Source organism: Schistocerca americana, chromosome 3, assembly GCF_021461395.2.
Source record: "Schistocerca americana isolate TAMUIC-IGC-003095 chromosome 3, iqSchAmer2.1, whole genome shotgun sequence".
Lineage (NCBI taxonomy): Eukaryota > Metazoa > Arthropoda > Insecta > Orthoptera > Acrididae > Schistocerca > Schistocerca americana.
Genome location: NC_060121.1, coordinates 434,112,657 through 434,184,745, shown reverse-complemented (window position 1 = coordinate 434,184,745; position 72,089 = coordinate 434,112,657). Strand labels below are relative to the sequence as shown.

General features: G+C 43.6%; 1 protein-coding gene across 1 annotated transcript; it reads right to left on the bottom strand.

Moving 5' to 3' along the window:
• Nucleotides 1-39,496: 39,496 nt before the first annotated feature.
• Nucleotides 39,497-59,795, bottom strand: LOC124605673. The gene is made up of 3 exons (XM_047137522.1): nt 59,578-59,795; nt 44,211-44,329; nt 39,497-40,487 (listed from the first exon to the last, which is right to left on the bottom strand). Exons 1-3 carry the CDS (start codon nt 59,671-59,673, stop codon nt 40,400-40,402), a joined length of 303 nt encoding a protein of 100 aa, XP_046993478.1. The 5' UTR covers nt 59,674-59,795; the 3' UTR covers nt 39,497-40,399.
• Between the last annotated feature and the right edge of the window lie 12,294 nt (nt 59,796-72,089).

Genomic DNA, 72,089 nt, shown 5'->3' with positions numbered 1-72,089 from the left:
GAGGGGTGTCTGCTCCATGGGGCCTGAGGGGGAGCGAGGGCCCCCCCCCCCTCAAAAATCCGTTGGGGGGGGGGGCGGAGCCCCCGCAATAATTTAAGAAAATTATTGGTTATATTATACTTTGTAAAATCACAAAATTATGTTGGTATTTTTTATGTTCCTTGTTTGACGATAGCTACCAATTAAAATACACTACTGGCCATTAAAATTGCTACACCAAGAAGAAATGCAGGTGATAAACGGGTATTCATTGGACAAATATATCATACTAGAACTGACATGTGATTACATTTTCATGCAGTTTGGATGCATAGATCCTGAGAAATCAGTACCCAGAACAACCACCTCTGGCCGTAATAACGGCCTTGATACGCCCGGGAATTGAGTCAAACAGAGCTTCGATGGCGTGTACAGGTACAGCTGCCCATGCAGCTTCAACACGATACCACAGTTCATAAATAGTAGTGACTGGCGTATTGTGACGAGTCAGTTGCTCGGCCACCATTGACCAGACGTTTTCAATTGGTGAGAGATCTGGAGAATGTGCTGGCCAGGGCAGCAGTCGAACATTTTCTGTATCCAGAAAGCCCCGTACAGGACCTGCAAAATGCGGTCGTGCATTATCTTGCTGAAATGTAGGGTTTAGCGGGGATCGAATTAAGGGTAGAGCAACGGGTCGTAACACATCTGAAATGTAACGTCCACTGTTCAAAGTACCGTCAATGCGAACAAGAGGTGACCCAGACGTGTAACCAATGGCACCCCATACCATCACGCCGGTTGATACGCCAGTATGACGATGACGTATACACGCTTCCAATGTGCGTTCACCGCGATGTCGCCAAACACGGATGCGACCGTCATGATGCTGTAAACAGAACCTGGATCATCCGAAAAAATAACGCTTTGCCATTCGTGCACCCAGGTTCGTCGTTGAGTACACTATCGCAGGTGCTCCTGTCTGTGATGCAGCGTCAATGATAACCGCAGCCATGGTCTCCAAGCTGATAGTCCATGCTGCTACAAACGTCGTCGAACTGTCCGTGCAGATGGTTGTTGTCTTGCGAACGTCCCCAGCTGTTGACTCAGGCATCGAACGTGGCTGCACGATCAGTGACAGCCATGCGGATAAGATGCCTGTCATCTCGACTGCTAGTGATACGAGGCCTTTGGAATCCAGCACGGCGTTCCGTATTATCCTCCTGAACCCACCGATTCCATATTCTGCTAACAGTCATTGGATCTCGACCAACGCGAGCAGCAATGTCACGATACGATAAACCGCAATCGCGACAGGCTACAATCCGACCTTTATCAAAGTCGGAAACGTGATTGGTCCGCGTTTCTTTTCCTTACACGAGGCATCACAACAACGTTTCACCGGGCAACGCCGGTCAACTGCTGTTTGTGTATGAGAAATCGGTTGGAAACTTTCCTCATGTCAGCACGTTGTAGGTGTCGCGACCGGTGCCGACCTTGTGTGAATGCTCTGAAAAGCTAATCATTTTGCATATCACAGCATCTTCTTCCTGTCGGTTAAATTTTGTGTCTGTAGCACGTCATCTTCATGGTGTAGCAATTTCAATGGCCAGTAGTGTACATTCAGTAATGAGTTAAAACAAATAATTATTATGGTAGTAAACAGGTTAACTGAAAACGAGTGGTGTGAATCATGATAGTGTTACGGTGCTGCGGGCACACTTAGAATTTGTTCTGGTGCGCGAACCTTCGGGTAAAGTCTGCCGCTAAAGTCTGCCGCCGGCGGGCCAGCGCTGTGGCTGCGGCGACATCAAAAGGACTGGAGCAGAAGCTCCTGGAACCCTCCGCCTTGCGTCACCTTCACGCTTTGAGACATTTCAATGCCGGCCGTTGTCGCCGAGTGGTTCTAGGCGCTTCAGTCCGGAACCGCGCTGCTGCTACGGTCGCAGGTTCGAATCCTGCACCGGGCATGGATGTGTGTGATGTTCTTAGGTTAGTTAGGTTTAAGTAGTTCTAAGTCTAGGGGACTGATGACCTCAGATGTTAAGTTCCACAGTGCTCAGAGCCATTTGAACCATTTGAACCAACGCCGCGGCTATATAAACTTCACCCTGCCGTCGCAGTCATTCAGTGTGGATAGTTTCGTTCAGCACATGCTGCAGACGTGTTTATTGTTCTGACTTTAGTGGACTATTTTATATGACTATATTTTATTCATTTACTTTAGTCTCCTAGTGTATTGTAAATTAGGTTTGCAATGGATAAATGTGTTACCAAAAAGGCGCGCTTGGAAGTTGATGATACTGCAAGTCAACCCCCAACAGATCTTGTATCGCCAATTGCTTCGTCGTCTTCAGGTGAGAACCATTCACAGCCAAAACCTGGACAATTTGGTAAGGGTAGATCACTTCAGAAGTATTGGTTGATACATATACATGGCTAGAATATGAAGCATCTGCCCAAAAAGCTTTTTGCAAAACTTGCAAAGAGGCAGATGCTAAAAATCTATTACAATTTTCTTCAAAAAAAGAAGAAGATGCATTTAGTTCCGTAGAGTTTTCTAGCTGGAAAAAGGCTTTGGAAAAATTCCATCTTTATGAAAACACGTTTACGCATAAAGAAGGTGTCCTGAAACTAAATTCTATCACTAACCGAAGTGTGGCCTCCAAGTTGAATGAACAGTTAGTGATATGAAGAACGGCCGTTTAGCTCTTGAGACAATTTTTAGTACCGTGCAATTTCTATGCCGACAAGGACTGGCAATTAGAGGGCACGAAGATGTAAACTCAATTTTTTTTTTCAATTGTTAGAATTCCAAAAGAGTGACATACCCGAGTTTAAAGATTGGTTGGGGCATTCGGGATATAATTCAAGAAGACTGAACATTTTTGTATTATGGTTGACGAAACAAGTGATTCTTCGATTCACGAACAAATGTCATTTTGCATTCATACTGTCGATGATTCCTTAATCACCAACGAAGACTTTATTGGCTTATACGAGACCCCCAACACTGAATCACAAACTCTGTTTAGTATCTTAAAAGATGTTTTTGCTCGTCTTGATTTGTCAATAGATAACTGAAGAGGACAGTTATATGATGGTGCCTCGAATATGAGAGGTAAGCTCAAAGGACTAAAAAAGTTATTTCTGGATATACAACCGAAAGCACATTATGTATACTGCACTGCTCACAGTTTAGACTTGGCAGTTGTAGACAGTCTCCGCCATCTTACGTCTATGAGGGATATTATGGCTTTAACTAAGGTCCTAGTAAACACCGTAAGGGAATCCAACAAAAGGATGGGACTTTTCAAAAACATACGCTGTGAGAGCACCAACGACCAAGCTGGTCTACAACCCCTTTGCCCGACTCGGTGGACTATGTGAGCTTCTAGTATCTTGAGAATACTGAAAAACTTTGAAGAAATTCTAGAGTTTTTTGAAACATTTTCTGCTGAGGACAAAACAGAGCCAGGATACAAATGTCCAGGCTACCTTGAGTCAATGTTACAATTCAAGACTTATTTCTTTTTATGTCTTTATTGCCGTACAATTAACCCAGTAGAAGATGTCAATGAAAAAATTCAATGCCCTCATCTAAGTGTTGATAGTCTGGAAAAAAATATGAGGGCTTGATTTGTATATTGAATGGAAGGCGTAATAGTTTTGAACGCTTTTGGGAATTGTGTTTAATAGAAAAACCTTCACAAGTTGATGATTCTTCTCTTCCTCGGAATCGAAGTATTCCAAAGAAGTATGAAAACAACGAAGCCAGCTCACCGCACACTTTCAAAACCACAAAGGATTAGTACAAAGCTATTTACATTGAAGTTTGTGGAATGGTGCACTCTTGCATTACTGAGCGGTTTGCTTCACCTGGACTCACCCAGGTCATTGCAGTTGAACAGGAGTGCTTGCTTTTAGTAAACAGAGATGAAGCAAATTGGAAAAATCAACTGAGGTTTTCAAAAATGACCTAGACATTGAGAGATTGCGCTTACACTTGAATATGTTAGCCGATATCGCTAATTAAAAAAACAACTGGTCTTAAAAACATGCATGATGTAAAAAAGTACGTTACACAAGAGCCTGCAGTTGGAGAGGTGTTATGTGAAGTAGTGAAGTGCATTAAGCTTCTCCAAGTGGATCCAATCACGACGGCAACAGCAGAACGGTCATTTAGCGCCCTTAGACGTCTGAAGTCATATCTGCGATCAACAATGGGACAGAAGCGATTGAACAACTTGGCTGTTCTTGATGCCCAACGAGATGTTTTGGATGAATTGGATATCCGACCAGTCATCAACGACTTCATATTCAGTAATCCAGTCAGACGGTCAACATTTGCACCTTTCTACAGACCCTCTAGCCCTAATAATGGCATTTAGAGCAATATTAAAAATCTTTATAAAGTAGAGAATTAAATACATATGTAATGTTAAATTTTCAGTTTCGAAATACTAGTACTAGTTTAGTACTGTGTTACTATATTACTATAGTAATGTATTAGTTATTTTCAAATTCTTAAATATTTTTAGGGTGTAAGACCCAATTAAAACCCGCTATTTACATACTTTTTGGCTGAAAGTATTAGGCATATTGTATTAACTTTATTAACTGTATTAAAGCATTAACTTTGAGATGTTGTTTTTATTCAATGAACCCCGAGCCTTATTCAAAGTAAGCTTAAATTAGCTATTTCACTTATTAATCAAAGTGCTATTACTGTGCGACAGCAATATTTTACGTTTCATTCTTTTAATGATAGTTTAAGATTTAGATAAAAATAATTTCGGTCTTTTCAGAGCTATATATTCACTGCTCTGTAATAGTCTATAAGCATGAGTGTTACTGTAAATTGAATTAGCTTTTTACGAAAATACCGTGCGTGTTTATCTTTTGTTTCTTTTTTCAAAGCCAAAAAATGTGTCAGACTTGTCGAGTTTCCCAGAGTGTTGAGTTATCGAGGGTCCAGTTTTCGGGGTTCTAATGTTGATCATATGACTATAAAACGCTTAAAAAACTTTAAAACTCACCACACATGTAACAGAGGGTGGATTTGGAATACACTCTCTAAAATTGTGAAGATAGCACGAGTAAAATACAGGGAGCGAAAGATTATTTACAACTTGTACACAAAATAAATGGCAGTTATAAGAATAGCGGGGCATGAAAGGGAACCAGTGGTTAAGAAGGGAACAAGACAGGTTTGTAACCTATCTCCGATGTTACTCTGTAGGCACGTTGAGCGAGCAGTAAAGGAAACAGAAGAATAATTTGGAAAAGGAATTAAACTTCAGGGAGACGAAATGAAAATCTCAGCTTTGGTCGGTGACACTGTAAGTCTGCGCAGACAGCAAAGGACATGGTAGAGCTGTTGAATCCAATGAACAGTGTCTTGAAAGGAGGATAAAGATGTACATCAACAAAAGCAAAACACGGATAAAGGAATGCAGTAGAATTCAGTCAGGTGATGCTGAGGGAATTAAATTAAGATACGAGACACTAAAAGTAGCAAATGAAGTCTGCTATTTCGGCAGCAAAATAACTGATGATGGCCAAAGTAGAAATGATATAAACTATAGCCTGGCAATGACAAGAAAAGCGTTTCTGAATAAGAGAAATTTGTTGACATCGAATATAGATTTAAGTGTTACGAAGTCTTTTCTGGAGGTATTTGTCTGTTTTTAACAGAGGTGGAGCACCTCCGCGCCCACACCGGCATGATGGCCAACTCAAAATGTGTACTGCCATCTCTGCATAACAGTTAGTTTTCACTAAAGTGAGGTGTCGCAGGATGTGGGTACTGCGATGTTTGCGTACGTCTGGTTAAGGTTAACCATTAATACGCGCTCATCTGGAGATAGATTGGGTCGAAGTCGAACGAAGGGTAGCAGTTTGGAGGACAGAGGAAAAAAAGTGCCAAGGCAAGAGCCAAGGGAAGAAAACCTCTGCGATAGTTAGGTCGGGTGGTAAGAGCAGTAGCGGATGCCTTGCTGCCTGTGATAGGTCGTGCAAGGGTAGGCTTTGTTAGTAGTGGGTATCATGCATGTCGATACCTTTGACGTTTTGCGGCGCTGTTACTCGGCGGCTGCCGCTGGGTGCCGGTGTTGAACTCTCGATCAACGTCAGCAACCTGCAACAGTTAAGTTTATCATCGTTTTTGTGTCCGATAGGTCATATATCGGATGCACAGTGTAGGGTGATGTTGGCGAATTGTTTGTGCGTCAGTGGGCGAGCTCGTCAGTTTCCCTGCTGTGGCCTTTTGGTCGGCTCAAATAGCAGCTGGTAATTTCCAGTTAACGTTGCTGATATGCAGGGGCTTGCTTGTTGCTTGTTAGTGTATGCTAGCTTACCATAGGTGCCTATGCCATAGCTAGTAGTGTCTTTGGCCGCTTGTGCTTCCTTTTATGGTTGTGATCGTGGTTTCCCAGAGTGAGGATGAAAGAATTGTTCGAGTGTCTTGAGTTCCTGTATAGTCGTGTGGCGTGTTTTTTGAATACTTCCTTGAGGGTTTCAAGGCGGTATTTTTAGTGAAGATCCACGGTGCGTGTGTAGCGTGGAGCGTTGCTAATGATTCTAGCCCTTTGTTCTGTATGCTCTGCAGGTGGCGCAGTCGTATAGGAGCTGCATATCCCCAGACGGGAGTTGCGTACGTCATCAGAGGTCTAATCAGTGTCATCTATATGGACCTTGAACCCTCCTATTCAGTGTGCTTTCCCTGTTGAGCATTGGGTAGAGCTGTTTGAGTCTCGCGTGCGCTCTGTTGGCAACGTACTCGATGTGGTCCCCCATGTGAGTTTCCGGTCCAGCGAGACACCAAGATAATGAATGACTTTCTCTCGGAAACGTATTGGGCGTGTATTTAGTGTTATCTGTCTACTATGTTGATGTTTGAGCAGTAGTTTCGGTCTGCGTTTAAACAGAACTGCTTCGCACTTGTCGACGTTTACTTTAATACGCCATCGCTCCAACCAAGGCTCGGCTGTTCTGAGTGCTGTCTGTATTCGCGAATTAATGTTCGACGGTTTCCAATCTTGCGCAAGGATGGCTAACGTCGCAGTTTTGTGTTGCTGGGAAGTCGTTAATGTACAGGTTGAACAAGATGGGCCCTAGGAGCCGGCCGTGGTGGGCGAGCGGTTCTAGGCTCTACAGTCTGGAACCGCGCGACCGCTACGGTCGCAGGTTCGAATCCTGCCTCGGGCATGGATGTTTGTGATGTCCTTAGGTTAGTTAGGTTTCAGTAGTTCTAAGTTCTAGGGGACTGATGACTTTAGAAGTTAAGTCCCATAGTGCTCAGAGGCATTTGAACCATGGTCCCTAGGATGCTTCGTTGGGGGAACTACAGCTTGGATACCATTTTGTGTTGATTGTTTGCCCTACACGTCAGTGTTGAAACACCTGTTCGTGAGATATGAGTGTATGAGACGTACGAGTCCGTCCGGGAAACCCAATACTCAACAGGGAAAGCACATTGAACAGGAGGGTTTCGAGGTCCATATACATGACACTGATCAGACCTCTGGTGACGTAGGCAGCTTCCGTCTGGGGATATGCAGCTCCTACATGACTGCGCCGCCTGCAGAGCATACAGAACAAAGGGCTACGAATCATTAGCACTGCTCCACGCTACACATGCACTGTTGGTCTTCACCAAGAATACCGCCTTGAAACCCTCAAGGAAGTATTCAAAAAACACGCCACACGACTATACAGGAACTCGAGACACTCGAACAATCCTTTCATCCTCACTCTGCTTATGAGGCCGTTGTGCCGGAGACGGTCGAAAGCTTTTTCGATGTCCAGGAACACGTATTTGTCTGGAGTGGACGATAAACAGTTAAGACAAGAAGAGAACAGAAGCTTTTTAAATGTGGTGCTACAGAAGAATGCTAAAGATTAGATGGGCTAGATTATGTAACTAATGAGGAAGTATTGAACAGAAATGACGATAAAAGAAATTTGTGGCATAGCTTGACTAAAAGAATGGGTCGGTTGATAGAACACTTTCTGAGACATGAAGGGATCTGAAGCTTAGTATCTGAGGGAAGTGTGGGGGCTGAAAATTGTAGAGCGAGACCAAGATACGAAGGGCGTTCAATAAGTAATGCACCAACTGTTTTTGTGAAATCAGGCTGGTTTTATTTAGGATACCAGTACACCATGTTATTCCCCACTCTTTTGGCTACGAAGCGCTGTTTTATGGGAGGCCTGTACTCCCATATGGTAGCACTGTACTGGTCGATGTCGGAGCCATAGTCTTGCTGCATCAATAACTTCCCCATCACCCACCTACTGCCTCCCGCAGAGTGAATCATTCATTGGGCCAAACAGATAGAAGCCGGAAGGTGCGAGATGCGAGCTGTAGGTGGATGAGAAAGAAAAGTGCGATGAAATTTTGTGAACTCCTCTCGGGCACACAAGCTTGCGTGAAGGAGAGGTTCGTTTGCATTTTTATGGCGACGAACACACTGAAGTCGTTTCTCAGTTTCCTGAGGGTAGCACAATACACTTCACACTTGCTCGTTGCACCGTGTGGGAGGACATCAGACAGAATGACCCGTTCAGAGTCCCAGAAGACCGTCGCCATGGCCTACCGGCTGAGGGTACGACTTATCGAACTGTTTCTCCACTCCATGGATTGCCGTTTTGTTTCCGGTTCGAAGTGCTGAACCCATGTTTTATCGCCTGTATCGATGCTCGACAAAAAGGTGTCACGATGAGCCTCGTAACGCTCAAGCAATCCCGCACAATGGTCCTTCGTTGCTTTTTATGGTCTTATGTTAGGCGCTGAGGAATGCAGCGCGCACCTTTGAGTACCCCAGCAGGTGGACACTGTGTCAGCACTACCAGCAGAGGCGCCCAGTTGTGCAGCGAGGCCGATAATCTCGAATGAGAGTGTCCGCACGTTAGAACATTACGGGGTTCGGCTTTGTGCGGTCGGCAGGCACGCGGGAGAAGTTTCCGCGATTCGTTGCGATGACGACAGACGCCTCGCCCAGTAACTCGCCGTACTTTTGTTCACTGCCAGGTCTCTGTACACATTCTCCAAGTGCCTACGGATGTCTGCGGTACTCTGGTTTTCCGCCAGTAGAAACTCGGTAACAATTCTCTGCTTCGAACGGGCCTCCGTTACAGAAGCCATTTTGATGGTTATTTACAGCGCCGCTACGTGTCGGAACTTCAGTGAAACTGTAGAGGCTGAAGCGGGAATATTCCGTAACGTCCAACAACAAATATCTCATTTTTTCAACCGAAACTGGCCGAGAAAACAACGTGTTGCATTACTTATTGAAAGCCCCTCATATGAATGCAGCAAGCAGGCTCAAAAGAATGTAGGTGCAGTAATTATATGGAGATGAAGCAGTTTGCATAAGATAGACTGGCATAGTGAGGTGCATCAATGCAATCATCGAACTGAGGACCACAAAAACAACAACTGCTACTACAACTGAGGCCCTTAGTTTTAACGGTATATTTTTTCTCCGAGAGTTGACTAAAATATTTTGAAATATATATATGTAAAATACAAAATGTTTCAGTAAAATGTTCTTTAGAAGAGGTCATAATGTAATATATTGATTATTCCTTGCTACTGTAGTATTATGTTAAAGGTGTGAGAAAGGAGGACAGGCCCAAGGCGCGGAAGCACAGACGATGCTGAGGGCAGACGAAACTAGGAGAGATATTGTTACATGAAGTAAACCGTAAGGGGAGAGCCCTGCGAAAATGCAGACGCCCCCAGACGCGGTCCCAGGGCGTTAGTTACTCTTCAAGAAATTAACATGTAACTTCATGTGTCGTGAAGACGCTGTGGTAGGTTGCCACCGTAGAACGTCGTAACCAACAGGCACGTAGTAGCGTATAAAGGCAACTTGATACCAGCCCTGAGAATAGCAACGTCAGTAGGCTCACAAGGGTTAGAAAGAGAGCGAAAATGCCAAAGAACTGTTGACTTAGCAGTCCGTACTCCGGGGAGCCCGATGGGCGGGGTTAAATGACGTATAACGATAATGTTGCAAGCCTTATTTGGCCGAGCAGTTACGTTTAGCTTTCAGCTGAACAATGTTGATACCAAATACGGACTTAGTTAGTGCAACTGCATTACCATCCCCGACTTAGAAGCAGTAGAGGTGACCTAACTAAACCGTGATTGGCAGGCACCTGCAATAGACCTGCGGGATTGGCTGAGTGGCTTTAAGTGGGAAAAGCAGTGCCCCCAGGCCACTCTTTAAAACCCCTAGATTCCGCATTTTGGCAGAGTTCTCAGGCAAACGATCTGGGCGCCGAATCCGCGTCCGTCGACTCCAGCCTCGGTCCAGCTCCGCCAAGTCTGCTCTCTCAGTTGGAGTGCCTCAGTGAACAGTGTCACATTCAGTATGTTTTGTTTTGCAACTAAGTTGTTGCCTTAAGATGCTGCTAGTTTTTGTTATTGTGGTTAGAATACACTCGTGGGACTTCTGCACTGGTTCCTGTTGTAACAGTGTTATTCATGCTTTTTCTAACCCTAGAACTAGCCTCCAGTGTATTAGTTAGTCCTGTCTGGAATAAACGACTATTTCCAAACCCTGTTCGTCCAAGAGTCTCCACAACGAGTTCCCTACAGAGTCTCACCACCTGCATTTCTATTAAATGGCTGTACCAGTGTTGGCTCAGATAAAAGGAAACAATCAAATGCCTTCACTGTGAATTGTCCTTCTGCCTTCTGTTCTGTACCGCTCGGGAGCTCAGACTGACCAGTACCCCTTTTTTCCTCTCCCACCTACGTCAGGACACGACAATAATGCCCGCGACCTTCGCCTCGCATCCGAGGTTGTGCTTGACGCCTACGTATCTCCCATTCAGGTGCCACTATCAAACAGAACTTAACACCCGCTCTGGATTCGTCTGTAAACTATGAAACCGAAACATTTGCATTTAGTGCGAAGGAACTTGCTTCCCCTTCTAACAGCCGTGTACCGCAAGTATCTAGAGGAACGTAAGGTTCCAAATGATTGGAAAAGAGCACAGGTAGTCCCAGTTTTCAAGAAGGGTCGTCGAGCAGATGCGCAAAACTATAGACCTATATCTCTGACATCGATCTGTTGTAGAATTTTAGAACATGTTTTTTGCTCGCGTACCATGTCATTTCTGGAAACCCAGAATCTACTCTGACGGAATCAACATGGATTCCGGAAACAGCGATCGTCTGAGACCCAACTCGCTTTATTTGTTCATGAGACCCAGAAAATATTAGATACAGGCTCTCAGGTAGATGCCATTTTCCTTGACTTCCGGAAGGCGTTCGATACAGTTCCGCACAGCCTACGGAATATCAGACCAGCTGTGTGGCTGGATTGAAGAGTTTTTAGCAAACAGGACACAGCATGTTGTTCTCAATAGAGAGACGTCTACAGACGTTAAAGTAACCTCTGGCGTGCCACAGGGGAGTGTTATGGGACCATTGCTTTTCACAATATATATATATAAATGACCTAGTAGATAGTGTTGGAAGTTCCATGCGGCTTTTCGCGGATTATGCTGTATTATACAGAGAAGTTGCAGCATTAGAAAATTGCAGCGAAATGCAGGAAGATCTGCAGCAGATAGGCACTTGGTGCAGGGAGTGGCAACTGACCCTTAACATAGACAAATGTAATATATTGCGAATACATAGAAAGAAGGATCCTTTATTGTATAATTATATGATAGCGGAACAAACACTGGTAGCAGTTACTTCTGTAAAATATCTGGGAGTATGCGTACGGAACGATTTGAAGTGGAATGATCATATAAAATTAATTGTTGGTAATGCGGGTGCCAGGTTGAGATTCATTGGGAGAGTCCTTAGGAAATGTAGTCCATCAACAAAGGAGGTGGCTTACAAAACACTCGTTCGACCTATACTTGAGTATTGCTCATCAGTGTGGGATCCGTACCAGGTCGGGTTGACAGAGGAGATAGAGAAGATCCAAAGAAGAGCGGCGCGTTTCGTCACGGAATTATTTGGTAAGCGTGATAGCGTTACGGAGATGTTTAGCAAACTGAAGTGGCAGACTCTGCAAGAGAGGCACTCTGCATCGCGGTGTAGCTTGCTGTCCAGGTTTCGAGAGGGTGCGTTTCTGGATGAGGTACCTAATATATTGATTCCCCCTACTTATACCTCCCGAGGAGATCAGGAATGTAAAATTAGAGAGATTCGAGCGCGCACGGAGGCTTTCCGGCAGTCGTTCTTCCCTCGAACCATACGCGACTGTAACAGGAAAGGGAGGTAATGACAGTGGCACGTAAAGTGCCCTCCGCCACACACCGTTGGGTGGCTTGCGGAGTATAAATGTAGATGTAAATGTAGTGGTGTGCAAGCAAATGAGAGTGAACGTCATCAAAAGAGCACAGGCTACAGAAGAAAGTCTCTCTTGGTCAGTGAAAATGCGGGAAACTGCACTGGCTGGGAGTGGAGTGACAGAGAGGCGGCCGGGCAGACTGCAGCAGCACGCTCCGTGCCGTCAGCGTCGGCGTCGGCGTCGATGGGAGGCGTCGCATTTCGCGGCCTCCGCGCCGACCTTCCTGAGTCAGCCAGCCTTAGCTGACAGCCGACCCACGCTCGCCGCGAGCTGACAGTGCCCTGGTCTCAGCCCGCAGCTTCTCTGCGCGGACGGACGTACACACAGTCGCTACAAGCGGCGTAGTTTTTAGTCCTAAGGTGCTGGTGTCTCTTTCGTCTTTCAGCGCCCAACACATGCAAAACATCTTAACTGAGCCCACTCTATTGGGAGATGATAAATTAGTACCGTCATCCAGTGCCCCACGTCAAAGAAGCTGATTTCACTGTCACGCAGCTTGTACACTACATCTACATCTACATACATACTCCGCAATCCACCATACGGTGCGTGGTGGAGGGTACCTCGTACCACAACTAGCATCTTCTCTCCCTGTTCCACTCCCAAACAGAACGAGGGAAAAATGACTGCTTATATGCCTCTGTACGGGCCCTAATCTCGCTTATCTTTGTGGTCTTTCTGCGAAATATGAGTTGGCGGCAGTAAAATTGTACTGCAGTCGGCCTCAAACGCTTGTTCTCTAAATTTCTTCAGTAGCGATTCACGAAAAGAACGCCTCCTTTCCTCTAGAGACTCCCACCCGAGTTCCTGAAACATTTCCGTAACACTCGCGTGATGATCAAACCCACCAGCAACAAATCTAGCAGCCCACCTCTGAATTGCTTCTATGTCCTCCCTCAATCCGACCTGATAGGGATACCAAACGCTCGAGCAGTACTCAAGAATAGGTCGTATTAGTGTTTTATAAGCGATCTCCTTTACAGATGAACCACATCTTCCCAAAATTCTACCAATGAACCGAATATGACTATCCGCCTTGCTCCACACTGCCATTACATGCTTGTTCCACTTCATATCGCTCTGCAGTGTTACTCCCAAATACTTAATCGACGTGACTGTGTCAAGCGCTACATTACTAATGGAGTATTCAAACATTACGGGATTCTTTTTGCTATTCATCTGCATTAATTTACATTTATCTATGTTTAGAGTTAGCTGCCATTCTTTACACCAATCACAAATCTTGCCCAAGTCATCTTGTATCCTCCTACAGTCACTCAGCGACGACACCTTGCCGTACACCACAGCATCATCAGCAAACATCCGCACATTGCTATACACCCTATCCAAAAGGTCATTTATGTAGATCAAAAGTATCCGTACATCTATAAGTGCACATTAGTACGAGGTGTGTCCACTCTTCGCCTCTATGACGGCTTCAACTCTGTTGAAGACACTTCCAACGAGGTGTCTGAATATCTGTGGAGGAATGCCAGTCAATTTTTCCTGAACAGTCGAAAAGAGAGGAGGCAGTCATATTCGATATTGGGGTTCGGAGCTAAGTCGACGTTCGAACTCATACCACAGGAGTTCCATTGGGTTCAGGACGGGACTCTTGACAAACTTCTCCATTTCAGTAATATTACTGTCCACGAACCATTGCGTCACAGAAAACGCTTCACGGCAGTATGCATTGTCACGCTGATACAATCATCGTCTCCAAACCGTTCCTCTGCTGTGTTCACATTCTTCCGTATTCATTGTTTTCTTAAGTTTAATAATGGGACCACACACCAGCCGCGAAAAACATCCCCATACAGTAAAACCATCTCTTCCGTACTTCACTGTTGTTACTACACATAATGTCAGGTAACATAGTCTAGGGGTTCGCCAGACCCAAGCCCTTCCGTCGCACTGCCAAATCGCTCCATTCCAGCCATGCAATGTCCAGTGGTGTCGGTCTCCACACCACCTTAAACATCACTTAGTGCCGACTACAGAAATATGTCGCTTATGAAAGACTGCTCGATCATTCTACGCCATTCTTTTTAATTCCCTACTCATAATCCTTATGTTAACTGGACTCGTGTTAGCACTCTGGAAGTCACGAGTGAGTCCCTCCTCTGATTTCATACAACTTTTTTTTCAAGCTCCCTCTACAGTGTTTTACAGTCCCTGCAGATCAGTAGATGAGGTCTACCTACTCCTGGTTTAGCTGTTGTTGTTCCTTCACAGTCACGTCACCAACAGCCGACTTTGGCAGCTTTAGAAAAATTTAAACGTTTCTGGTGGATTTGTTGCTCCGCTGAAATCCACATAACAGTTCAGCTTCGAAGTCACTGAGCTTTGCTGACGGACCCATTCTGCTGTTACTGCTTCTCTACTGATAACGGAATAATCCCCGCCTCCTTTAATACTGGCGGGTCTGCATCTCGTAGTAAATAAAAACGCCGTGTGACTAGGGCCTCCCATCGGGTAGACCGTTCGCCGGGTGCAAGTCTTTCCGTTTGACGCCACTTCGGTGACTTGCGCGTCTATGGGGATGAAATGATGATGATTAGGACAACACAACACCCAGTCCCCGAGCGGAGAAAATCTCCGACCCAGCCGGGAATCAAACCCAGGCTCCTAGGATTGACATTTTGTCACGCTGGCCACTTTTTTTGTTTGTTTGTTAATGTTGGTTGCGTTTTTTCGGGGCGGACGTCCCAAGACACCCGCTGAAGTTCGTTTTTGATCCATTCACTCAGTTTTTTTATTACAGAGGGCTGCTAAACCCTCCTACCGAACACGCTGAGCTACCGTGCCGGCATCACTCAGCTACCGGAAGCGGACATCTCGTGGTCAGTTTCATATTATATGGGAGTTTCCGGATACTTTTGATCAGGTAGTATGCACTGTCCGTGATCTTAGTCAATGTTTCTTTGAGCATGAGATCTGCATGCGTTTCGTTGCTTAGTTTACCAAAAACAAGTCTCCATCAGTAGACTCTCCCGCGGATGTACCTATCTTGTGGTCGTCGGCTGTCCAGAACTGCAGGTCGACAGCTTCATTTTTTGAATGACTTATTTTTCAACTTCATAAATAACAAACAAAAACTTTGAGCAACTTCTTTATTGCTTTCCGGTACAAAAACAAAGATATCTCGCACCTGGCGTAGTCAATGTTGCAAACATGTTATTTAATGAAACCCAAAAATCAGAATCACTTGCCTCACTAACGGAGGACTTTCCTAAAAATGTCCTCACTACTGGCCACAGCTGAGGCTGCCGCTTTTATTTTTTATTCTTTTGGCTTGTGACGTCATTCTCATGGTGTTGAATAATGCCGAAGTCAAAATTAGGACGTGCCTTATGACACAAATTAAGGTTCATATAACTAACGCCCAAATATGCGGATAATTAAGTGCACTTAACTAACATTCGGAGTCTCTAACGGATATCCGGTTCTACTTGCACGCAAATCGTGTTTATAACGTACACTTGCTGAGTACGTGGCGTTGCCTGGGTATGTATTTATTTGAATTCTATTAGTCCATCTCCTCCTGCTTCCTTTCTCTGTCCATCTCCTCCTCTCAGCTCTCTCTGTACGTCTCGTCCTCTTTTCTTTCTCTGTCCATTTCTCCCTCCCCCTCTCTCTGTCCATCCCCTTCACATCTGCGTCCAATTACCCCTTCCTCTCCTCCGTCTGTCGATTTACTAACACCCCTTCTCTCACCACGTTATCACTCCCATCCCAGTAGGAGGTTGTTGGTTCTCTTCGTTCTTAACCCCACAATATATCTTTCCAGACAATACCTAAGTAATACACTATGTGATCAAAAGTATCCGGACGTCTGGTTGAAAATGACTCACAATTTCGTGGCGCCCTCCATCGGTAATGCTGGAATTCAATATGGTGTTGGCCTTGATGACAGCTCCCACTCTTGCAGGCATACATTCAATCAGGTGCTGGAAGGTTTCTTGGGGAATGGCAGTCCATTCTTCACGGAGTGCAGCACTGAGGAGAGGTATTGATGTCGGTCGGTGAGCCCTGGCACGAAATCGGCGTTCCAAAACATCCCCAAGGTGTTCTATAGGATTCAGGTCAAGACTCTGTGCAGGTCAGTCCATTACAGGGATGTTACTGTCGTGTAACCACTACGCCACAGGTCATGCTTTATGAACAGGTGCTCGAACGTGTTGGAAGATGCAGTCGCCATCCCCGAATTGCTCTTCAGCAGTCCGAAGCAACAAGGTGCTTAAAACATCTGTATAGGCCTGTGCTGTGATAGTGCCACGCAAAACAACAAGCGGTGCAAGCCCCTTCCATGAGAAACACGACCACACCATTACACCAACGCCTCCGAATTTTACTGTTGGCACTACACACGCCGGCAGATGACATTCGCAGGGTATTCGCCATACCCACACCCGGCCATCGGATCCTCACATTGTGTACCGTGATTTGTCACTCCACATAACGTTTTTCCTCTGCTCAATTGATTACGCTCCTTACGCCAAGCGAGGCGTCGTTTGGCATTTACCGGCGTGATGTGTGGCTTATGAGCAGCCGCTCGAGCACGAAATCCAAGTTTTCCCACCTTCCGCCTAACTGTCATAGTACTTGCAGTGGATCCTGATGCAGTTTGGAATTCCTGTGTGATGGTCTGGATACATGTCTGCCTATTACACATTACGAGGCTCTTCAACTGTCGGTGGTGTCTGTCAGTCAACAGACGAGGTCGGGCTGTACGCTTTTGTGCTGTACGTGTCCCTTCATATTTCCACTTTACTATCACATCGGAAACAGTGGACCTAGGGATGTTTAGGAGTGAGGAAATCTCAAGCACAGACGTATGACACAAGTGACACACAATCACCTAACCAAGTTGGAAGTCTGTGAGTTCCGCGGAGCGCCCCATTCTACTCTCTCACGATGTCTAATTACTACTGAGGTCGCTGATACGGAATACCTGATTGTAGGTGGCAGCACAATGCACCTAATATGAAAAACGTATGTTTTGGGGGATCTCTGGATACTTTTGATCACATTGTGTACGTCTACTAAGTTTAGTTGAAATCGATCCAGTGGTATAAAAGAAAATTTACCCGCGGCTTTGACAGCATAAGCATATGTCACGTGTAATTAAAATACACTGAGGTGACAAAAGTGGGATAGCGGTATCCAGATATGCATATGGCGGTAGTATCGCGTACATAAGGTATAAAAAGGCAGTGCATTGGCGGAGCTGGCATTTGTACTCAGGTGATTCATGTGAAAAGGTTTCCGACGTGATTATGGCGGCTCGACGGGAATTAACAGAATGAGATTTTCAAATGGTTCAAATGGCTCTGAGCACTATGGGACTCAACTGCTGAGGTCATCAGTCCCCTAGAACTTAGAACTACTTAAACCTAACTAACCTAAGGACATCACACACATCCATGCCCGAACCTGCGACCGTAGCAGTCGCACGGTTCCTGACTGCGCGCCTAAAACCGCGAGACCACCGCGGCCGGCAATGAGATTTTCACTCTGCAGCGGAATGTGTGCGGATATGAAACTACCTGGCAGATTAAAACTGTGTGCCCGACCGAGACTCGAACTCGGGACCTTTGCCTTTCGCGGGCGGGTGCCCTACCAACTGAGCTACCGAAGCACGACTCACGGCCGGTACTCACAGCTCTACTTCTGCCAGTACCTCGTCTCCTACCTTCCAAACTTTACAGAAGCTCTCTTGCGAACCTAGCAGAACTAGCACTCCTGAAAGAAAGGATATTGCGGAGACATGGCTTAGCCACAGCCTCGGGGATGTTTCCAGAATGAGATTTTCACTCTGCAGCGGAGTGTGCGCTGATATGAAACTTCCTGGCAGATTAAAACTGTGTGCCCGACCGAGACTCGAACTCGCGACCTTTGCCTTTCGCGGGCAGGTGCTCTACCAACTGAGCTACCGAAGCACGACTCACGCCCGGCACTCACAGCTTTACTTCTGCCAGTACCTCGTCTCCTACCTTCCAATCTTTACAGAAGCTCTCCTGCGAACCTAGCAGAACTAGCACTCCTGGAGAGCTTCTGTAAAGTTTGGAAGGTAGGAGACGAGGTACTGGCAGAAGTAAAGCTGTGAGTACCAGGCGTGAGTCGTGCTTCGGTAGCTCAGTTGGTAGAGCACCTGCCCGGGAATTAACAGACTTTGAACGCAGAATGGTGACTGAAGCTAGGCGCATGAGATACTCCATTTCGGAAATCATTAGGGAATTAAATATTCGATCTACAGTGTCAAGAGTGAGTCTAGAATACCAAATTACAGTCATTATCTCTCACCACGGGAAACATAGTGGCCGACGGTCTTCACTTTATGACCGAGAACAGAGGCGTTCGCATGGAGTTATCGGTGCTAACAGACAAGCAGCACTGCGTTAAATAGCCGCAGAAATCTATGTGGGACGTACGAATAACGTACTCGTTTGGACTGTGCGGTGAAATTTGGCGTTAATGAGCTATGCAGCAGACGACCGATTCGATCGTCTTAGCAAGCAGCACGACTTCGCCTGTAGCGCCTCTCCTGGAGACGTGACCGTATCGGTCGGACCTCGGCGACTGGAAAACCGTAGCCTGGTAAGATGTGCTCCGATTCCAGTTGATAAGAGCTGATGGTAGGGATCCAGTGTGGCGCAGATGTCAAAAAGCAATGGAGCCAAATTGTCAACAAAATACTGTGCAGCTGGTTCCGGCGGAGGTTCGAGTTCTCCCTGGGGCACGGGTGTGTGTGTTTGTCATTAGGATAACTTAGGTTAAGTAGTGTGTAAGCTTAGGGTCTGATGACCTTACCAGTTAAGTGTCATAAGATTTCACACACATTTGAAAAAAAAAAAAAAAAAGAAAGAAAACTGTGCAAGCTGGTGGTGGCTGCGTAATTGTGTGGGCTGTGTATGCATGGAATGGACTGGATCCTCTGGTCCACCTGAACGGATCATTAACTCTAAATGGTTATGTTCGGCTACCTGGAGACAATTTGCAGCCGTTCATGGACTTCATGTTCCGTGACAATGATGGACTTCATGACCGGGCCTCCCGACTGGTTTGAAGAACATTCTGGATAGTTCAAACGAATTATTTGGCCACCCAGATCGCCCGATATGAATCCCACCGAAAGTTTTTGGCACATAATAGAGAGGTCAGTTCGTGCTCAAAATACTCCACCGGAACACTTTCGCAGCATAGCTCAATATTTCTGCAGGAGCTTCCAACGACTTACTGAAGCCCTGTCACATCGAATTGCTGCAGTATGCCGGCCAAAAGGAGGTCCGACCCTCAGTATATAGCAAACTTATTGCCGGCCGGGGTGGCCGAGCAGTTCTAGGCGCTACAGTCTGGAACCGCGTGACTGCTACGGTCGCAGGTTCGAATCCTGCCTCGGGCATGGATGTGTGTGATGTCCTTAGGTTAGTTAAGTTTAAGTAGTTCTGAGTTCTAGGGGACTGGTGACCTCAGACGTTGAGTCCCATAGTGCTCAGAGCCATTTGAATCATTTTTGCAAACTTATTTGCACACAAATTTCGTCTGTGTCTCTAGCGAATTTCGTCCTGCAGCTTCATTTTCACTCAGCTCAATGTTTATGACGTAATTTCTTCTGAGCTACATAAGTATCGTACAATAACATATTTTTGAAGGTACATTCAGTGACACGTATGAATATTGTTTGAAAAATTTGTTGCAAATAGAGTTATTATTAAAGAAGTAATAAATTAAAAGATCATGTCTGATTCAGCAGTTTTACTGATGAACACCGGTAGTTTAGTAAGCAATAAACTTTTTTCCTTTCACCATGTTGTGTGTTTGTGTGTGTGTGGGGCGGGGGGGGGGGGGGGGGTTGTGGGTGTGTGGCACAGTGAGGAGATCTAGAAAAATTCTCGTAAAGGTCTAAAATTATGTATATACTTTGCTGAAAATCACTTAGAGTTTTCATTCTCTAACACTGAATGAATACATTGTTTCTGTTTGTGCATCGTGAGCTATGCTCCTTTTTCACCTCCATCTCTTTGAGAGGTTGGTGGTTCATATCCCCATAGTTGTTCTTTACAGACAGTAGGTGATATGCATGCCAAGTTTGGTTGAAATCGATCCAGTGGTTTAGGAAGACATGTGGAACGTATATACTTAAAGGTGCAAGTAGACATATATTTTTATAATATTGATAAGCAGGCGACAGCATATGCTGCCAATACATTCCCAAACGCCGCGCACGAAAACGGGATTTTTCCGGGTCCAATAACTCAGGTTCTATTGGTTGCAGAAAAGTACGGCCAAGTGTTTTGGAGAGCCCTTGGACTAGCGACCAACAGAAAGATCCTCTTACCGTAACTATCCTACCGTACAGGGCCAAGTTTTGAAAATTACATAGTTCTTCCCACTTAGGCAAATGATGGAAACCGGTTGGTCATTTTTGGATTAGGCATGGTCTGCAGTGCGCCTAAAGGAACTTATGGAGCCACCATTTGGTCCATGGGTGGTTGCTGAGAAAAACCGATAAAATCGTTCTTCGTCATTTTTTCGCGGTCAGCAGCAGATATCTAAATAACTGCACTCATCAAAATGCTCAAATTTTAACGGTACAGTCTCTAGGCATCTATCTAATTGTGTCATCTTCCCGTTTCTAAACATATTTAACCGTTGTCGAGAAACAGTCCAAAAACATGGTTTCTGATTTCCAAAATCGAGCCGCGGATTCCATGACAGCTAGGCACACAAAATGGCTAAACTTTTTAGCGCACTCGAATAAATCTGAAAATTTTCTGGATATCTTGGTATCTTTACCCTACCTGTTCACGTAAAATAAGAACGTACGATCCGGTGTTAGGCGAAACATACTGTAAAGTCTCTACGTAGTCAACAGAAGGGTTCCGGGAACCCCAATTTTCATTACTGAAGCACACGCAAAATTTTTGTGCAGGTAAAATCCTGTCTGAGGCTTCAAATTAGTTTTGCGTTATTTCAATTTCACACGTGTAAACCACTGAAATTTTACCGACTCATAAAGTCTTCTCCGTAAGTGTGACATGCCCTGCTCTAACAGGGAAAAGAAAGGAACCTGCGGAAAAATCCACCTATCGGAGCACATAAATACGAAAATTAATTAGTTTTGAATACATTATGGGAGTGGCAGTTATCAATGTCTTATAAATATTTACTATTAAAAACAGTCTTGATCACGGTTTATTTATTAAGGTGACCGGTTTCGACCACTACTGTGGTCATCTTCAGACCATTGAGTAGGAACCTCTTTCTGTTGGAGAATCAACAGAAAGGGGTTCCTACTCAATGGTCTGAAGATGACCACAGTAGTTGTCTAAACCGGTCACCTTGATAAATAAACCGTGATCAAGACTATTTTCAATAGTAAATACGAAAATGCTCACGATTGAAAGACTGTGACTGAAAAGTGGGGTACTAGGTGCCTCATTCTACGTTCCTCAGCACCCTTATAATGTTCCCAAAAATTTTAGCATGCGAACATACTCGCGCTCATTTACGCTGGGAGATAAGAGACAGTGACAGTGGCAAAGAGACTGAAAAGTAATAAATACGGGAAGATAATGGAAACAGCGTAGGAGACAACGGCAATGTGAGAGACAGAGAGGAACACACTGGGAGTGTACATAATTGACGGTGACAGATCAGTGCTACGAAAAGACTGAAGGGGGCAGTGCCAGTGGAAGAGGAATAAAGAGAAGGAAGTAGCTGGAAGCCAATGATAATGAGAAACAATGACAATGAGAACAAGGAAGAGAGAAATAGTGACAGCGAGAAGAGCAGCAGCAATGGGATGGAATGAATGACGTAGTAGCAGTAAGAGAAAGCAAGAGGGAGACAGTGAAAGGAGACAGTAGTAGTAGAACAGGAGACAGTGACAGACGGAGAGACACAAAGAGATAATGACAGTGAGCTCGGCTGAATGGATAGGTGAGAATGGGCAAGTGAGAGTGGATTGGTAAGAGCAACTTACAGCATTGGACTAGTGAATGTGCGCGAATGACAGTTAGTGGAGCTTGTTGGAGTGAGAGGTGAGTCGCGCGTTAAAAAGAGCGCGAATACGTTCAGATGCAAAAATTTTCGGGAACATTTTTAAAGGTGCTGTGAAAGGTAGCCTGAGGCAGCTGGTACTCCACTTTTTAGTCAGACTCTTTTAAAAATGAGCATACTCGCCTTTTTGTGCTCTGATAGAAACATTTTCCCGATGGTGTATGGATTCGTTGACCCAGGTTTAGTGTTGTATAGGACAGATAGAAACATATCAAAACAAAAATCAGTAGAAAAATTTCAAAACAAGAATCAAACAGAATGTTGTTGTGACGTATATAAAACGATTACATTAGCTCAGGGTATTACGAAACTGAAATAGGATATTGTCTAGGTAAAGTATTACGAGGATTATCACCGCATCTTCACGGATTTTGTAATTAATTAATAGCAACTGAAACCTGGTAATTTAAGCAAAACTAATTATCAGAATCGAGGTATTTCGACCTCGTGCTTCGAATGGAATATATTAATTACTTCGAAAGGTTATTCTGAAACGTCTCAAAAATTAAGGTGAACGGTGCTCCCAAATCAGGCTTACCAGCGACCTATTGTGTTACTGTGGATAAGAGCTGGTTTTGACTTACAAAATTTACGAAAGAAAAACCAAATACAAGCATTCAAATCACACGAAGAAAGTAATTATAAGTAAAATGATCGATATGGAAGAGAAACGATCATGCGGTTTAATGCAGTGTCGGAGCGTCTGTTATGTTACTTCAGAACCAACTTCTAGTACGTAAAATGTTAGGTTATAATTAACAGAGGAATATTTATCTGAAGTAACCGATCTGTGGTAGATTGAGTGATCCTAGTTATGAAGAGAGTGGCGAGTTTAATACAACTATATCACAAGTTATTGATTAACTGTTTACGGCAACAGTCTCAACGTCGCTTGTAGCTTTTGTGACATCCTCATGACAATTTAAATACCCTCTGTCTGGCAAGGTGTTGAATTTCGTATGTGGATTAGGACGTTCAGATTAACGAATCTGTAATTACTTAACAGATAAAATATAACACTTTACGAGACAGCCGCTAGCCAATCGTGAAGTGTTATGTCTTACCAATGGAGTAGTTCAATAACAATTTTGTTTATAGTCGATAACCGAACAGGTTGCAGAGGCCTGTTCAGGGGCCTGGGGATTCCTCCTCTTAAGTACGTATGCTCCATGATGGTATTTGTGGTTAGTATCAAGAGTTAATTTAGGACGAATTCAGCAATTCACAATCACAATACTAGAAATAGAAAGAATATCCATATAGACGACGCATCCTCTCTAGGATGTAGAATGCAGTTTTATAATCTGATGCAAAAGTCTGTAACAGAACGCCAATGGAGATCGACAGGAAGTTTCAAATCCCCAACTCCTCAAAGAATACCTCACGAGCTACTCCCTCTGCAGTTTATCAGACTACTGCGAGTCAAGACTGTAAATTTATATACAGACTAATACTTTTACTGGCTAGATTGTGACTTTCCCAGGACACTATCTGATCGGAAGTTTCTGCACACACCTTTGTAAAGCGGGATTGACCACTAGATGTCACAAGTGGCGTATTCAAAATAATGAAAGGAGGCAGGGATTATTCTATCAGTAGAGATGCAGAAACAGCTGCAAGGGGTGGTTACGAGAGCTCAGTTACTTCGAACGTGGACTGGTCATTGGCTTTCCCTTGAGCAACAGATCCACTAGGAACGTTTCAGTTCTTCTAAAGCAACCCAGGTCGACTGTTGGTGATATGATTGTGAAGTAGAAACGTGAAGGAACAACGATAGCTAAACCAAGACCAAGCAAACCTCATCTACTGACAGACAGGGACCGTCAAACACTTGGAGGGTGATTGTAAAACAGTCATAAGAAATCAGCGGAAGGCATCATTTGTGAGTTCCCAAGTGCTACAAGGAGTCCAGCTAACATAATCAGTATACGTAGGAAGTTAAAAAGAATGGGGCACAACGGTAGAGCAGCTCATCATAAGCCACGTATTTCTGTAATCAATACTAAGCGACGCTTGAGGTGGTGTATAGAGCGACGCCATTGGCAGTGGATGACTTAAAACAAGTGATAACGAATGATCACTCAAGCTAGTTTCGGTTTGGCTAACGGCTGGAGAATGTAACCTGCCGTCATGTGTAGTACCAATAGTGAAGTACAGACGAGGCGGTGTTATGGTACGAGGCTGTTTTCGGTGGTTAGGGTGTGGTTCTGTTATTGCACTTAAGAAAACACTAAATGCGGAAGGATATGGACGAATTCTACAGCATTATGTACGGCGAACAGTAGAGGATCTGTTCGAAGACGATGATTGTTTGTATCAGCATGACAACGCACCCTGTCTCAAAGCAGCATGCTTGAGGCAATGTTGAGGCAATAACATACCTGAATGGACTGTGCCGCCCACAGACGCTACCTGAACCTAATAAATACCTTTGGCATGAGCTAGAACGTCGACTTCTTCCAGGTCCCATGCCCAAAATCACTACCTTCTCTAGTTTCGGCTCTTGAGGAAGAAAGGACTACCATTCCTCTGCAGACATTAGACACCTCGCTGAAAGTGTCCCAGCAGAATTCAAGCCTTTATAAATGTCTACTAATGTGTATCCAGATACATTTGATCAGATAGTGTATATAGACACCATCACCTCACTGCTCCATGCAGCTATCTGTACATAGTTACGTAAATGCTTTGCTTTAGGTTCTATAGGAAGACAAAAATTAAGTAATATAGGTAGAAAAGCAGTGGTTTTTTCATTGTGCCTTTTTCTCTTTCAGCATACAAGTATACACTAATCTAGAAGAAGTTACAATGATCATCAGTTTGAATATATTACGAAGGAGAAAAGAGACCCACTTGCAATGTCGGGAATATACCGTATACCATGCACATGCGGAAAAGTTTATGTCGGAATGACTGGACGATCCATCAACACCAGGATCAAAGAGCATAAGCGACATTGCAGGTTGGGGCAGGTGGAGAAATCGGCCGTGGCAGAGCACGCACTGAATGAGACCGACCACGTAATAAAATTCGCTGACACGGAAGTTCTGGCTGTAGAGAAGCATTATCACACGCGCTTGTTCAGAGAAGCTGTAGAAATACAAAAACACGCGAACAGTTTGAACAAGAAAGAGGAAAGCCATAAGGTAAACGGATCCTGGCTTCCCGTACTGCAGCGAACGACCGTCGCAGGTAGCAAGAGGAGAACCGCGTCGGAAATGACCGCGGAGAAGCCCTCGGACGTTGGCGCGCCAGGTACATATAGTCTGCGCCCGCGAGCTCGGCTCCGGTTCACCACCGGCAATGGAGGGTGAAGCTTTGACAATGCCAGCCACTCGTGCTGGCGAAACGTCAGAAAAATCATTAGATGAACGTCGGCTGAAGAACCCGAGACAGAAGCCAATAGGCAGTTTGTCATATTAGCGTTAGTCAAAAATTGTTACAAGTAGCCAGTAGTAGCACTTGTGACTGTTAACCCTTTCAGTCTAAGTGGTTTCGTAGAAAAACCGTAATATTTTCTATGTGTGCCTACTGAACTGGTGGTTTCTCACTCGGCCCACCATCACCTCACTGCTCCAAGCAGCTATATTGTGGAAAAATGGGAACCAATTGCCCAAGGTGGATGCAGCGCTGTTAGAAACAAATATGAGTCAAGAAGAAGTTGATGGTGTTCCAATTCATTATTTTTTTTTTTTTTGCAATAATCGTAAATTTTTGTTCTTAAGGTAAGAACTTTGAATTTTCTATAATCAGCAATAGTGACACCTTGTAAATATTAGATAATATTAAGACTTGTAAAGTTTTACTAAGGAATCCTTACTTTTGTATATGTGGTTTCAATTTAAACAATCGTGCCCTGAATAATTTTCTGCGGCTGGTCCCGGCGGAGGTTCGAGTCCTCCCTTGGGCATAGGTGTGTGTGTTTGTCCTTAGGATAATGTAGGTTAAGTAGTGTGAAAGCTTAGTGACTGATGACCTTAGCGGTTAAGTCCCATAAGATTTCACACAAATTTTTTTTTAATCATTTTCGATTTTGAGGTTATGTGCGTTGCGAATCTTCGAAAGCAGAACACATTACTGAATAACTTCGAAGACTAGCGATCTTATTGTTAAATACTCTTGGATGTAATTTGTTTCCTTCAATTACTGTGATGTTTACTCCATGAAATCAATAAATACACACATCAAAAAAAGTTTTGCATCACCCCAGTTTCCAGAACTCCTGAAGATAGACATTGACTGTGGATACTGTATCACAGACACATACTCTTTGACTGTTCAGAGATGTCACTAAACCCGCCCAAAGATGTATACAACTATGCATGAGCAGCGTCTATTAGATGGAGGGGGTCCGGCAGCCGATCAGTTCCAGTCATTCCACCAGGAAGGAGGTACACGGCTCGTGTTGTCTGTAGTTCAACCATGCCTAGACGGTCAGCACCGCGGTTAGATCGCCACCGCATTCTTACTTTGTGCCAGGAAGGGCTCTCAACAAGGGAAGTGTTCAGGCGCCTCAGAATGAACCTAAGCGATGTTGTTCGGACATGAAGGAGATTCAGAGAGACAGCAACTGTCGATGACATGGCTCTCTCAGGCCACCCAAGGGCTATTACTGCATTGGATGACCGCTACCTACGGATTATGGCTCGGAGGAACACTGACAGCAACGCCACCATGTTGAATAATGCTTTTCCTGCAGCCACAAGACGTCGTGTTACGACTCAAACTGTGCGCAATAGGCTGTATGATGCGCAACTTCACTTCCAACGTCCATTGCGAGTTCCATCTCTGTAACCACGACACCATGAAGCGCGGTACAGATGGGCTCAACAACATGCCGAATGGACCGCTCAGGATTGGCACCACGTTCCCTGCACCAATGAGTGTCGCATATGCCTTCAACCAGACAATCGTCGGAGACGTGTTTGGAGGCAATCCGGTCAGGCTGAACGCCTTAGACACACTGTCCAGCGAGTGCGGCAAGGTGGAAGTTCCCTGCTGTTTTGTGGTGTCATGATGTGGGGCCGACGTACGCCGCTGGTGGTCATGGAAGACGCCATAACGGCTGTACGATACGTGAATGCCAACCTCCGACCGATAGTGCAACCATGTCGGCAGCATATTGGCGATGCATTCGTCTTCACGGACGACAATTCGCGCCCCCCTCGTCCACATCTTGTGAATGACTTCCTTCAGGATAACGACATCACTCGACTAGAGTGACCAGCATGTTCTCCAGACATGAATCCTATCGAACATGCCTGGGATAGATTGAAAAAGGGCTGTTTATGGAAGACGTGAGGAGTGGGACAATCTGGACCAACAGTGCCTTGATGAACTTGTGAATAGTATGCCACGACGAATACAGGCATGCATCAATGCAAGAGGACGTACTGTTACGGTATTAGAGGTACCGGTATGTACAGCAATCTGGACCACCACCTCTGAAGGCCTCGCTGTATGGTGGTACAACATGCAATGTGTGGTTTTCATGAGCAATGAAAAGGGCGGAAATGATGTTTGTATTGATCTCTGTTCCAGTTTTCTGTACAGGTTCGGGAACTCTCAGAACCGAGGTGATGTAAAACTTTTTTTGATTTGTGTATAAGCGACCGTGAAGAGAAAAGAAAAAAGATTGTAGCATAATTACGATCAACTATCCAAAAATTGTCAACGAGTATAATAAAAACTGCCACTGACCGCAAAATCAGAAATGCTGGCACATTATTCATGTTAGAATTCTGAACAATTACGTTTTATACAAGTTTTACAATAGGTTGCCTAATTTATCGTTGACATGTGGACATGTTTTTCATCTGTTTTGAGGAGCAAAGAGCTGGATGGCACAAGAAATCTCTCTTACTGATAAAGCAGCACACGCGCCTGTGAAGAGCACTTCTAAACGTTATGCCTATTGCAGCAATAAGTAAAATCTCAAACGAACGAGATGTATGTTTTCCATGTGCAGACTTGGATTATGTATGATGAAGGGAAGAGAGTTCTTTCAGCTGTATCATAAATAGTGCTTTCGGTAGTGAGAACTAAACGTGAAGAACTGAAAGGGGTTTTTATATGCTTTAAACGGAAGATAATCATAAAATTATACGTTATGAATTTTTCTTTTGTGATTCTACTCTCAGTTCTGTGTATATTGAAATTGTACTTCTGTTTAACATAAGGTGATATAATTAAAAGTTTTCATTGATGATAAACAAAAAAGTGGCAATTTTATGTAGGCCTACAGGCCTTCTGAGGCTGCTATCAGCCGGCCGCGGTGGTCTCGCGGTTCTAGGCGCGCAGTCCGGATCCGTGCGACTGCTACGGTCGCAGGTTCGAATCCTGCCTCGGGCATGGATGTGTGTGATGTCCTTAGGTTAGTTAGGTTTAAGTAGCTCTAAGTTCTATGGAACTGATGACCACAGCTGTTAAGTCCCATAGTGCTCAGAGCTATTTGAACCATTTTTTGCTGCTATCACTGCAGTGGTTTCACACCGAAACCAGCAGTTTATGCCCTAATGACACATTAAAATTAAAAACAAACGTGGGATTCCAGTTTACGCTGTGTAATTCTATAAGAGAAATATAATTTCAACTCAGTTTTAAGCTATGAAATAATTTGTGGCTCAAAGGTTTCATGTACAAAATGATTCCTTCCTTCCACATTCCTGAATACTGTTCTTCATCATCGTATTTACGAAACTATGTGTTTGAACGAACGTAGGAACCTGGACAGTCAATGAACTGTTTTATGAACAGACTAAAGGCATGAAAAATGTGGACGTGCCAACGAGTTTCTTTATACTGAATATCTGCTTACCGTTCGTGTGGAGTATGTATTATGGGCGAGTAATTATTGATCCAAATTGCAGAATATACTCTCTCTTCTGTATCTCACTAATCTTGCCTCCTATTACGATTTCAACATTTCCTGTCATATGAAATCAATATCTTCACTTGTGGAATACCATCGAGTTATGTTCAACGATGAGATGATTCTCGGTGGTTGCGTGTGATGGCCTGTAGAGCCTGACACCCCAGGAGAACGATACCCTATTGTGGCTTGCAGGTTCAGACGTTTCCCGCCGCCTGCGGCCGGGATGCTTTCATTCAAAGGATTCAGACAGCTCACAGAAATTTTCCCGGAAACTATAATTTCCGAAAGCCTTTTGACACTGTGCCACACAAGCGGCTTATAGTGAAATTGCGTGCTTGTGGAATGTCGGCTCAGTAATGCGACTGGATTCATGATTTACTGTCAGAGAGATCACAGTTCATAGTAATTAACGGAAAGTCGTCGAGTAAACCAGAAGTGATTTCTGGGGTTCCCCAAGATAGTGTTATAGGCCCTCTGCTGCTCCGTATCTGTGTAAACGATTTAGGAGACAATATGAACAGACGTCTTAGGTTGTTTGCAGATGATGATGTCGTTTATCGTCTTGTAAACTCTTCAGAAGATCAAAAATAATTGCAAAATGATTTAGAAAAGATATCTGTATGGTGCGAAAATTGGCGATTGGCTCTAAAAAATGAAAAGTGTGAGGTCATCCACATGAGTGCCAAAACGAATCCGATAAACTTCGGTTACACGATAAATTAGTCTAATCTAAAGGCAGTAAGTTGATCACAATAGAAAGGAATTGCAATTACGAACAATTTAAATTGGAAAAAAATGGTTCAAATGGCTCTGAGCACTATGGGACTTAACAGCTTAGGTCATCAGTCCCCTAGAACTTAGAACTACTTAAACCTAACTAACCTAAGGACATCACACACATCCATGCCCGAGGCAGGATTCGAACCTGCGACCGTAGCGGTCGCGCGGTTCCAGACTGAAGCGCCTAGAACCGCACGGCCACTCTGGCCGGCTTTAAATTGGAAAGAACACATAGAAAATGTTGTGTGGAAGGCAAACCAAAGATTGCGTTTTATAGTGAGACATTTAGAAAATGTAGTAGATCTACTGAAGATACTGCCTACACTACGCTAGTCCGTCCTCTTATGGAGTTCTGCTGTGCGGTCTGGGATCCTTACCACATAGTATTAACGGAGTTCATCGAGAAAGTTCAACGAAGATGAGCACGTTTTGTATTATCGCGAAATAGGGGAGAGAGTGTCACGGACGTGATACAGGATTTGGGATGGACACCATCAAAACAAAGGCGTTTTTCGTTGCGGCGGAATCTTCTCAAGAAATTTAATCACCAACTTTCTCTTCCGAATGCGAAAATATTCTGCTGATGCCGACCTTCATAGAGACAAACGATCATCATAATAAAATAAGGAAAATCAGAGCTCACACTGAAAGATATAAGTGGTAGTTTTTCCGCGCGCTGTTCGAGAGTGGAATAATAGAGAATTATTGTGAAACTGGTTCGATGAACCCTCTGCCAGGCACTTAAGTGTGATTTGTAAAGTATTCATGTAGATGTAGATGTAGATAATGTCCCAGTATTCCTTTTTCGTACAGTTCTGCGGCTCTGTAGCAGAACCTTTCTCGTAAAAACTAAATACAAAAACATGAGCAAGTGTAACGGTCTGGGTGTTGCAAGACTTCAACGAGAAACTTTGAGGAACTACAAGTCGCAAACAGAGAACCTTTCTTGTTAAGAGACACACTGTTTTTAACCTTCGCTTATGACTCACGCTCATGAGACGTCCATAATTTTCTGAAAATGAAATACAATTTTTTAAAATTACGTTTTGTCAAGCTTTGTCCGAATAAAGTCACGAAATGTTTTCAAACATCCTGCCCTGAACGTCCTTACAAGCTTGGTACTCACAGCCACAGGCAGCCAAGGGCAGCCAACTCTTTTAAGCATGGAGTCATGTCTTGAAACACATCATTGACCCGGTCATCAACTCTAATGGCATTTCGAGAAGTTTACTACACACGTTTGATATGTCTCGAAAGGACAAGACAAAGAACCCTCTTTCTGGATTACGTACTGTGTTGTGTGTGTTTCTTGTTAAAAAATCAAATGGTTCAAATGGCTCTGAGCACTGTGGGACTTAACATCTCAGGTCACCAGTCCCCTAGAACTTAGAACTACTTAAACCTAACTAACCCAAGGACATCACACACATCCATGCCCGAGGCAGGATTTGAACCTGTGACCGTAGCGGTCGTGCGGTTCCAGACTGAAGTGCCTAGAACCGCTCGGCCACAACGGCCGGCTTGTTAAGAAATCTATATGCGTTCCATAGTGTAGAAATAACTGTGGCGCGACCGGAGAGATCTGGAAACAGAATTTTTGCTGTCAACATACATTGCACCCAGATCATGTAACTTTGTGGTACTTACCTGTGCAAAGTAACTGTTCCTCTTCTCGCATGTTGCGTCTAGGATCCGTAGCAGCGACAGTCATTCACCTTTGCTATCAATTAGTTATAAATAAAAACAAATGTGTGATATCAAAGTTTCTGTCTTAGATCAAAATGTAGATAAAGAGCGATGTGGTTCAGTCACATGAAATTTCCGGTTGAACGTCGGTTATATGTGCACTACGCTTCGCTCATTCCATAGATATTCCTACACTATGGGTTGTGCACATGACGGGCGTTCCTTCTATTTCTCCCTTGCCTTACCGCAACACGTGGTGATGCTAGTGTCATTATATTCACTGACGAGATAGAACATTATGACCACTATCCACAGCGATACTGAATACCGTCTGGTTGCGTTGTGGGCACATGACGCCGTAAGGAAGGTATAAGTGGAGCAAATACAATACAGGCAGTAAGTAGATAGAAATTCACTGCTCTGCTGTCTCCCTTGTAGTTTTTACCCCCTACAGCTCCCACTAGTGCGATGGAAGTAATTCCGAAGGAGTGCTGTTCATCTCTTCTGTTTTATTTGATCACAAGTCTTCCAAAGCTGTATTTAACTGTGTCTCTAAAACTGGATTCCGCAGGTCTTCAGCATCGTCTAGTCGTCAGACAAGCCCTCTCTCGCAGAGGCCTTCAGTGTACTCTTTCCACCTATTCGCTCTCTCCCATGCGTTTAACATTTGCCACTACACTCTTAAATGCTGACAACCTTGCTTTTAAATTCACCGAAAATTGTTTTGACTTTCCTGTTTGCTGACTCAGTCCTTCCTTTTTCGATTTCTTCACATTCCTGTTGCAGCCGTTTCGCGTTGGTTTCCCTGCACCGCCCCCCCCCCCCCCCCCCCTGTTTCTTAAGTGACGTACCGTATTTCTTCTTTTAGCCAAGGTTTCTTCGCAGTTACCTTCCTCTCACCTACGTCTGTCGAACCAACTTCTGTGATTTCCCTTTTCAGAAACGTCCACTCCTCTTCAACTGAACTGTGGCATTCATTATGGCAGAGTACGTATGGCCTCAGAGAATTTCAAACGTACCTCATCATTTCTCGGGACTTCAGTATCGCAGTTCTTTGCACAGTGATTCTTCCGAATGGCTCTCTGAGAGTTCAACCTTCTCTTCATTGTTACTAAATTGTGAACCGAATCTAAAGGGTGGTTCTTATTACCGTTTAGAAGACCCCGAAGCGACGTAGACCTCTGCCAGGCGCAAGATTCGAAATCTGAGCCCCCGCGCAAAAGTCGGTCACTAACTTTACTCGGGGTGGAAAGGTCAGGTACCACAGACCGACTGGCTCCACCACTGCAGGTGCGGCGCGGTACGCTACCTGGTGGTCACACGTTCAACATTTGCCACCCACTTTGGGGTATTTCCCAACATTTGCGGCACACGTGTCTTATATTAAGTTGCTTGTCTGAACGTCATCTACGACCCTTAGATGTTTTTTAAACGTTAATAAGATGAGCTTCACAATTCAACATCTGATTTTGAAATATCTCTGACCACGTTGTAATCCAGTTGGTATCTTCTCGTATCTCTGGCATTTTTCCAAATACACCTCCGCGTGTGATTATTGAACAGTGTATTCCATATTACTAGTTGAAAATTATTGCAGAACTCAATTAGTCTTTCTCCGCTCTCATTCCTGCTACAAAGCCCATGTTCTACCGTCACTCTTTGTTTTGTTCTGCTGCTGTTGATATTATCCTCCATTCGTCTGACAGAGAGACCCTTGTCTTGTTTCCATTTCACTTTACTGACTTCCAGTATACAAGTATCTAGACTGAGCCTTTGCATTTTACGTTTTAGATTTTCTGGCTTCACTAGCAAGTTGAAACTTCCGACATTCTACGCTCTGACTCAGAATATGTTACCCTTTCGTGGGTTATTTAATCTTTTTCTCATTGACTTAAGCGACTTTGACGCATGGCAGATTTACTTACGGCCCGGTGCCTGGGAAGGAGCGTCTCGAGAACGGCGAATCTGGTCAGCTGTTCATACGCTACTGTCATCAATATCTACAGAAGATCGGACAGAACAGACACCACGGGTGATACAGCTGCCCATAAAGAAACTGTAGAACGAGAAATTAGGACTTCAACCGCCTACAGATATTGAAATAAATCAGTGGTGGAGGTTGAAAATTTGTGCCGGACTGGGATGCGAACCCTTCGCTTATCTAGAATGGTTACCTTAACCACTCGGCCATCCGGACACCCTTCCCATCTAACCCAAATTCTCGTCCTCTTACGCGCAATTAGCGCCCCCATCCATTAGCATCACTACTATTCACTAAAGTCCTGCAGGGGTTCGGAAGATATGGTGCACCTCCACTGAAACTACTTAGAGCCCTCGTATTTATATAGATATGTGGTGTCTGCTCTGATGGACATCTTCGACAGAATAGGAGATGCTGGACGCCACACTGCATCACAGGACGCGGAGGAGACTTCCCTTCCTGTGAAGCGTGATAGGCGGCAATGTTTGGCCAATCTGGCAAGAGAGTGTAATGGTGATGCAGCCACAAGTGTTCTGGAGCAGCGCAAGAAGTTGAACATGGTGCTCCATGGCAGACGACCCCATGATGTCCGAACGACACCATCATTTGCAATTGCAGTGGACACGGGATCCTGGGGATTAGACCGTGGATCATTGGAAGGTTTGACCTGGTCAGATGTTTCATTTTACGTCACCCCGATGGCAGTGTCCAGATGCGCCGGTATCCAGGCGGACGGCTGGTCGAAACATGTCCGCGCCATAGACATAGTGTGGTGGGGGCAGTGCTACGCTATGGATGACATTTACCTGGACTGTCTTGCGATCTGTGTTAGTAATCTAAATCAACATGCTAGCTGTTGACTAGTGAACGGTACTGCGGACGACCTGCATTCTTTCATGCTTGATGTCTTGCTTGATGGCGGTGGCATCTTGCAGGAGCTCGACAGTGAACTTACATTGATGTCTTGGCCACGAAATTCGTCTGATGAGGACCTGATGGAACGTCATCGGATGCCAGCTCGGCGCCCGCAAACCGCCAGGAGGACTGCATGAGCTGTGTGCTAGTACTCGTATATGGCTGGCCAGGGTGGCGTAAAGTTGATGAGGTCCAGACTTTCCTGGATGAAATTTCAGATCTCTCCTCAGTGTCTCGGAGAGTGTGGTCGTGTTGACGTCGTTCGCTCCGGCGAATAGGAACGTTAAGCACTTCGGTCCCTTTGGTACCATTTGAGAGGAAACCAGCATTCCGGTTCCTGTACATGAAAATGAGTCGAGACTGTTAACCATTGAACCACATAGCTCGGTCCACATATGCAGCAATATTAGAATGTCTCGTTTGGAGGACAAACAGGTTGGTTTTTTGGCAACCAAATTAGCAGTTTTCCGGAAACTGCCCAGGAACTCGTCTGCTATAGAGATTTAGAAATAATAAAGTTTTGAAATATTAAAGGAATCTGCAAAAAAGATTAAAAAAGCTACACCCCTTCAGACTCATCATCATGTGTTGGCTTATTGATCGGTATGTATTTCCTATTATTGAGAGGTCATTTTGGAATGTAGCATCGCGTATGCTGATGGACGAAAAATGCAAATGTATTGTGCAGAAAGAAAGCACACTGTCGTCAGGGCAAACAAGATCTTTTTTTTTCATAATTTTATAAACGACCCACAGTCTAGATTACGATGGGCTAATTCCACCGAACCCATCGTGGCAATAAAAATGATTCAGACCTTGCTTCGTTTACGGTAAGTGACGTTTTCTCGCGTTTATTCCTTTCATAATAACAACCTGAAATCTTTCATAGGATGCAGCTCTCCATACATATCAGCAGAAGTAACGTAAGAAATAGTGAGACAATGTTGTTGTTGTTGTGGTCTTCAGTCCAGAGACTGGTTAGATGCAGCTCTCCATGCTGCGCTATCCTGTGCAAGCTTCTTCGTCTCCCAGTACCTACTGCAACCTACATCCTTCTGAATCTGCTTACTGTATTCATCTCTTGGTCTCCCTCTACGATTTTTACCCTCCAGCTGCTCTTCAATATTAAACTGGTGATCCCTTGATGCCTCAGAACATGTCCTACCAACCGATCCCTTCTTCTAGTCAAGTTGTGCCACAAATTTCTCTTCTCCCCAATTCTATTCAGTACCTCCTCATTAGTTATGTGATCTACCCATCTAATCTTCAGCATTCTTCTGTAGCACTACATTTCGAAAGCTTAAATTCTCTTCTTGTCTAAACTATTTATCGTCTATGTTTCACTTCCATACATGGCTACACTCCATACAAATACTTTCAGAAACGACTTCCTTACACTTAAATCTATACACGCTGTTAACAAATTTCTCTTCTTCAGAAACGCTTCCCTTGCCATTGCCAGTCTACATCTTATATCCTCTCTACTTCGACCATCATCAGTTATTTTGCTCTCCAAATAGCAAAATTCATTTACTACTTTAAGTGTCTCATTTCCTAATCTAATTCCCTCTGCATCACCCGACTTAATTATACTACATATCATTATCCTCGTTTTGCTTTTGTTGACGTTCATCTTATATCTTCCTTTCAAGACACTGTCAATTCCGTTCAACTGCTCTTCCAGGTCCTTTGCTGTTTCTCACAGAATTACAACCTCAAAGTTTTATTTCTTCTCCATGGATTTTAATACCCACTTCCAATTTTTCTTTTGTTTCCTTTACTGCTTGCTCAATATATAGATTGAATAACATCGAGGATAGGCTACAACCCTGTCTCATTCCCTTTCCAACAACTGCTTCCCTTTCATGCCCCTCGACTCTTATAACTGCCATCTGGTTTCCGTACAAATTGTAAATAGCCTTTCGTTCCCTGTATTTTACCCCTGCCACCGTCAGAATTTGAAAGAGAGTATTCCAGTCAACATTGTCAAAAGCTTTCTCTAAGTCTACTAATGCCAGAAATTTAGGTTTGCCTTTCCTTAATCTCTCTTCTACATATCGAAATAAAATTGGGCAGGTACGAGTAGGACTCGTAACGTGAGGGCTCTGTACAGATTTAATTATGTATAAAAATAGTCATCAGTTTCGGGAATCGATAATCGCGCCAATTTTTGCCTGTTATCGGCACTGATAGTCGCAAGATATCGGTCCCCAACGATTCCAAGACTTTCGAGAATGTCTTAGTTTCACGTTTTAGGTGGGATACCAATTGACAAAAGAAATATTTTTCACGTGTGATTTAATGACAAATTAACAATTTTCGGATTTTTTCCTCCACTTGTGTTTCGAATCACTGATTCTTGCCAAATTTCATAAATGTACGTCAACGAGTTGTACCCTATATGTTTTAATGAATGAGTTTGAGAGTATCAAAAAGGTGACATAAATGGTCCTGTCTTTTGATAGCATTGACTTAGAGCCTTAATTTTTTTTACACCAGTAAACGACCGTAGACCTCAATATGTAGTATAAATTCGGATTTGATATGCGTCCATCCGTTTCCCAAAAAAAAAAAAAAAAGTGGTCTTAACAGACGTATTGGCAGGCAGACAGTCCGTTTATACATGACAAATTTCTTTTTCGTGTAATGTAATTACAGGTTAACTGTTTTCGGATTATTCCTTTGGTTGTATTGTGAAACCTTCCTTCATGTTAAATTTCAGCGGGAAGTAGGCTTTGATGAGTGTGTTTGGGAGTATCAAAATGTATGACGTAAATAGCCGTATATCTTGATTGCATTGACTTAGAAGCTTCAATGTTTTACACCGCCAGGGGACCGTAGATCTTAGTGACATTAGTTTCAGTTTGATACGTCTAACCGCTCCTGAGACAGACCGACGGACAACAAATTGATTTTATAAGGCTTCCGTCTTTACCAATTGAGGTACGGAAAGCTAATAACGGGTTCTAAAAAGAGATTCTAAAAAAGACATTAAATAATAATAATGCTCGTTTCCTGTCAGCGTTATATAATTCACAGATTACTGTAAAAATTTATTTGAAAGTAGAGCATTACTTCGATTAAAAATGTGCGAGTAATGTCACAGTGATGAGATACAGCACACATGGGGTGTGCTGACCGATTTTCTAGGGAGATTAGATCGAGTACTGGTCAGGGGTCTATTTTTTTCTGTTTTTAGGTAAGAAAAAGTCTAACGTGCATGAAATCCGATATTTCTTTCTACTCTACAAATCTGTCGCCTTTACAGTACTCTCCAAGTTTTACATGGACTCCGACCTTTCATTCTATTGTACAAATCTGTTGTCTTTGAAATACCTACCAAGTGTACCTCTTCTCTTCGACTCGTGTGCTACGATAGTTTTCATTCTACTTATAGGTGTATCGGAACTAACTGGACTTAGTGCCCTCATTTCTCTGTTTTTGCTTCATACAATACTTCTGTTATCAACATTAAATCAATTTTTAGATTCGAACTTCGGTAAACTCCACTGTTATTTAAAATCTGCAGAAATAAAGATTGAGACTGGAGAATTCTATAAATTTAGATGACACACCATTTCAATTAAACCTACCAAACAGATTATGTCAAGCACTGGTGAGTCACACAATGTACCGGGTTCTGACGAATACTTAACAATGATACCTATGTCAACAAAAAGTACGTTAAAATATTTTTGTAATTCAGCAGTAGACTTGCCATGGCAACTGTCCTGACATTTTCAAGCACTTATTCCATGGCAAGCCCAGATGAAAATAATAGAAAATATAAATAAAGACGAACTCATACTCATGAAGGAGACATTATATTACCATATTGTTTAACAAAATTGATTCTTATTTCCTCGCTACACACATTCTGCTACCATTGATAGAAAGAATGTTACCGTCGGTTATTATTTGACACTAGCGTTAGACATCTTGATAACCAAGCAAAATGCAAATCATAAGGTGTAAATACGTACATTCTGAAAACGTCATTTGATTATAGACTAAAGAGTCGTCTCTGTTGTTGCATTTTGTATTAACGGAAGTGGATGCTTATTTATTTGGTCGTGAGTAGCATTCGAAGTTCCAAAATCACTTTTCAAATGACTTGACCATGTTCTCTTCTCATACATTGAAAGCATTTTTCTCTGTTTTGATATTGCATAAATATATAATACAGCATGAATTTGGAACTGGAAGTAATTCCATATTATCACATTTAGGAAATGACTGAAACTACAATATATATTACTTTCTTTTTATTAAACAAAAATTATTTGATGTCATATGCAACATCTTACTTTTGCACACTACTTTACAACAAGGAGTAACAAAATTATTAAAAAAATACTGAGTATAAATACAAGCTACTATACAACAATAAATAAAACGATAATTTACATTTGAAATTAGCGTTTGTTGTCTGATAGAATATTAAACAAATAAATTAGAACCTGAAATGTGCTATTTAACATGTGACGCAGTCTGGTACGTTCATGTGGAACAACGCCTATTTCACATGATACTGAATAAGTATGCAATTATTTACAAGTAAATGGTATTTTGGGATGATATTTGTTGTAGATGATCGACATTTACAGACAGAACACGAAATCAGATGTTCAGAAAACAACACAATTGTTCCTTAATATAAAAATCTGTGTTCTGATAACTTTGCGAAACTAAATTTGTTAAGAAAACTACCAATTTTTTTTTTCATAATAAGATATACATTTTGATCTGTGTGTTCAGTTCTAAATTGTATAATTAAGTACAGGGGTACAATACTGTATTATTTATCAAGAAGAAATGACTGCTAATTCTGTGAAAACTAATCACATTATACTGAAATACACTGATTAAAGGGTCAACATCTTTTTTACAACGACAGTGAAATCTTAATTTATCAGCTGCTGAGTTTTCTAGTATTCATTAAATTGAATAAAGAGGTTTCTTTAACAAATTTTGTGTGGTAGAACATATTACCACATTAATGTTGGGCAGTGCATTCGTCTTCTGTGGCTATGTGCTCTGCTGCACTGATTAGAAGAATACTGAAGAGCCGTCTGAACAAAACATAGTACCTCATCTTAAGTTCCTGTTTTAAATAAGAGACTACTGTTTCCTTCCCAAGTAACTAAATACGCATATCCAGCCAATACTAAGCTATGACCCTACAGTACTGGCCTTTCACGCGAGTAAATAAAACATATCAACAGAGGTGTTATGAATTCGATGTTGTGACTGCCAGCGGCATGACCAGATCTCACAAGTTATCAGTGGACACAAGTTCACACTGACTGAAATACAGGTTCCTACTTGGGGAAACGTGAATACTGAATGGTTGAAGAAAGGGGACAAAAATTTCGTATAAAGAGGGTTTTCTGTATGAAAAAATGTCTCTACAATAAGCTATTGTAGTAAGTTATTTTGCAAAAATATTTGGAACTGGTGTCATGGATGAAGTAAAAAATATGAGGCACTACTTTCGTTCTGGACCAACCAACGTACACATATCAATTTAAGATCAAATATCTTCTTCAAACTAACTTTTAATTCTCCCATCTAATGGACCACTTGAGCGTTCCATGAACATAGGAACTGATCTCCGTACATAAAGAGTTGATGAATGTAAGCTGAAAAAATGGTTTGAAGGAAAATGAAGATTTGATGTGGACGACGAACTGCTGCTGAGATGTAGACAATAGGAACAAGTTATGCATCGGTAGTAGCAGAATCGTGTGGCTGCCCGCGCAGTGGTGTTGCAGGGACCGCTGATACTGCGATCTACGCGTCTCTGCACCTGTACACGTAAGCAGACACGGAGAGGTCATCATCCGTCCTGGTGCACGTCTTGCCTTTCGGGCACTCGCACCTGTGAACAAAAGAAACGTAAAATATTACCTCATTATTCATAGAAACCCTAGATTTGTCAGGTAAGTATTCATACATTTAAATATTTTATCTGTTTACGGGAAGTAAGTAACACCTTTTGTGCTGTTGTTGTTGTTGTTGTGGTCTTCAGTCCTGAGACTGGTTTGTTGCAGCTCTCCATGCTACTCTATCCTGTGCAAGCTTTTTCATCTTCCAATACCTACTGCAACCTACATCCTTCTGAATCTGCTTAGTGTATTCATCTCTTGGTCTCCCTCTACGATTTTTACCCTCCACGCTGCCCTCCAATACTAAATTGGTGATCCCTTGATGCCTCAGAACATGTCCTACCAACCGATCCCTTCTTCTGGTCAAGTTTTGCCACAAACTTCTCTTCTCCCCAATCCTATTCAATACTTCCTCATTAGTTATGTGATCTACCCATCTAATCTTCAGCATTCTTCTGTAGCACCACATTTCGAAAGCTTCTATTCTCTTCTTGTCCAAACTATTTATCGTCCATGTTTCACTTCCATACATGGCTACACTCAATACGAATACTTTCAGAAATGACTTCCTGACACTTAAATCAATACTGGATGTTAACAAATTTCTCTTCTTCAGAAACGCTTTCCTTGCCATTGCCAGCCTACATTTTATATCCTCTCTACTTCGACCATCATCAGTTATTTTGCTCCCCAAATAGCAAAACTCCTTTACTACTTTAAGTGCCTCATTTCCTAATCTAATTCCCTCAGCATCACCCGACTTAATTAGACTACATTCCATTATCCTTGTTTTGCTTTTGTTGATGTTCATCTTATATCCTTCTTTCAAGACACTGTCCATTCCATTCAACTGCTCTTCCAAGTCCTTTGCTGTCTCTGACAGAATTACAATGTCATCGGCGAACCTCAAAGTTTTTATTTCTTCTCCATGAATTTTAATACCTACTCCGAACTTTTCTTTTGTTTCCTTTACTGCTTGCTCAATATACAGATTGAACAACATCGGGGAGAGGCTACAACCCTGTCTTACTCCCTTCCCAACCACTGCTTCCCTTTCATGTCCCTCGACTCTTATAACTGCCATCTGGTTTCTGTACAAATTGTAAATAGCCTTTCGCTCCCTGTATTTTACCCCTGCCACCTTTAGAATTTGAAAGAGAGTATTCCAGTCAACATTGTCAAAAGCTTTCTCTAAGTCTACAAATGCTAGAAACGTAGGTTTGCCTTTCCTTTATCTTTCTTCTAAGATAAGTCGTACGGTCAGTTTGTGCTACTGTGGTAAAAAGTTGAACAATATACAAATATAAACGGAGCAAACAAGATAAACACTAACACTATACTCGAAGTTGTGCCTATGTAACAACTTACATTAAATATTGTTTTGCTTTTTACTTTTAACATGCAGAACTACCGCATTTTCAAAGATGGCATTTACTGTATGATCCCTCACACTCCTCCATATTCCTGCATTTATTAATTTCTGTTTATCTTATTGATATTGCGAAGTTTCTCGTATATTCTGTAGTTACATTGATAATTCTTTCTTTTAATTGGTTTGCATATCATTCTTCATGTTTTACACCTGCTGAAGTAGCCTTGTTAAGCACTAATTTTATTTTATCGATTTTGGTTATTAATATGAACTGTTATGTAGGCTTGCTGTTCCAGTTTTGTGTTAAAGTTTTTCCTGTTTATTTACTATTCAATTTTTTGCTTTCTACATTGCATTGCCACCACACCTTCAAAGATGTTATTTACTGTCATGTGTAACTTCTTTTCCAACATAGTTTACAAACATTGTAACTTCTTCGGCGACAATAGTCAGTAAATGTCTGAAGATGGCCTTGTAAGCCGAAAACCTAACACAATAAATGCAATACTGCAGAACAAAAGCAAACTGGCGTTTTTCATTTATTATAATGTTGTTCTACCAGGAACGGACGGAAGATTCAGTTAACATGAGGGAAAAAAAAGTTGTTTGGGAGACTGCTCGCGATAAACTGGTGAACCGGGTCCGAGCTCCAGCCTGGCACGAACTTTCATGTACAACTGGCGTCCTAACGTATTCGCAATTTGCGAATGCATTTCGTAACAGTGAATTACGGGCTGTAATCTCATTTTGCGGAAACAACATCGCTTTCAGACGGCAATGTCTCTGCATCTATAGAATGGAGAAATTGGTAATCACAGTCGCAACTGCTGGGAATTGACCCTCACTGGCCGACCATGTTGTTTTCAAAAAATCATGGTTCAGTCATTCCAGTCGCACAGTAGATAACGACCTTTGGGCTGCCCTGGGTGTTTCCATGAAAGAGCTGCGAGTTTATGTCCGGTTAGTATCAGAAGTGTTGTTTATTGACAAGCCCATTCAATGGAAATTTTGTCTCATGAGATGTCACGTGATGTCAGAAATGCGTCGTCCTAGTCAATCCCAGTAATGTTGTAAGGAAATGCGAATACACACTTTATCTGCCGGTCATAGCTGTCGGGTCACTTGCAGCTTATAATGATGAAACTTTAAATTCTGTTTCGCCATCCTCTGCAAAGACGTTCGAGGGGCTTGTAATGTTTTGGAATTGTGACGGACAGATCGCTGTGGGCTTTGTTGTACAGAAGCACGAACTCGTCGAATACCTTCCAGCGTTTCATTTCAGGTCCCTTATCCTTCACATTAATAACAGAATCCGTCTCACGCCTTTGTTTTTATCCACCTAAACATTGCCCCTTTGTCTGGAAAGACGGTTTATCCCACGAGCATTGAGCGTTAGAGAGCTGCAACGCACTGCACACGACAGAACACTTCCACTGCGTCAGTACGTACCTACGCTCACCAAAGTTCCATAATGAAGTGAAAGACGTACTATGTGGCTCCGATTAGACGCAGTAGTTGGTGCAAGCACGTATCCGGCCAACTGAAAATATACTACAGTTTGTCAGATTGGATTAGCTGCATTATCAGCCAGTTGAATAAGGATGCTGTTATCTACAGAAAATATCATTAATGGACGTTGAAAGGGAAATGCAGAAGGACTTGTGATTTCCACTTGGTGTAATGAATGCCAGCTCTATTAAAACGTGGAAAAATGCAAGGCAGTGCTCATAGCACAGTGGAATGGCCAGACTGTATTTAGTCACGAGATTACTGGTGAACATTTGGAGCTCATCACTTCGTTTGAACATTCAGGTTTAATACTAACGATATGAAATGGGAAGATCACGTAAAACATGTACTAAGGAAGGCGAACGGGGTAGTTAGATTTGTTAGAAAGGTTTTACGAAACTGTAGTGCACCAGCAAAGTAGATAGCACACAACATGCATCTCCGACCAATTCTCGAGTACTACGCCAGCGTTTGGGATCATTATCGAGTTGTGGCAATAGATATCAGTCGATTTCTGATACAGTACTAGGAATGTACTAGATCGGTGTAGCCAATACGAAAATGTAACGGAGGTGCTCGGGGGAACTTAAAATGGAATCTCTGGAAGCAATACGGTACTGTTCTCGCAAAATTCTGCAGAATGAATTGGAACAACTATATTGGAGGAAGACTGTGAGACGGTTTGGTTGCCTCCCTCCTGTGTCTCACCCTGGGGGAGAATGACATAAAACTGACTAGTTCCGCATCGTTTTGATAGAAGAATAGTTCAAATGGTATATAGGTCATGTCACTAACTAACCACTTCAGGCTTGGGCAAAATATACGAGTTACTTACGTGTTCTTCATGAAGTAGTCGACACGCCTGGTGTAGGGAACGTAGACAGCCCACCCGCACGGCGTACTGGCATGACACATCTTGACGTGGTTCTCATTCGTCGATTCGTCAACGTCCCTCTGCAACAAAAAAAAAAGACACGTTACTAGGAAATCATAATTCCTCAGCTTCGTTGACTGAGTTAAGCTGTGGCTTAGTATATAAGTCGGTCCTACGATTTATTCTGGCACTTGTCATTTCATTCGTTTCCGACAATGATTGGTACACGCGAAAAATTCAAAGTTTCGCAGTCCACGTTAAACTGTAGGTCGCCCCCTATAACCATAGCCCGAGGTCAGCGCGGGTCAGAAACATCCTTACCGCACCCCCACCGCAACAGCAAGTCTCTTATCCGTATCAGCTATCCTTTCATCAGCCCAGGCGGATATTAAGATGTTTTCAGTCACTTTAAGCCGTGCGGTACGCTGGAGCTCTGAGGCGAGCTTACGCCTGGTCTGAATTTCCCCTTCGCTGAAGCCTATAATTTTAATTCCATATCCTAGGGACGTGGAAGTCGATCATGACCACATTTTAATACAGTATTTTCTCTCACATTCTTGATACATCCTCTAGGTTCCAACTTTCTGTAGTAATTACGGAATGATGTTTTGTGAAATTTTCTGCAAAATATTGCCTCATCACTGAGAAGTCAAAGAAGCTCCGTTACAAATTCTAGTCGCCTTCTGGATATCCATACATATTATAAATTGGATGTATGTATATGTTCCACATGTCCTCCTAAACCACTGTACCGATTTCAACCAAACTTGGTACAGATACCACTTATGGCCTGGAGAGAACCGCCGTGTGGCTAATAACCACCTATCTATTAAAGATACGAGGGTGGGGCTGAAAAAGTAGTGCAGCTCACGACGCGCGAATTCGCAGACTTTATTCATCCAGTGTTTGAGAATGAGAGCACCTAGTGGCTAGCAACAAAATTTACATGTAATTTCAAACTTTTAAGAGATTTTTCTCGCTGGAAAGCCCCACACAATGATGAAAGGGAAAAAATTAATCGCTTACAACATTTTTCCCTATTCATGCAGTAAAACTGCCGCGTCAGTTTTGAAGTTTTAATTTATTAATTCTTAACTACTAACTGTATTCACGACACATTTTGCAGTATTCAGATATGCCACTTAATGTATCCGTAACATTATATCATTGTAGGACACATTGTTCAGGAGATAACGACGTCATAGAGATTGAGCTGCAGAACGATATTCGCCACAGATAGAGGTGAAATATGTGTACAAATATGTGTGAAATATATTAAATATGTGTCAGTTATATGTGACACGTGCGCATACTACCAGAGTCACGGCTAAAAAGCTGCCCCGTAATTCTTGGATTGATCTCAAACAAACGTGGTACATGTATTACTATGCAGAAAGAAATAGTGTGGGGATTTGAACCAGAAAACGCTGTCGGAGTAAGGGTGATAACGTGAACGGAGAAGGGGGGAGGAAGAGATGAACTGACAGACAGAGGGAGGGAGAGGGCAGGGAAGAGGGGGGTGCAAATGGACAGAGAAAGGGGAAAGGAGAAGGAAAGCAGAGAGGAGGAAGGACATGGACAAAGGGGCTGGAGTAGATGAGCAGACAGACAGGGAGGAGAAAATAAAGAAGAAAGGGGAGGGGAGATTGGCAGAGAGAGGGGTGGATGAGATGGACAGGGAGAGTGGGAGGAGGAGATAAAGTGAGTGAGGAGGAGATAGAGGGGCAAGATGGAATGGACTCAAAGGGGAGGGGGGTGGAGGAGGTAGGCAGATGGGGAAGAGGGGAAGGAGCAGGTCGACCTAGGTGGCAGGAGCAGATGGGCAGAGATAGGTACAGGAGGAGATAAGACATTTGGGGGGGGGGGTGGAGAAAGTGGACGGAGATAGGGGGAAGGGGCAAGAGAGAAGGGCAGAGGAGACGGGCAAAGAGAGGGGAAACGAGGAGATTGGTTAACAGAATTGGAATAAATACATACCCAGACAACACTGGGTACTCAGCTAGTTGTAAAATATTGACCTTGTCTATCTCTATGCTTTGTAACACCTGTCGTTTCGGGGACAGCGTTCTGTCAACGGAGCTGTCCCTCACTGGCTGTGACTGGCAGCAGCCCAGGTTGGCCAGACCGTCAAGCAGCTTTGAGTTGTCACAACAGTTTGATCACAAGGCTTTAGGCAGGCGCGTGACTGGTTTCACTGTGGATACTGTCGCCGAGCATCGGCCATTCATCACTGCGCGAGACTCCAGCAGTCACGACCTTCGCTCCCCCTGCCCCTCCCCTCCTCTCACCTCCTCCCCCCCCCCCCTCACCGCCACATACACACACACAAACACACGCTGCCCGTTAATCTCGTGCGTAAAGCCCGCCTGCCATCGGTTGACAAGACATTGCACAACGCGTGCGCGTCACCGTCTGCTCTTGTTTATCCCATTCGGCCGCCCCCTTCCTTCGAAAACATCGACCATCGTCGTTATCGCCCCAAAAGGCACTTTTTGTTTCAGTTTGGGGAACTGCGCAGTCCGCTCCCGGCGCAGTCGAGATATAATCGCTCGTAACTGCGGTCATTCCAAATGGATGGCGTCAGCGGGTATGTACCATTCCAGAGGCGCAAGTTCAAAAGTTAAAACTAATGTGTAACAGCACGGACAATAGATACCAAAATCAAACAGGAAACTGTCTTTAATGTTACCTTTATCCAGGAGTTACGCCATTTGAAAGGAACTATAAGATCAGAGGAGTTACAAACTGAAAATCAGATTACAAATTCTTGTCTTCTTATATATGATCCTTTATTAGACACGATCGCAAAATTATTTATAAAAACCTATGTCAGGGAAACAACTGAAAGTCGGATACACTCCCCTCTTCTTTCAGCCTAGCGATGCGGTTAGTTCGTTTCATTAAATCACTTAAGCTGAACACCAGGAAGAGTCCTTCACAGAGGAAATTCTCACACCTGTCCACGGTCCGCTCGGCTCCCCCCGTCAGAGGTTCGAGTCCTCCCCCGGGCGTGGGTGGGTTTCTCGTCCTTAGCGTAAGTTAGTTTAGGTTGGATTAAGTAGTGTGTAAGCCTAGGGACCGATGATCTCAGCAGTTTGGTCCCGTAAGACCTTACCACAAATTTACAATTTCCGCTCCTGTCCACTACAGACTTGTGCTCAGCCTCTGCCTCACTGTCATCGACTAACATACGTTTCTCGTCCCGTGAGCATTATATCCTACTCCATTCTCCAAATCAGTTACTAAATATGCATAAATGTGAAGTACTGCTAATGTTGTTAGGCTCATGATACTAGCTGACGAAATTGTACGTTTTGTCTCTAGTGCAAATAAAATCGAACAACGAGTTAAACAATAGAGCAATTTTCAAAGCAGACCTGAAAATCTATTAAAATGAGTCCAAAAAATTGAATCTACACATCCAATACAAAATAGTGCAAATTAACGATAATGGCATGAGTTTTTCTGTCTAGTGCAGTTAAAGATCATGAATGACAGTTCATATAGCTGCCATGCATAACTAAATGTTTAGGCCTATATAGAAGAATGTATTCGCAATTGCAAATATGATTACACTTCAGCTGTTCGATTTATTCGTGACTTATGAAAATTTATACTGGTTAGGGACTCGAATACGGATTTCCCACTTTACTCGAGGGCTCACCTTAACCATTTCGGCTACCCGAGAGCGCCTCCCAGGCCAAACCAAACCCTCACGTGTTACTGTGTGTCGGCAACCTGCACTCGCACAGATGCTGTGATTCCCGCACAGGGAGCGACTTATTCACGAGGGCTGTTCGGAAAGTAAGTTCTGATCGGTCGCGAAATGTAAACCTATGTGAATATCAAAAATATGTTATGTGCAAAAGTTAGCTACACATTCCAGTTACTTCTCTGCATAGTCAGCACTCTGACTTCGACATTAGTGGTAGTGTTGCACCAGTTTTCCAATACCCTCATCATAGAATGTAGCCGCCCGTGTTCCAGCAATTCTCTACGCTCGTCTGCAGCCCATTGTCTGTGTCAAAATGGTGTCTTGATAGCCAGTGGCTCATGTGAGCAGAGATGAAACTCAGGATGGGCCAATTACGAGCTGTGTTGTGGGTGATCATCGAAAACGCTGCAGGAGCATCTTGATTGCCCCTGTTGAGATCGGCCGAGAATTGTCACCAAGAACGAAACACATGGCAGTTGTGTTATGCGGGCTGCACGACATCAGGCGAAATCTCTCACCAGCCCCTCATACTTTGCGGGAGATAATATTTTCTAGGCATTTTACTAGCTCACTGTGAGGTCAGAATTGAAAAGAGCGAAGTACCTCAATCGACAGGAATACTAGGGACACTACCCAACACATCAGTGCAAAACTTCATTGGGTTTTCACAGTGAGCTCCATTTCGCGACCGATTGGAACTTAACTTTCTGAATAGCCCTCGTATTATTGTCGTGACTTGTCCAGGCATGTGATACTATTTCACAGTGTCTGTTTTCTACAGTGCAAGTATGTATGTCTGAAGGATAATATGTAGTACACTGTGAAATATAGACATTGCAAAACAGTACAAAAATCTATTGTCAGAACCTGAGAGGAGGAGTGGAACTATTCTTGATTTAACTCGGATGAAACATGTTCCAGTCCGAAAATATCATAGTCTAATGTGTACGCGCATCTCTCAATGTGTATAAATTATGAAGTCAATGCATTTTTCGGCACGGGGAGTGCACCTGCATCGCTGCCGATCACAGATGATGCGAACCATGGCGATGACTGCGACGACTGGAGCATCGAGGTAAGTGACAAAAGCCTCATCGATACCTTCGAGATGAGGTGTTTGTATGGAATGGTAAACTCGCTGCACAATGTATTAAAGTCAACCTCTAAAACGGCACACGTATCACTTAAGCGTGCTGTAGATGATGTATGACTGGCAACAGTCGTGCATGTAACCCTCCACCGCCGATGTACGTCATAGCAGTGAAGTGGTGTGTATGTGCCAGTCGATTGAATGGAATCAGGGCAGGAAGATGGGTCTATGTGAAGATGTGTCCAAACCCACATCGAGCATGAAGTTGCCCGATTTGTTGGTGTATCAATGCAGAGTGTCCAATTTGTTTGCAAGGTATGGTATACCATTCGCAGCCATGTAACACGAACAGTGGCTGCAGAAAGATTCCATCCGACAGAGACCAGGCACGTGTGTCACATCTTGTCAGACACGAATTGCTGCTGTGAGTGAATGCAGGTCCATCTGAATCAGATTCCAAACACTGTGAAAGGAATTGCTTGCAATTGGCATTTCGAGAAGGGTACATCGTAAACGCCATAACTGACATTGGCACATACACAGAGGTGACCAAAGTTATGGGACACCTCTTTCAAGTCGTTGGAAGCCCATTGCGGTGCCTCTTTAGTCGATCATAATAGCGAAAGTGTTGGTGCAGGAAGTTTTGCACGAACTAAACTCTCGATGTTCGATGGGATTCATGTAGGGTGATCTGGGCGGCCAAATCATTTGCTCGAATTGTCCAGAATGTTCCTAAAACCAATAGCGAACGATTGTGGCCCAGTGACATAGTGCACAATCATCCACAAGAATTTTGTCGTTGCTTGGATACATGAAGTCCATGTACAACGATTTCCAGTCAATGGTCGGTTCAGCTGGATCAGAGGACGCAGTCCATTGCATAGTAGAACAGCCCAAAGCATTATAGAGCCAGCTTGGACAGTGCCCTATTGGCAACTTGGATCCATGGCTTCGTGGTGTCTGCGTCACAATCTAACCCCATTATCAGCTCCTATCAACTGAAACCGGGACTCATCTGACCAGATCACCGTTTTCCAGTCGTCTACGGTCCAATAGATACGGTCACGAGCCCAGGAGAGGGGCTGCAGGCGGATGTTGTGCTGTTAGCAAAGGCACTCACGTCAGTCGTCTGCTGCCATAGTCCACGCCAAATTTTGCCACTCTGTCCTAACGAGTACGTTCATCGTACGCCACACATTGACTTCTGCGATTTTTCACGCAATTCAAAATGGTTCAAATGGCTCTAAGCACTACAGGACTTAACATCTGAGGTCATCAGTCGCCTAGACTTAGAACTACTTAAACCTAACTAACCTAAGGACAGCAAACACATTCATGCCCGAGGCAGGATTCGAACCTGCGACTGTAGCAGCAGCGCGGTTCCGGACTGAAGCGCCTAGGATTGTTTGAGTTAACTTATTGACTTATTTATTTGCAGATAGTGAGTGGAGCTGTGGATGTTAGAAAATGGGAGTAGCTAGTGGAGAAATCGGAACGTTTGAGTTTAATAGGGTGGTGACAGCAGTGGAGGCAGTCATAAACATTTGCGCCGTGTATGATGATAATGCCATTGGATAACCCAAGGCAACAAAATAGTTTTGTCGTTTTAAGAAGGATCCTTTTGACATTCGTTACTACCCATGTTCAGGAAGACCTTCGTGGTTTGATAAAGATCCTTTAAACGCATTAATCCACAGTGATCCACGTCACTGTACTCTGTGTACTCTAGAACTGATAAATGTGATGAACTGTGATCACTCCACCATCGTGCGACGTTTGCATGCAATGATGAAGGTCCAAAAATCGGTTGTACGGGGACCGCTTGCTCTAAGCCAAAATCATAAAAATCAGCGGCTGGCCATATGTAAATCTCTGCCTGCTCGTCATCAATTGACTCGTGAACAACACTAACCATTCCTATCCTCTACAGTTACTGGAGACTAGAAATGGTGCCTTTATGCTAACATAAGGAAGAGAAAGGAATGGTTGAGACCAAACGAAGCGGCAACTCGCCGTGCAAAGACCTACGCGCATCCACAGACGATAATGTTATGCATCTGGTGGAACAGTGACAGTTTGGTTGGTTGGCTAGGGAGGGGGGGGGGGGGGGGGGGCAAGGGACCAAACAGTAAAGTTAGAAGTCATCGGTCCCATCGGATTAGGGAAGGATGGGGACGGAAGTCGGCCGTGCCCTTTCAAAGGAGCTATTTAAGCATTTGCCTGAAGCGCTTTAGGGAAATCACGGAAAACCTAAATCAGCATGGCTGGACGAGGGTTTGAACCGTCGTCCTCCCAAATGTGATCCCAGTGTGCTAACCGCTGCGCCACCTCGCTCGTTGATGGTGTGGTGCACTACGAATAGCTACCCCGAGGTGTTACCATCACTGCCGACATTTATTGTCAACAAATGAGACGTCTTGCAGACGCAGTCCAAGAACAACGATCAGGAAGACTGCGTGGAATGATGCTACTTGGAAACAATACCCACCTGCATTCTGCTAGAATGACAAAAAAACATTCTATGGGAGTTGAGTTGGAATGTCATTCCATACCCACATTACTCACCCGATCTTGCGCCTTCAGATTTTCACCTTCTCCGTACTCTATTGAACAACCTTCAAGAAGCTTTCGAATGAAAATGCGTTCCAAACACGGCTCGACGAGTTCTGTGGCTCAACACCATGTTATTTCTACAATAGCGGAATTGAAAATCCACGCCAGCGTGTGCAGACTGTTGTAAATAGTGAAAATGGTTCAAATGGCTCTGAGCACTATGGGACTTAACTTCTGAGGTCTTCAGTCCCCTGGAACTTAAAACTACTTAAACCTAACTAATCTAAGGACAACACACACACCAGTGCCCGAGGCAGGATTCGAACCTGCGACCGTAGCGGTCGCGCGGTTCCAGGCTGTAGCGCCTAGAACCGCTCGGTCACTCCGGCCGGCGTAAATAGTGCAGACGAATATATTATTGATGATTAAAGTCTCTGTTATGTGTATCTGTTGTGTTTATTAAACTCATGGAAAAACGCTACGAACTTATGCACGAATCTAATAGATCTCCGTAAAGAATATGCTGTGTACAATCGAGTTTTCCAAGATGACAACAGGCCTGCCTACAGTGCTGCAAGCACAGGTTTGATTAACCATAAGGCATCCTATCACATCTCGACCGGCCCGCTAAATCACCCGATCTTAATTCAGCAGAAAATGTGTTGTATTACTTGGAACTTCGTGTGAAGCGTAGCGATCAATATTCCCTAAAATCTGGAGTCTCTGCTGGCTCTAATTATCAACGAGCGGCTTCAGCATAGCTGTACAAATTTATGGACAGTCTTCCTCGTCGAAGTGAGGTCATTATCAAAGTTACTATTTGCATTCTAGGATATTTCACTTTCTGTCCTGGAAGGGGTGGGCGACTGATTTGTTATGCGGTTTGCTTACGTGTTGCTTTGCTTCGGAATGTGGGATAATGGATCCAGACTTAAAGCGTCAGTCCAGTTCATACGCTAGGCGTAGAAGGCGTTTCTGTAATAATACTCATTTTCTTGTTTCTTCCGGACTTCACCGATGCTGCACTGTGAACGTAGCGGTTCCGGCTAGAGGAACGAAATTCGGCGGATGACGCGGCATTGCGCAACCAGCGGACGAGGCCGTGAAGCGTGGGAAGAGCTGGCCACACGCACGCACGCCGGCGGCTAGTAAACAAGTGCCGCTGCTGGTCGCGGGTCAGGGGTTATCCCGCAGGCCGGCCGCCTCATGAATGGAACACCGCGCCGTGTTCGCTCGTAACCGCAGCCGCCCCGCCTCAACGGGAACGCCGCGAGCGCCGCCGGCAGCCAAGCGGCCTCTGCACGTACTATCAAGACGACGGCTAAGCACCTGCTACTACAGTGTTGAGTTTGTCCTGATTCACTGAACGACTGAGCTAGCTCATGAAGCGTTGCGACGTGAAACTAAAACACAGTCCCCAACCCCACACTCCGTACTCTCCGTCTGTTTCATGCTCATTCTACCCATTACTGAACTTCATGACCATTTAATCGTCCTATTGGAGAGTTAGATACGAAGGCGACGAAGAAGACTGGCTGCGGCGCGTACGTCACGGCACTTGACTCTGCAGGTCTTACGAGTGCCAACAGCCATCCCCAGTGGGGAGCAAACAACTATTTCAGACAGGTTTAATAATGGTTAACTGCGCGTATAAATGCACGCAAGCTCCCGACACCACACGACAAAGTTAAGACGTTTAGTGGGTATCTTTTCATTGACACCTTGGTTTCCTGCGGCCCTGCACGGAGTCGAACGTTCACGAAGTATGGCGGACAAGACGACTGGTGTGACGTCGTAAGTTCGTTGCGAGGCTCATATTTCTCGAGGTCCCCGCCTAGGTAGTTCTGACTTCAGGCTCGATAATGGAAACGTGGCCCAAGAAAAATGAACGCACTTTAAAGAATCGTTCTATGGTTTAAAACGGTGCAGGATATTTGAAATCCTCGGAAGAGGAGAAAGGGTAAAACGGAAAAAGAATAATGGAAGACTCAGAGATGGATTCTAAAGGGCGCACATCTATATCTAAATAACTACTTCGCAATTCACACTCAAGTGCCTCACAGAGGGTTCTTCGAACCACCTTCAAACTGTTTCTGCACCGTTCCAGTCTCGAATAGCACGAGTGAAAAATGAACGCTTAAATCTTTCCGTGCGAGCTCCGATTTCTCACATTTTATTACGATAATCATGTTGTCGACAGTAAAATATTTCCGCATTCAGAGTAGAAAGTTGGTGATTCAGATTTCGTGAAAAGATATCGCCGCAACGGAAAACACCTTTGTTTTCATGATTAGCACTCCAAAACGAGTTGCGTTTCTTTGGAATTTTTCGGTATCCTCCGTCAGTCCCGTATGGTAAGGATCCCATACCGCACAACGATACTCTAGCAGAGTACGGACAAGCGTAGTGTAGGCCGTCCGTTTAGTAGACCTAGCGTAGGCGGTCGCTTTAGTACACCTGTTGCATCTTGTACGTGTTTTGTATATCAGTGAAACACAGTCTTCGATTTGCCTCCCCAAAATATCACCTACGTGGTCGTTCCAATTTAAGTTGTTCGTAACTGTAATTCCTAGGTGCTTATAGATTTGTTTTTGAAGGAAGTCCGTCTTGAGCAAAACACAACTATATCTTTAGTTTTATTTTCCAGATACGTTTCGCTGAAGTTTCAGCAGCATCACTGGCATTTTATTTTCTTTCTTGTTACTGCATGCTGTGTTTTCCCGTTTTTTGCCGTGTATTTAGTCGAACGCAGGGATGCTGTCTTTCTGTTCTCGTGTTCATCCTGTGTATAGAAGAAACAACGAAGAAAATCCCATTTGACACACAGAAAGAGTGCCTCGTTCTCTACTAAGCAATATATATATATATATATATATATATATATATATATATATATATATATATAAAGCCTATTTGAATTAATCTAATCACAGGCAAACGAAGTACCAACCATCAAAGAGGATCAGAATTCTGACGGGATTGTTCCTTCAATAGAGCGCGGCCAATTCCCTCCCCCATTTTTCCATAATCCGATTAGACTGATGACCTCGCTGTTTGGTCCCTCCCCCCAAATCAACCAAGCAACCAACCAGACAGCGAAATTTCGATATGTACACTGTACGAATTTTATTCATCAAAATACATTTTTTATACTGAAAAAATACAGAGAACATAATAGATAATTTTTATTGATGTTATCAAAGAACAGCTACCCTCTCATCTCTTTAAAATTACAGTATTTGGTGGTGCATTGCCTATTTTCAGAGGTTCCTCCTCCCATATATGTGGGGGGGGGCAGGGAGGGGGGGGGGCGGAGCCTCTGGACTTTTACCGTGATCTGAATCCCATCTTAGACAACACAGCGCCATATATGCACTGACGGAAGAAAACCGCAACACCAATAAATGATTTTAGGAACACATTTGCCTAGATAACACGTTTAAATGATTAACATTGCAAGATCTCTGGTTAATGGAAGCACGAGATAAGCCATTGTAAATGTGAATTGATCGTACATTAATAACAGGTGTAACCACGAGAATGTTGAATGCAAGCATGCAAACGTGCATGCATTGTGTTGTACAGGTGCCGGACGTCAGTTTGTGGGATGCATGCATGTATGCCTGTTGCACTTCGACGGTCATTAGAGTTACGGTTAATACTGTTTGTGGATGACGCTGGAGTTGTCATCCGATGATGTTCCATATGTGGTCGACTGAAGACAGATATGGAGATCGAGCAGGCCAAGGCAAATGTGGTCACTTTGTAGAGCATGTTGGGTTACAACAGCAGTATGTGCGCGAGCGTTGTCCTGTTGGAAAACACGTCTTGGAAAACTATTCTTGAGTGGCAGCACAGCAGCTCGACTGCCGTACAAATTTGCAGTCAGGATTTGTGAGATAGCCACGAGAGTGCTCCTGCTGTCATACGAAATCGCACCACGGACCGTAGCTCCAGGTGTGGGTCCAGTGTGTCTAGAATGCAGACAGGCTGTTGCAGGCCCTCAGTTGGCATCGAGATAGAACCAGTTTTCCTCGGGAAACGCAACAGAACTCCGCCCTGCCCTCCAATGAGCTCTCGCTTGACACCACTGAAGTCGCAAATGGCTGTGGTTTGGGGTCAATGGAATGCAAGCTACAAGGTACCTGGCTCGGAGTTGCCCTAGAACTAACCGATTTGTAACCTTTCGTTGTGTCACTGTGGTGCCAACTCCGCTCTAACTGCTGCTACAAACGCAGTACGATGCGATAGACCGAAGAGAATGGTCTTCCCTCTAGGTAGTGTCACGTTGCCGTCCGAAGCCTGTCTTCTTGCGGCCGTATATTCCCATGATGACCGCTGCCAGCAGTCACGTACAGTGGCTACATTCCTGCCTTGCCTTTCTGCAATATCGCAGAAGGTATATCCAGGTTCTCGTAGGACTATTACACGACCTCGTTCAATGTCAGTGAGGTACTGAGAATGCGTCTTTATCGCCTTAAAGGCATTCTTGACAACGTCAACTCACCACGTCCAAACTCAAAGGTAACTAATGAACACGCCCTTTACAGTGTGTATTTAAAGCAAACCTGATTTGCATCCTCATAGCGGTGCCACTAGCTCCACTCCTAAGCGGATGGGACGAAATTAAAAAAAAAGACATCATCTTCCAGACGTAGAAACACGCCTACCAAGTTTCGCCTATGTCGCACAACTTATAATAGGCACTGTGACTTTGAAGCCAGCTTTGGGCCTTTGGATGTGACAGTCGCCTTCTTTTTGCAACGTGTTACTGTTCTCTATATCTGTTTTTGTTTTTTGTCTCATTCCCTCTTTACGAACACGCGCAAGTTAGTTCTTTCTCCTCTGCTAACCACCTGTTTCCGTAGATCGTGCACAATTATCGTAAACATATTACTGTGCGAAGAAGATCAATGATATGACTTTTAACTCATTTTGTAAGATGTGAGTCTTATTCTGCAATAGTGCCTATTCAGTAAATTTTACCGCACTAATTTGTCGGTTTGCACGTCTTGGATAATATACTGAATCTTTTATGGCGCATCACCGTCAATGTCTGCCAAAGAAGTCCCTCTGCTTTTGGATATTGTTACAGCTTTGAGAACCCGCAGTGTTCGACTCCCAACGGTCTGTTACTGAAACTTTTGTTCTTTATTTTAAAAGAAAGTGTTTGTTTTCTTTTCCAAATGTAGGTTCAGGTAATATGAGAAAGAAGCGAGTCATGTTAATGACTTCTGAGAAATTCAGATTGCTACATGGATATCTCCTTCGTAACCCACTGAATCAAAGTTAAATTTTGCTTTTAAGATACGAGGACACCACTGTTGTACTAAAGTAATGTCATAAAAGCATTTTATTTCGTAAGTAAGCTTCGAGTCTTCTTGCCGTTATACGTGAGTGTGTATGTATGAAATTACGTGTTGCGTCATGAGCGTGTCTGGAGCTTTTAAAGTGAACGGCCAAGAAGAGATTTTACTCCCTGATGCAGACAACCAAATCTCGGTCCTACTGCAGGAAACAACGTCGTCTGTCAATAATCTCTTTAAGAGTTCCTTTATGAGGTTCGTTTATCAGACGAGAATTGAACGTGAGGGGTTCATCTCGTATGCGTTTCATGTTCTGGTATAAGACTTTGCAACGAATGTGACGTTCTAAATCGACGGTGATATCACAGCATGAACAACCGTCCAGAAATCTCTGCGCACCAAGCTATCGTGCCTGGTAAGGTAGCGTCTTGTCGCTTACTATGTCTGTTCTCTACAGAGATTGACTTTTAGAGCTTCAGTGTAATCAGAGTTTAAGTTCATATATTTTCCTCTCAAACGCAGAATTCAGTCCGGCTGACTAAATTATTCCCAGCAGGCAATAGAACTGTTTGGACCTTAACGTTGTACCCACAGGTATTTCCTACGGAACAATGAGGCGCACTTATTAAGACATTATAGTTGAATACGAGATGGATAGCGTTCAAATCCCCGTCCGCTCATCCTAACTCACAATCTTTGTGGTTCTCCTTGTTCTCTTAAGAATATGCCCTGCCGACAAGGTCGCAATCCATTTCCGTCTCATCCCATTCCTACGGAGGCAGTAATCTGTCTCCAAGGCAGCAACTGTCGACGGGCCACCTTACTCTAGTCTCCTCCCTTGCCTATCCGGGACTATGGAAGTGTTTGGCTGTTTTCCATTCTAGTGTCTTAGTTCACATTCACCCCATAATGTTTGGTAGGACGGTGGCGAAGTTGCACAACCTATAGATAGTGCAATAGCCCCCTTATATGAAATTGTATTACAATAGTTAACCTCACTCTCACAGACAGTTACTGTAAGCCGCATTTATCGCAATAAATTTCTATTCATTGATTTTTTAATGACGTTCCATGCGGACGCTAACAAGTACGTATCGGCGACAAAAACTTAAGCTTTTTGATTGATAAAAATAGAATATTTGAGCGGTGTCTTCCTTCGAACTTATGGAAATAGCCTGCTAGGTATTTCGCATGTTTATCCAAAAATTATGACTATCATGTGTGATGACATCTGAAATTTCAAGCAGCGAAATGGCCAGTAACTCCAGAAATTAATCAGCGACGTTCACAAAACACTGTCAATAGTGTCAGAACGGAGTAACAGATTTACAGAATTGACTGAATAGAGACTGAACCCTTAAAACTGTTATTTTACCGAATCAGTTTGACAAAATACCGATCGAAACCCTCACACAACTAATTATACCTACATTTCCCTGCAGTCACAGGAAAACTTATCTTTGCAAAATAGTAAAGCGTAGCTTTGTAATGGCCACAATACATGCAGCAGAAATTTTCTCTCACAATTTCTAGCCTCAGCTGTGATGCTGTCATTTTCGAGAAAACAGCGTCGACTTTTTCGTGCTCGTTGCGACTACTAACCCAGCTGAACTAATTTCATTGTGAAACCCAGAATAGTGAATAATATGACATCTCTGCAACTAGAAATTTAATTTTATATCTTATATGTTCGAAAGGAGTAGCAAAAAATTCAATCCCGTTCATCTGCCAAAAAAAAAAAAAAAAATTGTTTCATAAACAACTTTAACTTTTCTTTACTTTGAAATAACATTGTAACATATTTTACATGGTACCTAAATACATTTACACATCACAGCTTTGTAACAGTGCCAGCTACCCGTAAGTCATCTTCGCAACTGCTACTTTAATTGAATATCTCATCAGTTCGAAAGCGGTAGCTAAAAATTCGAGTTCCGATCATTGACAAAAAAAACTACGAAATAGCTAACATAGTTAAATGGAGTCAATAGTATTGTTTCATGGACAACACGAACTTTTCTTTTACTTTAAAGTGGCATTTTAACATATTTTATACAGTACCAGCTAGATTTGTATATCATATTTTTGTAAGAATACCACCTCCCAGACCAGCTTGTGAAAAGGAAAACAGTGAAAGGCAACAACATATTAAAAGAAAAGTTAAACTTAATTCTAATTTACATACAAATTAAGGCAGTGATAGTTTTAAATCTGCTAATAACGTTGATGTAAGACAGAGGGTGCAACACTGCAGCAGGTTCACTGGAAATATGTTCACTGAACATACTTTTTGAATAGAACTGACATTCGCCTAACAAGGATTTTATTATGCTATTATATCAGAAAAAAATAAGGTACTACCTATTTCACAAGAGGCTATGCCCTTTTGCAAGCTTTTAAACTTGTAAAGAACTTTTTAAAAAACCTTGTAAATGTAAGCTAAAAATGAAAAGGGGAAGAAAGCTCTGAATAATTTTCTCAAGAAATTACGTATATTTGTGCAGTTCATTCGAGATTTCATCGTGGCGATAGCTAAGAGAGCAAGTATCGCAGCTATGGATTAAAATGTTTTTCAAGGACCTAACAAAAAGTACCAGTGACATTAGCATAAAGAAAGATTAGCTTAGTTTTATGAGAGACGTAGATATCTCACTGCTTGCTTACCCTCGTTCTGACGGCCGCGGCGTCGAGAGCGACAGCAAGGCAGGTGACGAGAAGCGCCGCGACCAAGAAGCTGCGCTGCAGACCGGAGCTCTCCATGCTGATCCACTTACTGACGTGAGCGAACGGCGAAGTCGGCTGTCTCTCGTTACAGGCAAAGATTCGACGAGCAACTGTCTCTTCGAGCACAAGACCGCTGGCTATGCTAGCTGTATGCCGTGCACGGCGCGTCCGCCCGCTTATATTGCAGCTCCCGCGCTATTGCTTACCCCCACTCTCTCCCTCTCACACCACCCCCCACTCCAGAGCGCTAGCCGACAGGGAGGGGGGAAACGCGCGGGCTGCCAGCCAATCTGCGACTTCTGCGGGCGCCGACGCGGGCGCGAGCTACCTGTTCCGCGAAGCCGGTGTCACTGCGATAGTATTCGTGTGTGCCACTGTGCCGCGCGGTTTGGTGTAGGCGCAGTGCGCGCTGCTTCTTGCCGAATCACAAGTTTCAGCCATTATTTTACGTCATTACGTAGCTAAGGACTGTCACATTCGGTATTACGTACACGGTCACTTTAATGCTCAATAATTAGACAAAGTGCCCCAGGAGGAATGGGTCAGTAATCAGCGATATGACAGGAACGACCATTCGAAGCATAAAAGTCAAGTTAAAAAAAAATTGGCTCCGAAATGCATACCCTAAGAGATATTAGCACTTTTTCATCTTCGATACCGTGAAGCAAATCTCTTCTACCTCAAGCTCTTTGCCTCCCATATTTTGAGAGGAGGCAGTGTGGACCGAAACAAGAAAAAACTGTCAAGTAACCATGGGCTCTAAAATGCATACCTTAGGAGCTTTGAGCACTTGTTCACTAGAAGGGATGTATTTAACAGAAGTGATGATGAAGAAGTGCCCATAGCTCCCGAGATATGCAGTTTGTAACCCATCTTTACTAGATATTGTTTATAGTTTTCGTCTATAGTAATACCTCTCAACAAATACAAAGCAAAGAGCTTTCAGTAGAAGAGATATGTTTCACAGGACCGAAGATGAAGTTCTGAAGGTAGAATGCTAGAGCTCATGTTTACTACACTTTCTTGCTACGAATGGTCTTTCCTGTCACATCCCTGAATATTAATCATTCCTCCTGGGACACCCTGTATACTTCGAGATTTCGGAGTTGAACAGCACAGGTTTCCCATATATCTATTATACTTCTAGTTCATAATGTCATAAAATTTAAGCTATACGTCCTTAGGCTATGCGGCTATGTGCAGCTTTCTGTCCAGCAAACGCAATTAATGGTTCAAATGGCTCTGAGCACTATGGGACTTAACAGCTGTGATCATCAGTCACCTAGAACTTAGAACTACTTAAACCTAACTAACCTAAGGACATCACACACATCCATGCCCGAGGCAGGATTCGAACCTGCGACCGTAGCAGTCGCGCGGTTCCGGACTGCGCGCCTAGAACCGCGAGACCACCGCGGCCGGCTAAACGCAATTAATGTACAGATATGTTTGATGTGGAAATGTTCACACGTAAACACTGATGAACGAGTAACCTGTGAATTTAAATGCACTTCTGCTCCGTAGGTCGCCAGTGGCCCCAAACTTGCCATAAATGTTGTGTTATTACAATACAGACGAAAAACAAATATACTGATAAAGTCTAATAGGTGATCGTGCTTATGAAACACAATCTCTTCCGCTGTAATCTCGTCTAGGAATGATTCGGCAGTGTGCTCCATGTCTTGTTTTATTACTTAATACCCTAACTGTTTACGCGTGTGGCTGTCTGCCTTAGTTGATTTATACAGCGTGTCACATCGATATTTTGTCAACCAATTCACCGTGTCTGATCTCTGCCTTTTCCGGACGTCCAAATTTCCGGCATAAAAAATCGGTTCTGTAAGTTTGCATATTTTCCTTGCTGTTGGTCCTAATTGTGTCTTGATAATAAACTATTGCATTACACACCACGATTCTCGATGATGAAATATATATATATATATATATATATATATATATATATATATATATATATATATATATCAGTCCGTATTACAATGATGCAACAAACGCGCATCTATACAAAATGTACAGTCGATTGAGAAAACTCGGACGAAAGTACTTCCGAGTTAAAAAGCACCACCCCACCCCAATAAGGCTTAGTAACAGTTTTGCTGGATAAGATTTCATACGACGAACAACAGAAAAATATATTCTTGTACCAACCGACGAACACATACACAACCAAATGTGCAACTAGGAGTAAAACTACACTGAAATTTATACAGTGGTACCTAGACATACCTAAATGAAAACCAAAAAAGTAGTTAGTGTATCCTATCACAAGTGGGATTAAGAATGTTATAGTGCCCCATATCGCTGGAACTAAATACTGGGATGGTTCCTATTCCTTCCCCATCCTTTCCCCACCCAGAGCGTGTGCTCTGCTGTTAATGGTCTCGACGCCAACGGGATTTAGAACTCTAATCTTCCTTCGTACAAGCCAAGAGTTTATCGCGGTCTCACTTCTTAGCATCAAATTTGGTTGTGTGTGTGTGACACGGTTTCGCAGAATGGTAGCTTTCAAACAGAGCTTAGTTAAATGTGATGTCTAGTCTTTCGGACATATCTGAAAGAACAGATATCACATATATATAATGACGACCAATGATCCCCTCTGTGCAGATCCACACCACCACACCAAGCTCGAATTACAGGAATAGGCGAATTGCTACGAGTAACGAGGCTAATGAGCAGGGGCACTTGATAAGTAGTGTATGGTATAAGTTGAGAATTTGGGTCTAACGGGAGGGGTGCTAGGGTAACCGTATGGTTGTTGCGGCTACTGTTTCAGCGCATCTGTCTAGTAATCAGGAGAGTCGGGTTCAAATCCCAGTCCAGCACAAATTCTCAAGTTTCCCATTGATATAAATCAGTTCCCACTGGCAGATAAAATCTTTAACTCCTTTGCATCAGTGAACAGTTGCGAGTCGTTCACAATAAAGAAGATCTTTCTCGTCGTTAGTATGCAAATTATAGTGATTACAGATCCTGCCATGAGGCAGAACATTGAGTAGAAAGGCAAAAATATCAGATATTAATTTAAGTTGGGGTTTACGCTAAGGGAACTTTTCGAGCCTCCATTGTTCACAGTATAGATAAAACGTATGATGACTAACGTCGGAAACTGTGTGAGGCGTATCCTGGACTGTGCTGTTGCCTACACCGGAGTCGCAACGCCAGACACCAAAGATGAATTTGTGCTACAAAATATAGACTCGATAATGAAAGACAGTCGACAGTTCAGATGGTTCAAATGGCTCTGAACACTATGGGACTTAACATCTGTGGTCATCAGTCCCATAGAACTTAGAACTAATTAAACCTAACTAACCTAAGGACATCACACACATCCATGCCCGAGGCAGGATTCGAACTTGCGACCGTAGCAGTCGCGCGGTGCAGTCGACAGTATTTGTCGTTTCATACAGGTGTATTTGCTTTGAGTAAACATGAATTCTAGGTTGTATGTTTAGTGAACTTCGGTGCCTTCACCCACATACTATTTGCGTAAGAAGAAAATTGCAAGAAGAGTTCATCATTCTCACTCCACAGAGGAGTCTGCGCTGTTTCAAAACTTCCTGGTGGGTTATAAAAGTCTAGAAATTTATACTTATAATTTTTTTTTAATCGTTTTAAGTGATCCTAATTTTATAGTGATGCCGTGCGGTTAAAGGCGCTGCAGTCTGGAACCGCAAGACCGCTACGGTCGCAGGTTCGAATCCTGCCTCGGGCATGGATGTTTGTGATGTCCTTAGGTTAGTCAGGTTTAACTAGTTCTAAGTTCTCGGGGACTAATGACCTCAGCAGGTGAGTCCCATAGTGCTCAGAGCCATTTGAACCATTTATAGTGATGTTTGAAAGTTTATAAGTGCTAAGTACTTCCCTCTATCTCGTACGGTTTATCTCACGAAGTGATGATAAGTTAAAGAACATTTATACAAACTGCATATATTAAAAACTTTATACAAAAATACCTTATAAAATAAGCTCCTAACAAATGGCTCTGAGCAGTATGGGACTTAACTTCTGAGGTCATCAGTCCGCTAGAACTTAGAACTACTTAAACCTAACTAACCTAAGGACATCACACACATCCATGCCCAAGGCAGGATTCGAACTTGCGACAGTAGCGGTCGCGCGGTTCCAGACTGAAGCGCCTAGAACGGCTCGTCCACACCGGCCAGCAAGCTCCTAACATTGTAATCAAGTATTATGTTCTTCAGTACCATGGCACTTGCATAAATCTTGATGACTTTTCTTCTCAAAGCTCCGTTTCGAATTTTTTCTTTTGTGCACTACCTCGGCACACTTTCCGTGCAGTATTCAGTAATAGTCAACCATCACGTTGACGTCCCATCAGCCCTGATGCCTCCACTCCATTTGTTTTATGTCATGGTGCAAACTTTCTCCCTGGTGCTCGGTCTCTACCTCTATGGCATATGGCTGACGTGGCAGGCCACGAAGTGCAACTTCAAGCCCATCGAGATACCTGACACAGAGAGGTTGTAATTAAACTTTCGCCACTTGTGAGGCCCCCCAAGGAAAACGGGTGATTGTAGGACAAAGAAACTTCGTGGAAACATTTGTGCGGACACGTGCAAGAGAAGTAACGAATAAATCATTGAATGAAACACATTGTATTTCGGCATGAGAGGGTGTAATCTGTTAATTGCGTTCGGCGTTACAAAATGCTGTCGGAAACATTTCAGATTGGAAGTTGGCTACCTCTCTCGCTCGCGTCCACAGCTGGTGCAGTGCTTGAAGATTGCACATTGCGGCCAACATTCCCAGTCATGGAAACAGTAACTTCTTCAACAATTTCTGGTGCAATTGGTCGTCAGCCTCTTCCAGTAGAAATACTCAAATCGCCACTTAATTCGAACTATCGAATCATGTTCTTCGACCCCGGTGCGGAAATAAGACACTCCTTATTCCTTTAATGTGTGTGTACGAAGAGCAGCGGCATGATTACTGGTGTTCTGAGAAAACAGTTTTACGAGTAAAGCCCTGCTCATCCATGCTGACTGACTGCAACTGTAATGCAGACTGTAATGCTGCCCTACGTCGCCAGTAGCGTCACCTAACGGCAGATCATGACAATGCTAACAACGCAAATGCCGCAGCGCACAGTCTGTACATCATTCCTAAGTTGGGTACCAATACGGTAAATAGCATCCCGTCTATATTGGCTCAAGTAGTGAAAGTTTCATGATAACAACCCTCACACCAAAGTTACCCAGCGTGTTTTTTACTGTATTCTCGTAATCAGCGTCTTTGTCGTTGTTGAGAAACTTGGTGACAACTTATTTAAAGGCTGTTCGAGCTGATCTTTCAATGTCTTTCATTTTATCTTCAAATGATTCGTTTCTCATTAGTTTCCGAATTCCATGGCCGATGAAAACTCCTTCTTTAAGCTTAGCTTCTGATAGCCGCACAAACTTACTTGCCACTTACTTAAAAGTGTCACGAGCTTTGTTTTACTTTCTTATGTAGCATTTTCCTTCTTTTCCTGCTTTCTTTGAGTGTGTGCTTTAGTTTTCTTAGATCTGTCCACATTCGTTCCTTTTAATGTGTGTCAGGGCGCTGATGACCTCGATGTTGATCACCCATAAGCCCCAACACACCACCACCACCACAAGGCTTTAATGAAGAGTTTCAGATTGTTTCATGATGCTAACTTTGGCATGTACTTAGCCAGATTTCCCGAGACCATTGCTTGTCTTTTGCACGATTGTTCCTTTCGGACAGGAAGCAAAAATCTTCAAATGTATGTGAATACCTAAGGGACTAAACTGCTGAGGCCATCGGTCCCTAGACTTACACACTACTTAAACTAACTTATGCTAAGAACAAAACATACACACACACACACACACATGACTAAGGGAGGACTCGAACGTCCGGCGGTAGGGACGGTGGACCGCGTCGGCATGGCTTCACATCCCAGTCGATACCTTCCAGAACCTCATTGACTCCGTTGCTGCACGTCTTGCTCTCGTTACCACAATTAGTCGTTACTTTCCTATTCCACTCGCAGATAGAGCGATGGGAAAACGACTGTGTATCAGGGTCCGCATGAGCCCTAATTTCTCGTCTGTCATCTTTGTGGTCCCTATACGAAATTCATGTTGGCGGCAGTAGCATGATTCTGCAGTCAGCTTCAAATGCTGGTTCTCCAAACTTTCTCAGTAGTGTTCATGGAAATGAATGTCTTCTTTCCTCCGGAGATTCCCACTTGAGCTCCCAAAGCATATCTGTAAAACCTGCATGCTGATCGAGCCTAGCGATAAAAAATCTAGCAGCTTGCCTCTGAATTCCTTCGATGTCTTCTTTCAATCCGACCTGGTACGGATCCCAAACACCCGAGCAGTACTCGAGAATAAGTTGTACTAGCACCCTACATGCTGTCTCCTTTATAGATGAACTAATTCTCCCAATAAACCGAAGTCGAACATTCGCCTCCCTACCACAATCCTCAAATAATCGTTTCATTTCATATCGCTTCGCAGCGCTAGGCCCTGATATTTAAACGACATGACTGTGCCAAGCAGTACACTACTAATGTTGTACCCGAATATAACAGATTTGTTTTTCCTACTCATCCGCATTAACTTACATTTTTCTGCGTTACGAGCCAGCTGCCATTCATTACACCAACTAGAAATTTTGTCTAGGTCATCTTGTATCAACCTACAGTCACTTATCTTCGACACCTTCCCGTACATCACAGCATCATCAGCGGACAACCGCAGATTGCTGCCCACCATGTCTGCCAGATCATTTTGTTATGTTTATGTTTGACAGGTGGTCACATTAACGTGACTGGACGAGGTAGTTAGACTGTGGTTAAACTGTGTACTGCGCAGGCCCCCTTAGCCCAGAGGGACGCAAAAGCATGATATATCCCGTAGCAACACACTAGGAATTCCTGAGTAGAGAAGTTTTAAAAGTGACATACGGGTTGGATGATTTACTGAGTGATGTCTAGAGGCACTGACCCCACTCAGGTGATTTGTAAAGCAGCGAGCCGACAGCCGCAGCCGGGCCTTCCCGCCGACACCTCTTGTGGCACAATGGGGTAGGACTGGCTGGGCCTCAGCTGACCGCTGACGTCACGGGGCCGCTACCTGAGAGCGGCCGTCGGTCTGCCGCAGCTGTGGCAGGTGTCGGCTGACAAAGCGCTGCCTTGAACCCGCCGGTCACGCCACTCGCAGCAAAGGGGTGCGCCCGTCAGGGGGACGTGAAACGTTTCAGTCCCACATAATCATCTCAGCGTTCCCACTTCGGCCAGGTTCCCTATTATCCAGCATCCTTCCACAAACCTGTCTACTCCACTAAGTATTTTGGATATGAAAAGACTTCCCATACGACCAGGTTTATCCCGGACGGTCCGAGTATTTTGGTGCTAACCGGAATATTTTTTTTTTTTTAATTTTAGACCAATATGTGTTGACAGATGTGAAAATTACCGAACAATCAGTTTAATAAGCCACAGCTGCAAAGTACTAACACGAATTCTTTACAGACGAATGGAAAAACTAGTAGAAGCCGACCTCGGGGAAGATCAGTTTGGATTCCGTAGAAATACTGGAACACGTGAGGCAATACTGACCTTACGACTTATCTTAGAAGAAAGATTAAGGAAAGGCAAACCTACGTTTCTAGCATTTGTAGACTTAGAGAAAGCTTTTGACAATGTTGACTGGAATACTCTCTTTCAAATTCTAAAGGTGGCAGGGGTAAAATACAGGGAGCGAAAGGCTATTTACAATTTGTACAGAAACCAGATGGCAGTTATAAGAGTTGAGGGACATGAAAGGGAAGCAGTGGTTGGGAAGGGAGTAAGACAGGGTTGTAACCTCTCCCCGATGTTATTCAATCTCTACATTGAGCAAGCAGTAAAGGAAACAAAAGAAAAATTTGGAGTAGGTATTAAAATCCATGGAGAAGAAATAAAAAATTTGAGGTTCGCCGATGATATTGTAATTCTGTCAGAGACAGCAAAGGACTTGGAAGAGCAGTTGAACGGAATGGATGGTGTCTTGAAGGGAGGATATAAGATGAACATCAACAAAAGCAAAACGAGGGTAATGGAATGTAGTCGAGTTAAGTCGGGTGATGCTGAGGGTATTAGATTAGGAAATGAGACACTTAAAGCAGTAAAGGAGTTTTGCTATTTGGGGAGCAAAATAACTGATGATGGACGAAGTAGAGAGGATATAAAATGTAGACTGGCAATGGCAAGGAAAGCGTTTCTGAAGAAGAGAAATTTGTTAACATCGAGTATAGATTTAAGTGTCAGGAAGTTATTTCTGAAAGTATTCGTATGGAGTGTAGCCATGTATGGAAGTGAAACATGGACGGTAAATAGTTTGGACAAGAAGAGAATAGAAGCTTTTGAAATGTGGTGCTACAGAAGAATGCTGAAGATTAGATGGGTAGATCACATAACTAATGAGGAGGTACTGAATAGGATTGGGGAGAAGAGAAGTTTGAGGCACAACTTGACCAGAAGAAGGGATCGGTTGGTAGGACATGTTCTGAGGCATCAAGGGATCACCAATTCAGTATTGGAGGGCAGCGTGGAGGGTAAAAATCATAGGGGGAGACCAAGAGATGAATACACTAAGCAGATTCAGAAGGATGTAGGTTGCAGTAGGTACTGGGAGATGAAGAAGCTTGCACAGGATAGAGCAGCATGGAGAGCTGCTTCAAACCAGTCTCAGGACTGAAGACCACAACAACAACAACATGTTCGACATCACATTTTTAAACATTATCATGTGGCCGTGCCTGCCGAGGGGATCCCTCCTAGTCGTTATTACCGATTTCTTCCAGATCTGCGGTATATGCAGCACTTGGCCTCAAAAGAAAGTGATGGGAGTAGCTCCCGATAACCAAGCGTCTAGAAGAAATAGCACTGTGAAGTCCGAGTATATATATATATATATATATATATATATATATATATATATATATATATATATATATGTCAGTTCCTCTAGACATCACTCAGTAAATATATATGTTGTGTGTGTGCGTGTGTGTGTGTGTGTGTGTGTGTGTGTGTGTGTGTGTGTGTGTGTGTGTGTGCAATTAAAAATATATAGCCCAAATCTTCATTAGGGGCTCATGTAGAAACATTAAATAAATCGACCAAGAACTTACAGAGATTTTTGGTAACAACCTTTCGCCTATATATATTACATACATAATTATATGTTTCAAGTCAGATTATGAAATCTGATGTAAACAGTGATCTCTTCTTGTATTGAAGGTAAACAGTGCAAAATTTCGGCAATATCGGAATAAAGCTGTAGATTTGTATGAATTACAAAACAAACAAACAAATCGAAACTCTTTTTTACATAGGTAGTTGGATGCAGTCTTCTAGGGATGTGATTTCGTTTTTCTATTCTTTTTTCTTTTTTTCTTTTGTTGTTTAAGTAACGCTAAAATGGATAATAAAGTAGTGTCCGCAAAGGGACTCGACCAAACGAGCCTCGGAATACCGTTATAGACACCTTCAGCTGCGCCAACCGCTGCCTGACAACTATGCAAACATAAGTGGCTAACTCCTGGCCCAACGCGCTTCAAAAATGTTGCTTTTTGTAAGGGCTTGGTCACCCGGAGCTTCCACTTCTGTCCCTTTCATTTCTGACCAATCCCTGCTTATATCGTAAACATGGACGAAATCGGGTCCGAAGAGTAGACACGGCCTCTTGTCAGTGAGCCAGTCGTGGAACAAGCACTGATGTCGATGGGAAGGGGTAGCTGCCACTTCCGTCACAAGTGTTTACTTACTGTTAGTCTTTTGGCAACACGAAAGGGCAACACGTTTTTTGTCTTCGTGTATGAAACAACTGAAATAACTGGTCTACATGATTTTGATCGTTTTACCGCTATTCGTTTTCTTGTTTCACCTTTTAGCAATGTTCAAAACAAAGTGTGTGTTTAATGTTGGCGTGCAACGGAAAAAGAAATTTCTGAAAGGATGGAATGACAATAATAATGAATGTGTTTATTGCACACTAAGCACTGGAGAATTTTCTGTTGCACCTAAAGGAAGGGGTACAATGAAAGACCACGTGGAGACAGCCAGACGTAGGAATGCTACTAATGCCACTGCTTCGCCAAATCAAAGAGATTTTTTAAAGCCAAAGATGGAAACTGTGATTTACAGTGTGTTGTTAAAGAGCCTATATTTTCATACCACAGTGCTTGACACGAGATCAGTTACAAAACATGATACTGCACATCTAAACTGCCTACTGGTTAAAAAGTTACATGACTTAAAATTTTCTACTGGTAGAACCAAAACTGTTACTGTTACTGTTAATGCTATTTCGCTGTTTACGTTCAACAATGTGTTTCATTCTTTGGAAAACATTAATTATACAACAGTAACGATAGATAGCTATAACAGAGTTGAAGTAAGGCTTGTTCCGATTGTTGTAAGATATCTCAAGTCTGGAGGAGGGAATTGAAGCTAAACTTCTAAATTTCTATGAAGTGTCATGTGGCATTGCTTAAATTTTGACTCTGTATCTTTTATAGTGCGTGAAATAATACACTCCTGGAAATTGAAATAAGAACACCGTGAATCCATTGTCCCAGGAAGGGAAAACTTTATTGACACATTCCTGGGGTCAGATACATCACATGATCACACTGACAGAACCGCAGGCACATAGACACAGGCAACAGAGCATGCACAATGTCGGCACTAGTACAGTGTATATCCACCTTTCGCAGCAATGCAGGCTGCTATTCTCCCATGGAGACGATCGTAGAGATGCTGGATGTAGTCCTGTGGAACGGCTTGCCATGCCATTTCCACCTGGCGCCTCAGTTTGACCAGCGTTCGTGCTGGACGTGCAGACCGCGTGAGACGACGCTTCATCCAGTCCCAAACATGCTCAATAGGGGACAGATCCGGAGATCTTGCTGGCCAGGGTAGTTGACTTACACCTTCTAGAGAGCGTTGGGTGGCACGGGATACATGCGGACGTGCATTGTCCTGTTGGAACAGCAAGTTACCTTGCCGGTCTAGGAATGGTAGAACGATGGGTTCGATGACGGTTTGGATGTACCGTGCACTATTCAGTGTCCCCTCGACGATCACCAGTGGTGTACGGCCAGTGTAGGAGATCGCTCCCCACACCATGATGCCGGGTGTTGGCCCTGTGTGCCTCGGTCGTATGCAGTCCTGATTGTGGCGCTCACCTGCACGGCGCCAAACACGCATACGACCATCATTGGCACCAAGGCAGAAGCGACTCTCATCGCTGAAGACGACACGTCTCCATTCGTCCCTCCATTCACGCCTGTCGCGACACCACTGGAGGCGGGCTGCACGATGTTGGGGCGTGAGCGGAAGACGGCCTAACGGTGTGCGGGACCGTAGCCCAGCTTCATGGAGACGGTTGCGAATGGTCCTCGCCGATACCCCAGGAGCAACAGTGTCCCTAATTTACTGGGAAGTGGCGGTGCGGTCCCCTACGGCACTGCGTAGGATCCTACGGTCTTGGCGTGCATCCGTGCGTCGCTGCGGTCCGGTCCCAGGTCGACGGGCACGTGCACCTTCCGCCGACCACTGGCGACAACATCGATGTACTGTGGAGACCTCACGCCCCACGTGTTGAGCAATTCGGCGGTACGTCCACCCGGCCTTTCGCATGCCCACTATACACCCTCGCTCAAAGTCCGTCAACTGCACATACGGTTCACGTCCACGCTGTCGCGGCATGCTACCAGTGTTAAAGACTGCGATGGAGCTCCGTATGCCACGGCAAACTGGCTGACACTGACGGCGGCGGTGCACAAATGCTGCGCAGCTAGCGCCATTCGACGGCCAACACCGCGGTTCCTGGTGTGTCCGCTGTGCCGTGCGTGTGATCATTGCTTGTACAGCCCTCTCGCAGTGTCCGGAGCAAGTATGGTGGGTCTGACACACCGGTGTCAATGTGTTCTTTTTTCCATTTCCAGGAGTGTATATACTTGAAGAAAAGTTGGTTTGTTATACTGCTAATAACACTAACAGTATTTTGGTGGTGTGAAGAGGAATGGGAATGAAAATATGTTCAGGACCTATTTTAGGCACTGGTTATTCATCCCACATTGTACACAAACCATTTCTGAAAAAAGTTATGTTTAGTGACAGATGTTTAAAGAATTATTTAACTGTTAAGACTTTTAAGTAATTTCAAAAATATATGCTGGGTTGGATCCGTAAGAATGTGGTATGTCTAGATATGAAGCGTTCTTCGAAACTTTGCTTATGGGAAAGCTTTCGAATCAATGCTGTCACAGTTTCGCAGAATTTCCCCCTACCTGCAAAGTTGTTCTCTGTGAGTGTGGCATGTGGGATCACTGAATAAGCTAGTCTATAAATCCAGACGGACTAATTCGAGCCCCTGTCAGATCTATGATTATTTCCCTGATCTTTG

What these genes read in the sequence shown, in the direction of transcription:
- LOC124605673 (XM_047137522.1), bottom strand. Translation starts at nt 59,673, where the DNA reads ATGGAGAGCTCCGGTCTGCAGCGCAGCTTCTTGGTCGCGGCGCTTCTC. An exon ending in CCGCGGCCGTCAGAACGAGG is followed by an intron (nt 44,330 to 59,577) that starts GTAAGCAAGCAG and finishes TTTTTGTTGCAG; the next exon opens with AGGGACGTTGACGAATCGAC. An exon ending in GACTACTTCATGAAGAACAC is followed by an intron (nt 40,488 to 44,210) that starts GTAAGTAACTCG and finishes TTTTGTTCACAG; the next exon opens with GTGCGAGTGCCCGAAAGGCA.